Source organism: Phascolarctos cinereus, unplaced genomic scaffold, assembly GCF_003287225.1.
Source record: "Phascolarctos cinereus isolate Bilbo 61053 unplaced genomic scaffold, phaCin_HiC Scaffold_9;HRSCAF=440, whole genome shotgun sequence".
Lineage (NCBI taxonomy): Eukaryota > Metazoa > Chordata > Mammalia > Diprotodontia > Phascolarctidae > Phascolarctos > Phascolarctos cinereus.
Window position 1 is genome coordinate 208,472,988 of NW_027556402.1, and position 72,089 is coordinate 208,545,076.

At 38.1% G+C, this 72,089-nt stretch overlaps 1 protein-coding gene across 1 annotated transcript; it reads right to left on the bottom strand.

Annotated features, from left to right (window-relative positions):
- Positions 1-3,024: 3,024 nt before the first annotated feature.
- NUCB2 (nucleobindin 2) lies at positions 3,025-41,488 on the bottom strand. Its single transcript, XM_021005435.2, has 13 exons — positions 41,382-41,488; positions 29,031-29,174; positions 27,208-27,315; positions 24,697-24,823; positions 20,845-20,948; positions 19,754-19,939; positions 19,448-19,538; positions 18,079-18,137; positions 17,598-17,690; positions 13,339-13,428; positions 11,474-11,644; positions 11,153-11,234; positions 3,025-6,660 (listed from the first exon to the last, which is right to left on the bottom strand). Exons 2-13 carry the CDS (start codon positions 29,172-29,174, stop codon positions 6,527-6,529), a joined length of 1,389 nt encoding a protein of 462 aa, XP_020861094.1. The 5' UTR covers positions 41,382-41,488; the 3' UTR covers positions 3,025-6,526.
- Between the last annotated feature and the right edge of the window lie 30,601 nt (positions 41,489-72,089).

Here is a 72,089-nt window from a genome sequence, read left to right on the forward strand (position 1 = left end):
AGAAAAGTCTGGCCCAGAGTGTAGAAGCCGCGGCTTTCTAGGTTCTCGAGTTTGGCCCTTTGAATCCAAACTTCACAGAACAAACCCCTTTAATAAAAAGATGTGTTCTGTAAAACATGGATTCGGTCAAAAGGCCACACCCAAGGACCTAGAAGGCCAGATGTGGCCTTGAGGCCACAGGTTCCCCACCCTGATGGACAGTGGTAGCACTGAGCTGGATAGTGAAGGAAAACACAAGGAGAAGTGGCAAGGGAAGAGTCACCCGGGAACATGACTTTGAAATGTTAAGATTAAAGGAGCAGGAGGTGCAAATATTCTAACCAAAGCTACAGGTTGAGGCTTCTACATTCCAGGTGCTATAGTCATAAAGGACTACCTTGATTGAAACAGGGGTTCTTCAGCTTTTTATTGTTATGGTCCCCTTTAGCTGTCCTATGTAGCCTATGGATCCCTTCTCAAAATGTTTTTAAATGCACAAAATTTCAAGGGTTATAAAGGAAACCAATCATATCGAAATAAAGATGCATTTTTCTCCATCCAGGTTCACAGACCTCCCCCACCCTGAAATTCATCTTTGGGCTCCAGTTTCTGCCTGGCAGCTAAAGGAGACCTATAATGAAAAGCTAGTTCCGTCCTTCCTCTGTCATTTACTAAGTACCGTGAAATCTCTCTGGACTTCATTCATCTCTCTCTTCTAGAAATGAAGGAGCCAAAGTCACAGATTTCGAGCTTATCTAGTCTATATCTCTCATTTTACAAGTGAGGATGCCCAGGACTCTCTTTAGACCGGCCCGGAGGGACAGTACCACTCATTAATGTGGCTCCTTGGTTCTCAGATGGAAGGGGAGAGTTGGGGGAAGGGAGGGAGAAGTCCTACATTCCAATTTCAGTTCTAGTGCTTGCTCTTTGTCACTGTTCCCCCTTCTGGACTTCTTTCCCTCACTATAAAAAAAAAAAGGAGGGGGAGGGGCATTGGGCTAGAATATTCTAGAGTCTAGACGCTAGATAATTCTTAAAGGCTCGCAGCTCTAACCGTCTGTGCATTCAAGGAATCGGAAGAGAGGAACTTGAGTCGAAGCGCCGACCTCATTTAGCAACAGGATGGCAGGCTGCCCATCCCTCCTGGACACTGTCTGAGCCATCCCGGCCAGGCTTGGCAACGTGATCCCTCCCGCGTATCCGCGTACCGTGAACTCGTCTCCTTCCTCACTTGGCGCGTGTTGGGCCCCGCACGGCCCCAGGAGCACTCCCAAGAACATCCCAGCAGCTGCCGGGAAGTAACAAGCAACGACCATGACCGTGACTGCAGGCTGAGACTTTCAGAGACTCCCCTGAACAGGCTGATAAAACACTGGATGAGCAAGTTCTGCTGCTTATATTTTGCTCCAAGGGGTGGAAACCTACCAGGAAGGGCACACGCACAGCAGTGGGCGGGGAGAGAGGGGAGGAATCTGTGTTTGTTCTCAACATACCAAATACGGAAATCAATGTGACCTGTTTCCTGTGAAAGACTCATTCATTCATTCAACTAAGTTTTGGTTTTTCTTTTTTTTAACTTTTTTAAAACTTTATTTTTCATTTAGGGAATAAAACAAAAATTTCCTAACATAGTCCAATAAAAAAGATGATTATGATTGCACATGAAACTGCAAATCTACTGTGCACAACTTGCTATTCCTTTTAAGTATACAAAATCATCATGTAAATTTCTTTTTTTTTCCCTTCCTCCCTCCCCACCCAGAGATGGCTACCATTAGACCCAAACAGGTGTGTATGTATGTAAAATTATTCTATACATCATTCTAGTTATCAGGTCTTTCTCTGGATGCAGACAACATCTCCATATATTCTTTATAGTTAATTTGGGTATTTATAAGTCAAAATAACTTATTTGCTCAGTGGTTCTTAAAACAATATTGCTGTTACCCATATATGATGTTCTTGGTTCTGCTCATTTCACTCTTTATTATTTGGGCAAATCCTTCCATATTTTTGGTTTGGGGGGGGTTGTTTTGTTTTTGTTCTTTGCTTTTTGGTGAGGAAATCAGGATTAAGTGATTTGACCAGGGTCACACAGCTAATAAGTGTCACTTGTCTGAGGCCAGATATGAATTCAAGTCCTTCTGACTCCAAGGCCGGAGTTTTATCTACTGTGCCCACTTCTTCCATGTTTTTCTAAAATCACAGAGCTCATCATTTCTTACATCACAGTTGTATTCCATCAGAATCACATACAACTTGTTCAGCCATTCCCCAACTAATAAGTATCCCTATAATTTCCAATTCTTTGCCACCACAAAGAGAGCTGCTATAAACATTTTAGAACATACAGGTTGTTTTCCTCTTCACTTAATTACATTCAGAAATCGACCAAATACTGAGCTCTTCTTGTGTCAGCTGCTCTGTGAGGAAATTCCTGGATAGGCAAGTGCCATTAAAAAATCATCTTATCTGAAGAGGAGTTGAAGGCACTGGGGGTGATCCCTGGTTGAAGAAAAGCCAAGGAGTGATAGGACAGCTTAATATGAAGGAGAGGGGGGAAATCCTAACAAAGCCATTGTCCAAAAGGTGAACAAACTGCCTTGCTGAGCAGTCAGTGCAGGTCTTTCAGGAGAAGCTGAAGACTACCTGTCAGGGATATTGTAAAGAGCATTGCTGCTCAGTCCAACCTTCAGGAGATTGTTGTTCTAAGGGCTGACCTGTGGCAGAGGGAATCGAGTCCTTTGCATTTTCCCAAAGATCTGAACAAGGATGGAAGTTATTCAGCTTAACATGAAAAATCATTTCCTTATGCCTGACACCCATTCAACAATGAAACGGATTTGAGGTCCTGAGCTTCCCATCCCTGAAAGCGTTCCAGCACAGTCAGGACATCAGCCTATCAAGAATATTGTAAAAAAGAGTCCTGAGGTTAGACAAGAGACCTCTCCAAACTCCTAACTATAACATATGTTGGTGTACAGCAAAGAGCATGGCTGTCATCATCAAATGGGAGTTCCACAGAAAGTTACACCAAACATCACATTTTATCTGATTTTCTGTTTAATCAAATTTAAAACAAATCTACACAAAGGATGACTGGAACAACATTTTCTAACAAATATTGCACTGGAGAATATGAATTTTTACAACATATATCCAAAAAAGAAAAGAAATTCATACACAAGTTGAAAAGCTAACACTTGAATCTGTGTCCTCTCGACTTAGTTAACAAGACTGCAAAGCAATTATTCATTTTTAAGTGGTCCAAACAAAGTACAAACCAATGTAAATACAGTGGTGCACAGATCACATCAGTCCATTTTAAAGGCCAATTATAGCTGAGCCTGTCCAGCTTAAAAAATCGGTACACAGAGCTGCATTTTAACACCTAAAATGCACAACCTTGAGAATCCCTTTTAAAAACTACAGAAAATACAATCTAAAGGATATTTAGCCCCTAGATTTAAAATAAAATTGGTGAACTATCAAAAAAGGTTTTAAAGAACACAAGACAGTTATACTAAATGTATATTAAGCAGCATTGGTTTCACTGATTAAAAGGAAAAGGAATAACAATCGTTTTAAAAAAGAATATGAAACTACATTGAAAACAATAAGTAAACTTATTCCTTCCACACTTATTTCAGACAACCAGACACAAACCTCCTTCCCAAAATGTTTTTCCCCCCAATTATAGGTTCTTGATGTGTGGCCATAGATAAAATTGACGATACTGAATCAGTACTCATGGCCACTTCTAAAACTTCCAATGACTTCCAAATTCAACGTATGTGAAAGGTGCCAGACAGCCTTAAAGAAGGAAACGTCTAAAGAACAAAAGTCACAATTTTTGATGGCACTCCTTACTCCATTCTGGCATGTAAGGATGTGCCCAAGGAGTATGGAAGGTAATTCAGTCTGCAAAGCCTTTTCAACACCAAACTCAGATACAAAGGAGATAGAAGGAGGAAAATCATCGGAAGTAATGGAAGAGAAGGACCCCAGAAATGGAGAACATTCAACTTATTTCATATTATTATGTTATTCTACAAAAATGCAACATGATTCTTCAAATCACGTCCTCAAGGTAAAAGATTTAGCATGTATTTTTGTCTTCTACACAAATCTCTTGAAACAGAAGCCTATTTTAACAAGTTTTTTAATCTTATTTAGGATCACTGTAGGGTGGACTCCCAGGAAGAAAAGATCAGCCTTAGCATTGTGAGAGCATAGACACACTGTATGAGAAGTAAAATAGCTATTGTTTCAAAGTTGTTAGTGGTGACATATCAGGCCAGCTGGAGCTGACAACTAAAATCAGGAAGGAATTATTTCCTGTTATGCTCTTTCCTAGAGACTGGTAGGATGTCCTGCAAACAGTCTAAAAACCAGGGAAAGGCAAGCAAACTGAATTTGGGAAAACTGACAGGAGTCACAGAAGGGAAAGAACTTTATTATATTGCCTGGGGAGTGAAAGCAACGAATCAGGAAAAGGGCTCAAGTCTTTTTAAAACAGCAACAATGACAACAAAAAAAGTGAATTAGGTTTACCTCACCAATATAGGGGCATGGTTTTATATTATAAAAAGATTTGTAGTCCCTTATCACCAATTAAAGAGGTGGAAAATATTTGCTATCATACACCAAGGGTGGGAGATGGGCTCTGGTTTGTTTTTATAACTATTATTATTTTAATGGAGTAAAAACCATCAAGGAATTGGACAAGACACATCTACTCATTAGGGTCTTTACTACACTATGGTGCAAGAAGGTATTGGTGCCCCTGGGTTCCCACCTTCCCCCATTAGATTTCCCCATGATATCTAGTCTTATGTATCAAGTTAGAGATTTCTCTGCAGGATGAACACTCTTCCCTATGGCAAGGTGCAGAAATCCAAAAGGCCACCCTACAGGAAAGGATCCTGCCTACTGATCTGGCTTGGCAAGAGTAATATGATGACTTCTTCAAGGAAGCTTTTTTCTTTTCCCAAGTCCAACTTCACCTCTCAAACAATGCAAATGCCAGTGAAAACAAAAACAACTTATACTAAGGGAGGAAAGAAATGCAGACAGGAAACAAAAATATAATTCATCTAGGAAAAATTCAAGCCAAAGAAGGGAGTCTCAACAGATATGTTATGTTTTCTCCTATAACATTAAATATACCTAAAGTTTTAAAATCAATGTTTAACAAAAAGGAAACAAAACTACTACAAAATGATGCTTAAAACATGAAGCAGAATGGCAGGTATTCATATAAAAAGACATAATAATCACAAATAAGCTACTTCTCTAGTAATTCAGTAACTTACTGCCCTAACATTAAAAAGGGAGTTTGGGGTAGGAAGTTTGAGAAACACAAGAAAATCAAGGTACTACTAATAAAAATGGCATGTACAACTCTGGCACCATCTTTCAAAAAGATGATTAAAATTAAAGACCAAGAAAAACCAACAGAATTTGGATAAACTGATTTATGAAGAATATTTCACAGAACCAGGATGAATTACATTTCTTCTCCCACTTGTCAAGTACACAGATAAGCCATTAACTTGTGGTAAAGTATGAGGAAAATGAATTGTTTCTATCAAAGCAAAAAAAATAATCCAGTAAGGAGTCAAATTGTATCAATTAAATAAAGAAAAGAAGCCCACCAACTACCCACGATCAACACTGAAATTTATCATTTTAAATAACAGAAAATTTAGGGAAATATACAATGAATGCAGAAAGGCAAATCTGCACAAAAAGCTCCAATGTTATTTCTTGTGATATCTTTTTTCAATAAAAATTATCATTTGAATAACATGCAGAGTTTTAAAGACTCTTAGGAAGGCTATTATGCAGGAAAAACAACACTGTAAATTGATGGCCCATAACAGAGCTGGTACAATGCATTTACCTTCATTATAACTAAAGTTAGCAAAAATATTTATGCTAAAGGCTTTTCATAGTAAGAATCTGAAGGGTATGTAAACATGAATGATCATTACTGTTCTGCATAACTCTTCGAGGCAATTAAAAAAAATCAAAGCTGAAGTTCCCAAGTTTTGTTTTGAGGGGTACTTTTTTGGTCTCAGAAACAACAAGCAGTTTGGCAGTGCTAGAAATGGAAAAACTTGACCCTTGGATCCAGGTTCTCGATCATCTTTTGTTGAAGCCATACACATATGTTCTAGGTTAGTTCTGGGATTCTCCTGAGAATAGATTATTATTCACAGGTAACTCCAGGTTTTTTTGTTTTGTTTTGTTTTAATGGGATCTTATCCCCCCAGCCAGCAAAATTTGCCTTCAGAAAAGGGAGTCCAAAAAGGGAACTAGATTTTTAGTAACCTTCTCTCCCCTCACATTTTTCAGGAGATAATGAAGTAGATTGCCTTAAAATGTTGCTAAAAACAAAATTACAATTATCTTTTTGATGATGCTACAAGTAGAGGCAAGAAATAGGACATTTTAAATTTAATTTCTTAATCCACTTTAGTCTTCCTTTTTAAACAAACAAAAAAAATGAACCAAAAATGTATAAAGTTGAGGCACGAGGTGGTTAAGGGTGAATTTGAACATGTTCAGCCATGGCTGCTCCTTCCTGAAGAGGAGAAACATGCTGTGGTGGCAAAGGCTGAAGGTGGTCACTGCCTGGAGAATGCTTTTCTGAATTCTCCTCTTGCTGCTGCCCAGCTGGAAAACAGAGAAAGATTAACGCATCATTGCAACTAGTAGCAGAATGAGGTCCCAAAAGACTTCTCTCTCAGAAATAAATCTATACTGCTTGCTTTTTGTCACAAAAAAGTTTCAACCTGGCACTAATATAAGAAGTTTTTAAAAACCATTTTCCTCTAAGAAATGATGAACAGGCTGACTTCAGAAAAACCTGGAAAGACTTGTATGGTCTGATGCTGAGTGAAATGAACAGAACCAAGAGAACGTTGTACACAGTAACAGCCACGTTGTGCGATGACTAATATTAATAAACTTAGCCCTTCCCAGCAATACAAGGATCTAAGACATCTCCAGAGGCCTCATCATGGAAAATGCTATCCACATCCAAAGAAAGAACTATGAAAGTTGAATTGCTATTTTTTTTCTCCTCTGTTGAGTTTTGTTTCCTCTTTCTGATGGTTCTTCCTATTGGTTTTAATTTTTATTTACAACTTCAGTAATGTGAAAATACATTTAATAGGAACGTAAATGTATAGCCTATATCAGATTGTGCACCGTCTTGGGGAGGGTGGTGAGGAGGAAGGGGGAGAAAAATTTTAAACTGAAAAGCATATGGAAGTGATTGTTGATAAATCAAAATAAATTAATAAAATTTTTAAAAAACCATTTTCCTCTTTACGTAAAAAAGTGGATTTTTTTAAAAATAAGAGCCATACAATTAGCACAATAATAATTCTGAATCAGCAAATCTGTGGGAAATTAAAATACAGATCTATAGTTCAAAGATTTCCCCACTTCTGCAATACATTTTTAAATAAGGCAAAATGCTTTTGAAGAAACCAGCAAATATTAATTTTTTTTAAAGTCTCTAGTATTACTATACTTTGCTAAAGGATACAAAGCTTTGGACCATTCACAGGACACAGTGTGGAAAACAAAAATATATACTAAAAAACAATGTCAGTATCTTCTAACAGGGTTGGATTAGTCTACCATCATATCTCCTCAAATGTACATTGTTAATTAAATCTGAATGACATCAGACATTTTCTAATTGCCAATAGCAATCACTTGAAAATAATACATTCTATTTGGAACTATGCCCAAAGGACTAAAAAATGTACATATCCTTTGATCCAGCAATACCACTACTAGGTCTGTATCCCAATGAGATCATAAAAAAAGGGGAAAGACCCACATGTACAAAAATATTTATAGCAGCTCTTTTTGTGGTGGCAAAGAATTGGAAATTGAGAGGATGTCCATTAACTGGGAAAAGGCTGATCAAGTTAGAGTATATGAATATAATGGAATACTACTGTGCTATAAGAAATGATGAGCAGATTTCAGAAAAACCTGGAAAGACCTAAATGAACTGATGCTGAGTGAGGTAAGCAGAACCAGGAGAACATTGCACACAGTAACACTGTATGATAATCAACTATGATAGACTTAAATGATCCAAGACAATTCCAAAAGACTTTTGATGGAAAATGCTATCCACATCCAGAGAAAGGACTATGGAGTCTGAATACAGATTGAAGCATACCATTTTCTGCTCTAAACTGGTTCTCTTCCTATCTGTCCAATCCCTTTCAGTCTCCTTTGTAAGAACTTCATCCAGGTCATGCCTGCTGACTTGTGAAGTATTGTCCTGGCACTGTCTCCTTTCTCTTCTTTCCCATCTCACTTGGTCATCTCATCTATTTTCACGGATTCACTTCTAATCTCCATGAAGACGATTTGCAGATTTATTTATCAAGCACTAACTTCTCTCTTGACTCCAGTCTCCAATCTCCAGTTACCTACTGGACATCACAAACCAGCTATCCCATAGACATCTCAAACTCAACACGGCCCAAACTGAACTCATTAGATTTCCCTCCAAACCGTTCCCCCTTCCCAACTTCCCTGTTACTGTCCAGGATACCACCATCCTCCTGGTCACCCAGGCTCTTTACTCTCACTCACCCTACATACATAGCCAATCTTTTGCCAAATCCTGTTGATTCTACCTTTATAACATCTCTTGTCTACTTCTCCCATCTCTCCATTCACACAGCTGCCACCCTGGTAACAGGTCCCATCATCTCTCATGTGGACTGTTGCAATAGTCTTCTGGTTGCTATTTCTGCCCCAAGTCTCTCCCCATTCTGCAGTCCAATCCTCAAAAGGTTCTTCCTGAAGTACAGGTCTAACTACCACCAGCACCTCTACCCCACCCCCATCCCTGTTCAATCAACTGTAGCAGCTCCCTATTACCTTCAGGATCAAAGAAAAATCCTCTGTTTGGCCTTCCTAAATTGTTCCCCAGCACCCCCCATTCCAGTCTTCTTACATGGACTTGCCTCTATGCATTCTAAGATCCATCCTTCTTCTCATCCCTTGGACACACTTCTTCCACACCTTTTCACTGGCTGCCTCCCTCCTCATCTCTGACAGCCAGCTGCCTTCAAGTCTCAGCTCAAATTCTACCCACTGCAGGAAGCCTTTTCCCACCTCCCTCAATGGTAGGACCTCCCATCTCAGACTGTCTCCAATGTGCTCTGTAGTTATCTGGCTTGTGTACAGTTATTTACATGTTTTCTCTCCCATTAGAATACAAGTTCCTTGAGGGTAAGGCCTGCTTTTGCCTTCCTATTTATGCCCAACACTTCTCAGAGCCCGACACATAGTAAGAGCTTAATAATTACTTGCTGACATAATTTAATTTGGAATAGTGGGGAAATTGATTAGGACAGCAAGTGGTTAATTATGGGAATTAAGTGAACCACACTGACTTCATCTTATGACTCAATTCTGGAGCTAGCTCAGTTCCCTTCCTATTCAATTATGGGTCTAGGAGCAGTAGGTGGCCCAGTGGATAGAGCACTGGCCCTGGATTCAGGATGACCTGAGTTCAAATCCGGCCTCACATACATAACACTTACTAGCTGTGTGATCCTGGTCAATGTCTATTAAAATGCTAACCCTGCTGCCTAGCCAAAAAAAAAAAAAAGAATTGATTGTAGGTCTAGTCTAATTTCTGTCCTGGGAGAAAAGTTTGCTTAATTGTGAGAATTGAGAGAAAACCTTATCGCATTGTTTGAACCTAGGCCTGCATGACTGGGAAATTGGACCACCTCCACCTGCTGTTTAGAGACCCTTAACTAGGGACTTAGATTATGCTGACCAAATTGACATGCTCAGGTCAAACCTTTTTTTTTCTCAGTGATTATCTCTTTCATCAATCATAACAGGTTACCAGAAGGTCAGTCAATAAACATTTATTAAGTGGCTACTATTTGCCAGGCACTGTGCTAAGTACTAGGGATATAAAAAAAGGTAAAAGATAGTCCCTGCCCTCATGACAACCAATTCCTACAACTATATTTACTTTTATCCTCCCTACTCTCTGCCTTCTTCCACAGTGTAAGCTCTCTAAACTGCACATCCTTCTCAGTCAGGCTTTGTTCTCTTGGGGCAGTTGTAACCTAACCTAACTGATACTCACAGGAGATGTTACATAGGTGCCAACAGGAAAGTCTAGTTCCCTAACACATTCTCCCTTCCCCTCCTAAATCACCTCACAGCTACAGCTGGCACCTCTTGAACCACCTGGAGAGTAATGCATTAAGAGTTCTGCCTCTCTTTCAGTGTCAATAAATTGGTAAGCCTCCTAACTCACCTGGGCAGAGGGAGTTGTATGGGGTAGACAAATGCAATCTCATTATGTTATTTTCCATCTAGAACATATATCTCTACCCCCCACCCCTTCCTTACTGCTATGGAGGCTATCAGGTTCACAACCTTGGTATCACTTCTGACCCCTCAATCTCCATCACTACCCTTATCTTCTCAGTTGCCAAAGATGATTGTTTTTATTTCTTCAGTGGAGGCGATGGGGGGGGGGAGGAGGGAGACACTACTGAGGAGGTGGAAGCAAACAAAAGTTAATAAACAGAAATTAAAACATCTACAATGTCCTCCTTCACTTCTTTCTCTCTGAATCCTTATATTCCTTCAAAGCTCATCAGAGATTGGACCTATTCCATGAAGACTTTCCTGATTCACCTCGTTACTGATGCTTCCTCCTTCCCTCAATTTTATTTTGGTCAGAGTACATTCCTCCCTTCTTCCTTCCCCTAGCAGAACGTAAGCTCCTAGAAGATAAGGAACTGCCTCACTTTTAGCTTAGTAACCACATCTCCTTGCACACAGTAGGTGTTTGATAAACACATATCTAATTGAATAAGACTAAAGATTTTTAATTAAGCCTATCAATGCTAACTGGGTTGTCATTTAAAGAAAATCTGAGAAATGTGCTTTGGAGAATAAAGTTTCTTTTAGAAATTTTATATTTTTTTCTCTTCAATACAGCAACTGTTTTACATTTTTGTAGATGAACAGAAAAAAGCACACATCTTACTCTTTGAAATTACATTTCAGTTATTAATATTTCATTGAAATAAATTTTGTTTATTGCCAGCTTGCTTTTTTTTCCCCAAGAAAAAAAATTGCAATTACTTACGTGGCTGGAATTTTAATTCTCCACCTGGCCCTGCTGGAGGTACTCCTTGTTGTAATTTCTTTTGTTCCATCTGTTGTACCACCTGGCAAATGAAAACAGGAAGAGCTATATGTGTGAAGGTAATAGTACCTATCTCCCAGGGTTGTTATGAGGGTAAAATAATATTTGTAAAATGATTTGCAAGCCTTAAAGCACTTTATCAATACTAGCTATTATTATTATGTTTGGAAGAGAGATCTTCACTAGTGAAAACGCTCAACGCCTGCCCTGCCTGGATGAGGCAGCTGGACATGAGGCAGGGACTGACACCCGAGGGCTGACCTGCTGGAATTCGTGTTTCTGGGCCTGGAGCTGGTCGTGCTGACGCTGGAGCTCTTCCTTTTGCTTCTGGAGGTCTTCTGCCTTCTGCTTGAGCTTGTGTTCTTGTTCGTAGATGTGATTTTCAAATTCTTTCAGCTCTTCTTCTGTGAAAAGCTGCTGCTGATCCAGTGTCTATTAAAAAAAAAAACAACACACAGGACAAGGAAACGCCTGAGTTTTCTTGTAGAAAGAAGGGTACCAACATGAGGTGGAGAGCCAGAAGAGGGGAGCATTATGCTCCTCGAATGGTGATCACTGTCACAGAAGGAAGCCTCTACGCAGTAAGCAGCAAGATTTCACAAAACTGAGGCTGCAGCGTGCTTCCTACCAAGCAAGAGCAACGTGAGACTGATTTCCAGGCTAGCCAATGTATCTACTTCGTTTGCTTGACTACTGTTTGTTACAAGGAAGAACTTCCATTTGGGCTAGCAGGAGAAAGGAAGGAGGTAAGGGGAAGAGAGTAGGAAGGAGAAGGGGGAGGGGAGGGCAGAAGAGGGAAAAGGGAAGGGAGAAGAGAGAAGGGAGAAGGGAAGGGAAAAGGGAAAAAAGAGAAGAGATGGAAAAGGAAGGGGGAAGAAAGGAGCCTCAGTGAAATATTAAAAAACACCGATGAGAGAAGGAATTTCAGAAGAGGACACAGATAAGCAGGGTAGTTTTCTCACTATTGTATTACACTTAATATACACTTTTAAAAACTGCATATAACCAAAGTTTTTAAATACAAAGGTTTTAAATACAATACTATTTTCTGTTCTTTATATACTGAAATGTTTGTATTTGTTAAATTTATTACTAAGAAAGGAAATTTTTTAAAAGGTGGCAACAATTTAAGGTCCCTTCTAGCTTTTAAAGTTTTATGATTTTATCACTCTAATTGTGTCTTGAGGGATAGTAAGACATAGTGGACTGAGTAGCAGCCTTGGAGTAAAGGAAGCCTCAGGTTCAAACCCTGCTGCTGACACCTGCATACCAGCTCTATGAGCCCAGCCAAATCACTGAACTGCTCAGTGGTCTGGAGGGCTCTAAGATCAAAAGTTCCAGGGGATTGATAAAGTACATTAGAAAATCAGTAAAAGGAGTTTCCAAACTAGGAATTCCTCATACCGATGAAATCCCAGGTCCTGACTGGGGAACAACAGCAGCCCTTCTTTATACCATCCTGATCACTAGAGAGCACTAGAAGTAGAGGATATTCCTGCTACCTTCCTTCACACCTTCTTCTTCAAGTTTCAAATAATAGACAAAAGCCTCTAAGGTCAAAGAATCAGACTCTCAAATATTATAAAAAATGTCTGAGTTGATAAATGTATATACCTTTATTCAAAATTAGAGGCGGCTAGGACAATAGATAGAGCATCAGGTCTGGAGCCAGGAAGACTCAAGTTCAAATCTGACCTGACACTTACAAGCTTATGTTACTCAGGGCAAGTCACTTAACCATGGCCTACCTCAGTGTCCTCATTTGTAAAGTGGAATCTATCTATCTACCTATCTCCCAGGGTTGTTATGAGGATAAAATAACATTTGTAAAATGATTTGCAAACCTTAAAGCACTTTATCAATACTAGTTATCATTGTTATTATGTTTGGATAATGTCAGATTCTGTTTACGTTGGCATAGTCCAGCATGTCTTTAAATTTATGTATGCTAATCTTCCCTTGGAGTACATAAAGCACTAGGAATTCTACCAGTTCACAAAAAAATTGGTCTTCTATAAAAAGTCATTAAGTATCTAAATGTAATACAAAAGACAAAAAGAGACATTAGTGAACATCTTGATGAAGTGAAGAAAACATGATATAAGTCCACTTAAAATAGATATTACCTCCCAGCTATCTGGCTCCAAGAATTCTTTTTTCTCAGTAGCTTTTAGAAACTCATCCAAAGTCACTAACCGGTCCTTGTTAATGTCCACCTGATTAAAGGAAAACAGAAATATAATATTAACTTTGCCCTCCACCATTTAGACATTAGACATTCTCTTCTGCTAAGAAATACTGGAATACTATGTGACCTTTGGTGAGACAGGTACAAACTGGGGGGGGGGAAAAACCTAATCCTTTCTGTAGGGCATCTTTCACTTTTTTACTGTGGAGCTCAGAATGATGTTGATTCTATTTGAGCTCAAAGGTTTCTTTAAAAGCCCAACCAAAACAAATTTAAAGGTGAGTACTTTTCATGGTCTTAAATTTAGACTTTTCACTTAAGGTTTTAATCGAAAATTAATTCCAGACTCCTTCAACTTCTGATTATCTGTATTAATAATGGGAATATATGACCCTATAGTCACTACTATTTGGTACCTAGAGTTTAGTCCATTTTTATGCCTGAGTATGGTGATGACCGCTAATGTTCCGTACATAATTATGTATACACATGTCGTCTTTACCCCCAAAGAACATAGGTTTGCAAGAACTGCTTCGTTCTTTATGTCTCCAAGACCTAGGACAGTGCCTGGCACATAGCAGGTGCTTAATCAACGTTTGTTGTTTGAATTCACTACAAACTGAATAATGAAGAAATACTATGAAAACCTGCTACATGAGTTGCTTGAAGGCTTTTCTGTTGCTCAACTCAAATCTGTGAACATAAAAGACTCTCAGATTGAGGCAAAGCTTCAGGCTAAGAACAAGACACCCTAGGTCCCATGAAGGTAGGAGTATTGCCCCTCCCTGGGCTCTTACAGTGACATGCATATAGCAGGCATTTAGTAATTATGTTGCATTAAATTTTTGTATTTCGAAGAAAGGGAAGCTTCTTCTTACACTACAAAGTAGAAAATCCAGAATATCCACCAAGGGAGTAACTAAGAAAAAGAAGTACTATCTGTAGACCAAGATGTCAACTAAGGAAATCACTATAGGTAACATCTTCTTCCCAAACCTGCCCTCCCCCTAATTTCTTTATTCCTGATTGATGGCACTCTCCTGTCAGTTATCCACACCCAAAACCTTAAGTTTCCCAACAGTTCTCGTTAGAGAAGCCATCACTTGGGGCAGCTAGGTGGCATAGTGGATGAAGCACCGGCACTAGAGTCAGGAGGACCTGAGTTCAAATCGGGCCTCAGACAAATAATACTTCCTAGCTGTGTGACTCTGGGCAAGTCACTTAATCCCAACTGCCCCACAAAAAAAAAAATTCACAACTAGAGAAGCCATCACTGGATCTGTCTCTAAGTCCTATGGATTCCACCTTGTCAACAGCTTTTGTATCACTAGCTCCAGTCCCTTATAACTTCTTATTGGGAGTTTTATAACAGCTTCCTAATTTGTCTTCCTGCCTCAAGGTGACCCTCTCTCCCATTTATCCTTCACACCTCTGCCCAAGTATCTTCCTAACATAGCCCTCTAATCAATGCCATATAATGCTGAATTTTCAATCAGAAGGATTTGAGTTTGAATTTTGCCTCAGACTCTTACTGAATGTGTGATCATAGGAAACTCACTTAACTTTTTTTTTTTTGAGGCTAGATTTGAATACAGGCCTCTTGACTCCAGGCTGTGTACTCCCATCCAGTGTGCCACCTAGCTGCCTGTCTTGATAGGAAGAAAATCTTTCTAATTTTGAGGCTAGCTTTTTTTTTTAAACAATGCCTCTTTATTAATTAAAAATATTGTTCTGGAGCACTACAGAATCCCTCTACAATGTAGCAGTCAGTTAACAAGAATATTCAGGTGCTTATGACTGCAAGGCACTGGAATAATAATTTTAATAGGCAGTACTGATAAAGAGCTTTATGATTTGGAAAATCCTTTACATATACAATTTCATTAGATCCTCATAACAGCCCTGTGTAACCACAAGTCTAATCTGTACTTCAAGCACTCAAGGTGAACCAGGAGTCATTCTATCCACCAATAAAGAGTCTTCTGCAAATGCCCAAGCTTAAAATCCAGGCTATATCTACAAGATAGACACCACCATTATCCCCATTTTACAGATTAGGGAACTGAGGCTGGAAACTCACTTAACTTTTCAGAACCTCAGTGTCCTTACCTATAAAATGGAGATGATCTTGGTACTACCAACTTCACAGGATTTCTAATGCTCTGCACATCTTAAAACTCTACATAAACATGTTATTAGTCTCACTTTCCCACTCAAAAACATTTAGTGGCTCCCTTTAACCTAAGAAGAAAATCTAAAGCATTCCCACTACATTTTCAGTCTTGTGGCAATCTTTTCCCATTTAAACATTAGGTTTGAGACAAACTGGATTCCTTCATCCTGATTTTCATCCTCTATCCATGTCTTTTCTCAAGTGGTCCCCCATGTCTGACATGAACAATGCTCTCTCTTTGCCCCAAAACTCTTCATCGCTCATCTCTTTTGCTGAAATTATTTCCTTCCTTAATGTCCCAACTCAATTGTCATCTGCTCCATGAAACCTTCCTTGACTGTCACCCCTCTTCCCAACTGAAAATGATCATTCCCTTCCTATGTACTTCTGATAGCACTTTACCTTGAATCTCTCCTTTGTACTTAACTCAATCTACTATCTATTAAGTTATTGGTGCATAGGTCATTTTACTCTATTAACCATAAACTCCTTGAGGGCAGGCATGTGTCACACCTACATTCATATCCTCAATATCAAGCACTTACTCTGACACTTTAGTGGCATAATAAAAAAATGTTGAATTTAGTTTCAGAAGATCTGCATTCACATCCTAGTGCTGCTATTTATTAGAGGCATGAACTGGGGAAATCATTGCAGCTCTAGAAGCCTCAGTCTCCTCCTCTACAAAGCAAGAGGGTTGGTCTACATAATCTGAGAGTCCTTCCATACTGCAGTATCAGTGATTTCATTGATGTGACCACTCCTTTCACCAACAGAGGTGGCAACACCGCCATACCTTAAGTAGACTACTTAAATGAGTTGTTGCACTATAAAAATTCATCATCTCATGGCCAGTCTCTGATGACAAGAGTCTCTCTATATATTTCGTCAGGCTGGCCTCCCACAAATAGACACACAACTGGCCACTCTGACCTACCCTAAGTCTTTACAAGCTGCTAAAAGCTTCCAGAAGCTGGGTTCTTTCGACATATCGTATTGGAACCCAAGATTACTCTTCATACCATGATAAAGCATTATAGCAGGACTTTAGTGGAAGCCTTGCAGATAGTAAGAATTTAACAATGTGTTGGTTTGTATTAAGCATTAAAAATCAGATTTAAATGAAAGAACTGAGACTTAATAGCAACATTCCTCTTTCCAAGATGACATCAAATCATTAATGCCCGCTCTTTAGACCTAGTCATTCAACCACTCCTGAACCTACCTAAGATGATATACCACCATCTAATCTATATCTCTTTTCTATTTACAGCATTCCCTGATCTACCACCCTAATAACCTTGTCAAAAAGGAAACTCAGTTAGTATGGCCTGACCTTTTTTTAATGCCATTATCATAGCCATTAGTGATCACTGCCATTTTTTCTAAATGTTCACTATGTGTTTAAAGATACATTCTGGAATTTTGTTAGGAAAAGACGCCAAGACTTAGCTTACTTCTCTACTTTCTTCCCCTTTCTGAAAACTGGGAAGTTAATTCATGAATTGTTGAAAAGAAAAGGCTCCAGTATAGCTTTCTTTTTTCATTATATGCCATTATTTTATTTTTAAATCTTACTTAATATTTTATTTTTTCCCAATTACATGTAAAAAGAATTTTAACATTTTTTCAAATTTTGAGTTTCAAATTCTCTCCTTCCCTCCCCATGGAGAAGGCAAGCAATTTGATATAGGTTATAAGTGTGTAGTCATATAGCTTTTTTTTTTCCTTTTAAGAGACAACATCTTTGTTATCCTTAGCTTGCTTCACCAACTTCAGTTCATTCTAAGCATTTCTGACACAATTCCTACTGGATCATGCATTGCTTTTGTGTTAATACAATGTTAGATTTATAGAAAATCAAAAATTTTAGAATGAAATTTGTTTCATATCCATTCATTATTCCATATCATGACAATTTGTTCCAAGTACCAAGAACTTGGAAATTTGCTACCAGGAAAATATTTTCATTCACATTCTCATTCACAGGCATCACTATATAGAGTCCAACTTTTAAACCATACCTCATTCATAACATGTTCCCTCATCCTAAGCCTTTCTTCTTCCATTTCTACCATGTCGTCCTCTTCATTTTTAGGGTCATATACTTTCTCTAACTAAAAAGAGGTTGAAAAGATCTGTATGAATGTAGATGCAAAGTGAAATAAGCAGAACAAAGAGAACAATATAAATAATAAGTACAATGATAAAAATGAAAGGACCTCTAAAAGTAAATTAATTCAATTAATATAAGAGGGGAAAATTAAGGTACTGAGAGAAAACAAAGCATAGCTCTCTCATGGCAAAGAGGTGGAAAATTACCACAAGAGAATGTTTTTTCTTCTTGTTTTTCTGTGTCAGAGAGAAGAGTTAGGAAATGATTATTGTAAAGACAAAAGATATAAATAAAACATTTTTTAATAAAAAAAGGCCCACAAAAAGAGGAGTAGGAGGAAAAAGAGAAAGCAACAAATAATAAAGAAACTCAATAGGTTCCATTTTTACCTCTTTGGTAAACAGGGCTTCTAATTCTTGCTCATCCAAGAAACCATCACTATTGACATCTAAAGTTTAAAAGTAACAAATGCAAAATTGTTTTTAACAAAAAATAAATCATTAAAAATACAGTTGTTTTATAATGGCTTTGAAAAGGCAGGTTCTGACATTCAGCCTAAATAGGATAGCTTCTCATTTTCAACTGAAACAAATTTCTTATTTTTACAAAGAATAAGATCCCCAGACAAGTCTGAGTCAGATAATACAACAACTACTCGTAATTAAGAACAAAATAATTAAAAGGGGGGTGGGACAGGATTAATGGAAATATAGTTAGTTTTTCACAATATGGCTATTATGAAAGTGTTTTGCATGACTACACACGTATAACCTGTAGTGAGTTGCCTGCCTTCTCAATGAGGGTGGGTGGGCAGGGAGGAAGGGAGAGAATGTGGAACCCAAAGTTTTAAAAACAAATGTTAAAAATTGTTTTTACATGCAACTGGGAAAGAAGATATATAAGCAATGGAGTATAGAAATCTATCCTGCCCTACAGGAAAACAGAAAGGGGAGGGTAATAGAAGGGAGGGCAGACCAGGGGAAGGGGTATTCAGAATGCATGCCATCTTGGGGTGGGGGGAGGGGAGAGATGGGGAGAAAATTTAGAACTCAAGATCTTGTGGAATTGAATATTGAAAACTAAAAATAAAGTAATTAAAAATCTTTAAAAAAAGAACAAAATAATTCTGAATAAGTCATCTTTCAAAAAAAATTTTTTTAAACTGAGCACATGGATCAGGGAATGCTGTAGATACAAATTTCTCTTTCTAAGCTCTGATAGTAGAAATAATATTTAGTGTTCAATGTTTTTCAAATAATTATAACCAGGTAAATGCATAGGATTATTCTGAGTTTATAGAGAAGGAAACAGTCTGAGTTAAGTCACATAATGATTTAACACCAGGTATAAAACCAAAAGTTGCTGACTTCAAATATTCTATATCAAGACTCAGCAATAAAGACTATTCATCTTACTACAGGGGAAAAAACTGTAAAATTTTCAAAGTGACAATAAGACTCAACAAAAGGTTCTGAGTGACATATATGTACAGCAGTAGTGGTGTCAAATTCAAATACAAATGGGGCCACTAATCCACACATAAGGCCTCACACTGGCTTAGTTTTAAACTGTAATGTTATCTATCTTTTATTGTATTTTTATTTATTTTGTTAAATATTTCCTAATTATATTTGAATCTGGTTCAGATCGCTCTCAAGAGTGTTGTGGGTTGTGTGTTTGACACCTCTGATACAGAGTAATTTATCAATTTTTGCAAAAAAGGATACACAAATATAATATTGAGATTAAATTTGTTACCATGCAATTTGAAAAATGTCTTCGGGTCAAAGTCACTAGGATCCAGTCCATCTGTCTCCTCCCATACCTCTTTTAATTGGTCTTTGCTTCCCTAGAAAATTGATTTTTAAAAAACTGATGAGAAAACCAGGCATCAATCTTAACTACATTGGTGTCGTAAAAGATGCACAGTATTAAAAATCATTTAAGTATTAATACTATTAATTAATAAGTAATCTTTATTTCCTTGACAGCAAATCTTGGCTATTTTATAAGATAAATCAAGGGTTTTCACCTAGCTAATGTTCATAAAGCAACAGTCCTTACTGGGTGGTTAACTTTTGGGTGATTTCCATGTTTTTTCTTCATTTCCTCAAATTTAGATTCTTCTTCATGCCTTTTTTCCTCATTCAATGTTTTCAAATATTCTCGCCTTTCATGCTCCTTCATCATTTCATATTTTTTAAATTCTTCATGGCGAGTCTTATCGTAGTTTTCTAAATCACTTGTAGCCTAGACAACAGTAAGATATTTTAAAACTGAAAGTCTACTGTTTAGAAAAACAATTGAAATTCTTGAGTAAAATTAACCCTCAAATAATTTTACAGAAAAACTTAATATCAGTAAAACAGTAAGATAAATAGTAAATAATACTAAAATAAATATTAAAATTAAATCAAATTTACCACATTTTATCCTCTAATTCTATAATTTCATTTTTAGATATTACCAGCCCTTACCATGCAGTCAATTGAGGCAACTGAAAAAAAGTTCAATTAAAAGGAATATCCATGTAAATAAATCATATCTAAGAGGCTCAGGATAATCAAGACCAGAAGGCCAGGCTAAAACATGATTACTACCATCATGATAACTAGTGTTTATAAAATACTTTAGGATTTACAAAACGCTTTCTATTTGTTATTTCATTTGATGGAAAATCCCAAGTCCAGTGTCATTATTATTCAGTCTGGAATTTTCTCTTGGTCTGAGTCTGCAACTTTTACTTAATTTAAATCCTATAAGGCTGCAGCTTCACCTCCCTTTGAAAAAGTACTGCATCTTTTTTTTCTAAGTACTAAAAACTATAATTCTGATCAACAACCAAAAAAATAGTTACTATAGGGTTCAGGCAATGCCACTGGAAAATAACATTAGGAAACAAAATAAAGATATAAAAAGCTGGGCAGTCATACAAAGGAACCAAACTAAAGAACCAACAGATTAGAATACCTAGTTTGAAAACAACATAGAAGGAAATTATATGTTTATGCTATTGAAATATTAAGCTCCATTACTGGGCAGAATAGCATAAAGAATACAAAAAATATGGTGGCCTGCCTCTCTGAGCTCCTGCCAAATAAAAAGACCTCAGTACAATGAGACAGATAAGACTTCCTCTGGTACAGCATACTCACAGCTTTGATTAACATATCTAAGTCTGTTGGTTCAAACTTGTCAGGATTTTGATGATTTAGGTGCTCAAACTGTTTCAGAAGAGCTTGGTAATCTATGCCTGTGTCTGAAAGAAAATGAAACAAATGTTTGTGGAGGTTGTTATTTTAAAACAAAAAACACAACTAATCTCAACTCAATTGTACAAATATAAAACAAAACTACTTTACCTGCAATGCCTCTACATGCAAAGACCTTGCTTCAACATGCCATTTGAAATATGATTTCCTCTTGCTCTTCAAGCATAGCTGATCTCCACACAAACCTTTGCTGATACATGTAGAACTTGTAGCTAGGTCACTAGACTTTTGGCACAACAAAAGCGGTTTGACTTTTTTTTTAATCAAGCAAAAAGATGATGCCTCAGTTCTAGTTCTTATAATTTTTTTGGGGGGGGGAGAATCAATTATTCAGAATTATTTTGTTCTCAAATCTGTGGATCTATTCTTTGGAGATGTAAGAAACTTGATTACAGTTGAAGAATACAACTTGTCCCATTTAGGCTACATGTCAGCATATCGGTTCCTTTGTTTTTAGGAAACAAGGGGAACATTTCAAAGCCAAAATGTTACAGATCGAATCAGAAGTACCAATGCTTCTTGATTTAATTTGAGGTCTCTGGAAAATATGGCATTTTGCCTACAATAATCAAGTATAGATTCTTATCAGTTTACCAATGATTGCCAAAATGATATTTGTGAAAGGAAAAAAAAAAGTTTTCTGACTAAGAAAGAACTAAGGATGATAGGGTGTGCTGCTATATGCTACAAAAAGCAGGCACTACAATTCATAGCAAGATGACATTGATTTTAAAAAAGAATTCTAAAAAAGGAGAGGAAGAAGTTTCTTTCCTAGAAGCTGGATAACTTTGCTATATGAGACTGAAGGGACAGTATGGGAACAAATTCATATCTGCCCCACATGGTTCCATTTATAAAACATTTCTAATTTTTTGTACAATGTTAGACAAAGGATAATACTTTTTTGGTCAGTCGATAGATATTAATACTAAGCACCTAAAATGTGCCAGGCATTGTGCTAAGCACTAAGGATACCAAAAAAAGACAATCCTTGCCCTCAAGGAGTCCCCAGTCTAATAGAGAAGACAACAAGGAAACAAATATATACCAAGCAAACTATATACAGAATAAATAGGAAATAATTAACAAAGGGAAGACACTAGAATTAAGAGGATTTGGGAAACGCTTCCTGTAGACGGTGGAATTTTAGTGGGATGCCAAGGGAAATCAGTAGATAGAGTTAAGGAGAGAGAGCATTCCAGGCATGACAGCCAGCCAGAGAAAATGCCCAGAGTCAAGAGATAAAGTGTCTTGTTCATGGAACAGCAAGGAGATTCTGTCACTGAATCAGAGAGGAAGGTATAAAAAGACTGCAAAGGTAGGAAAAGACTAGATTATAAAGGGCTTTGAACCCTAAACAGAAGATCTTATGTATTATCCTGAGGTAATAAGGAGCTACTGAAAATTACTGAGTAACAGTCAGACCCGTGCTTTCAGGAAATCACGTTAGTAGCTAAATGGAAGGTAAACTGGAGGAGAGACTGAGGGCAGGCAGACCTATCAGTGGGCTCTGCAGCAGTCCAGGTGTAAGACAATGAGGGCCTGCACCAAGACAGCAGTGGTATCAGAGGAGAGAAGGTGGTGTATTCAAGAGATGTTGCAAAGGCAAAATCTATGGGCCTTGATAACATATTGGATACGGGGCATAAGAGATAGTAAGGAGTCAACGATGGCACCTAGGTTTTGAGTCTGAGGGACGGGTAGGATGGTACTGCCCTCTACAAGAGGCAAGCTAGAAGAGGGAGGGGGAAATTTGGGGGGAAGGATAATGAGTTCAGAGATATCTAGTTATCAAACAGTTTGTTCAAAACTTAAAAAGCAGAATAATCTTCAACTTCCAGGCCAAGCCTCACTTGTCAAACATCATCACCAAAGCATTTCAAACACTTTTTTTCTATAAGATTATAATGTATATTTACATCAAAATTTTGTTCCTTTATTTAAATTTTACTTAAATAATATTTATTTTAATTTAAATTCTAGCCTATCACTCTAGCTAGTATGAATATATATACAGTGGGGGTTTTTTTAAGGTAAATGTTATTCTTTTACATTACAGTCATTTTCTGATTAATATACTCCCTCCTCCTACTGAACCCTCCCTTATGGCAATGAAAAACAGTTAAATTACCTCCACAAAACTACACTGGACAACATATCACGTCTGCAGCCTTCTGTACCCAAGGCTGACCACCTCTCTCCTTGGTCTCACAATCTGTGCTTCTGGACCAAGATTGTTCACGAATGTTAATTTAAATTCACCTGCCTTTTCAGGGCTGTTTTATTTCACATTATTATAATCACTGTATACTGTTCTACTGGTTGTATTTGCACTTAAGTATTTTAGCTTCAGTTGCTTATAGTATCTTTATTTCCCTTTCAAACATAAGGATTCCTTTCCTATTTAAAAACAGACTAAGTTGACTCTTTTTCCTCAATAACCAATTACAGCATTTACTGTCTAGAATGACAGATGAGAACACCACAGAAGTGCATTAGCACTAAAAATATATGACGCATGAATAACAGGAATGTTTTGTATGCTATGACATTAAATTTTAAAATGTTAGAGTTAATATTTAACAACATAGCATTAAATGGCTATATTGATATATTTTAAACAGATCATATGATACATTATGTTACACAGTAGATACAATCATTAAAGATTACTAGCTAAAACAAATCTCTACTCAAGTTCTAATTGGACACTTCACCATGGTGAGGAAGTAACCTGATGTTCTTCCAGCTATTACAGATCTTATCAAGAGACAAAGTCTTCAAGTATGCACCCAGGAACAGAATGTGTGCTTCTGTGGTTCAGGGTCAAATTGAACCAGTATAAAAAGAGTCATTACCAGAGGAGATAGGCACTAGGAGGTGAACTCTTTGAACCACAGCAACTAACTAAACTAAAGCCAATAGGGGTTTCAGTCTGTATCTGTGCTGGGAATGCCTACACCAAGGCATTAAAGGATATAGAGGTAGATGGTCATTTGGAAACCTAGTCCAAATTTCTCTACTGATCCAATTTGACTTTGCAACCTCAGCTTACTTCCTCACCATGATGAAGTGTCCAGTTAGAACATGAGTAGAGATTTGTTTTAGCTAGTAACCTTTAATTATTATATCTACTATATAACGTGATGCATCATATGACCTGTTGAGAATATTAATGTTTTAATTGAATTGAATTTTTAAAAATGTGTAGGCTACAATAACAAGAACCAAATTCAAAAAGTATCTTGTTAAAATTAAATAAAAATATATACATTTGGAGATTTCTTACTTTTAACAAAGTAATCAAAAATAAAACTCCCTTAAGTAATTCTTGGTGATGAAAAAGGACTGCTATTTAAAGAAGAAAATGGGATTCCAACCAACAACATGGATTCAAGTTAGCTGAAATGCTTATCCATTTCAATTAATTTAACTTTTACAAAAAAAATCTAGTGAAAAATTAAGTTTTGGCAGTTGAAATTATTCTTTATTCTTCACCAATCAGGAGGCATTGTGACACAGTGCAAATATCAATGACTAGATTAGGTAAGAGAGCTTTGGAGGTCCTTCCACTGAGATTTCTCTGATTTTGTGAACCAAACCAGTTCTTAAACTAAATCAAGTCTGGGATAGCACTGAGTATTCTAATAGACACAGCCCTAGAATCAACAAATTATGAATGGACATTTTACCAATCAATTGATAATTTTTCTTGACCTCTTCTTAGGCGCTTACCTTGAATGGAATCCAATTTAGCTTTAATTAGCATTCTTAATCTTGCCACTTCCTGTCTCTTTAGCTCATCAAGTCTTGTCCTGACATGGTGACTTACTAAATCAAGTTCTTTGCTTAGTTTCCCACTCTGTTAAGAAGAAAAAGAAATTAAACTATAGTTGTCACAGCTCAAGTAACAACAAAAGTCAGATCATTATATCAAACCATTCATATAAGTAATATGTGATATCCTTAACAATAACACCTGAAAGTGTTACCTTCAGATTATATTAATTTAGTAAAAAATGAGATTACAAACTAAAGAATTCAGAATAGGCAAAAATTAAGCTAGAAAAGAGAGACAAGGATACACATTAGTCCCTTGAAGTATTATTTGAAGTAAATAACTTCAAATTTCAAATAAAATTTTGTTTTCTTCAAGTGTTTTTATTTCTTAAATACATAACATACATGCTCATAACCTTTCAGACAGAGCTATTCATGTTTTCTCTCTTGTCCATGCTCACATATTTTCAACCCCAGCATAACACCATTATTAAATGCAAAAAATTTTTAACAGCAACGAAGGCACCTGACTCATTTTGCAAACAATGATAAAACTATGCCAACAGCATTTCATTTTGTGGTGATCAGAAACACCTTTAACAAATGTTCATTAAATATAAAGGAAAAGGTTGATTTATACATCCAAGAATAATGCACTGCCAGAAAGATATTTTTCCACATTCACTTTTAATTTTGCCTCTTTGCTGTCCCTTCATTTGATCTCAAAAATTTTGTTATTGAAGAATTTTATCAGATCAAATTAAAAATTTTCTAATGTTTTCCCCTAACATTTAATTCCCTAATATTTAATCCCATTTAACCCTTATCAGGGGAAAAAATTAATGTTAAAAAAATTCTTCAAGGAAAGATTGCTCAGTATCAAGGACCAAATTGTCTGCTCTGCCAGGTAACTATCATGGGGGTAGAAAAGACAATCAGAAGACACGTACTTTGTAGTCAAATAACTTAGGATTCCAACACAAGATAAACAGGGTGAAATGGAATTGATCTAGTAAGGTTTCCCAAAAGAGGTAAATTTTAAATTAAGCCTTGAAAGAAGGGATAGATATGACTGAATTGATGGAGAGAAGATAAATTCCTGATGAAGTATGCTGTGTGTGGGCAAAGATCTATATACCATAATTGAGAGACTGGTTTGGCTCAAAGGCAGCAGCCCATCCTGAACAAAAAATTAGGTCCAAACATGTTAGAGGCCTTGATTCAGTTAATGGTGGGCCAAGTACCAGGTAGAGTTTAGAATTGATACAACAGTCACTTGAATATGGGAAATTCAGTTTTGTCTATAGCTTAACTATAAAAAAAATGTATTGCATTCCCACTCCCAGAAGGAGGGCAGGTAACAAAGTATAACACTATATGTAGCATCTGTAAAGACTTCATTTGGTAATAGGATTTGAAGCACCTAAAGGCAAATACTTATGTCCATTTGGCTACATCTGGGATCCTCAGACAGACTGTGCATTCCTAGAACTCTATCCTGTACTTCTTTCCATTTCCCCTACAACATTTAGGACAAGGCCATGCTCACAGTAGGCATTCAATAAATACTTATTGAGATCTAACCATTTTGGAGAGAAATTTGGAACTATGCCCAAAGGGCTATAAAAATGTACATACCCTTTGAACCAGCAATACCGCTACTAGGTCTGTATCCCAAAGAGATCATAAAAATGGGGAAAGGACCCATATGTACAAAAATATTTACAGCAGCTCTTTTTGTGGTGGCCAAGAATTGGAAATTGAGAGGATGCCCATCAATTGGAGAACAGCTGAACAAGTTGTGGTATATGAATGTAATGGAATACTATTGTGCTACAAGAAAAGATGAGGGGCAGCTAGGTGGCACAGTGGATAGAGCACCGACCCTGAGCAAGTTACTTAACCCCAATTGTGTTTCTTTATGTTTAATGAATGTTTGTTAAATGTGTTTCTGATCACCACAAAATGAAATGTTGTTGGCATAGTTTCATCATCACTCTGACTCTGGCCCTCTTACACTGGAAGTAGGCTCTGCCCCTGCAGCCCTTTCCTCTGATTGGCTGGTTCCTCCAACACCTCCATTTTAGCAAAGGCCCAGACTGGCTGCACTTATGCCTCCCCCCTCCCAACTCCTCAGCTCCCTTTTATATATTGTCTTCCTCCAATAGACTGTAAGATCCTTAAGGTCAGAGATTATTTTTCTGTTTGTATATCCCTGGCACTTAGCACAGTGCTTGGCTCAGAGTAAGTGCTTAACAAATTCTTAACTTTACTATCATAGATTTTCAAAAATTGAGATCTCATAAAACAGATTCTTCCTCCAAATGAAACAAATTTGGTCAAGAACTTCCTAAAAGTTGGTAAACTTTATCCATTGTAACTTGTTAATAATCTGTGATGATTTATTTTCCTGAGAAACATGTTGACATTAAAAATAAATTGAGTTTTAAAGTTATTTACACTTACCTTGATTTCTTCTATGTCTGCATTCTGGAGCTTTTCTCTGAAATGTTTGTCTGTTTCCAACACATCAATCACTTGCCTGAGATACTCATCATAATATAGTCCAGTATCCTTCAAATTAACAAACAATATTGGTTCTTTCAAAACTTTTCCAAAAAAATAAAATAAAATGAAAAAATTTAAAAAAACTTTTCCCTTGAAGTATCAGTTTTAAAATAGCAATTTAAAATTCTTCTCTCCAAAGAGCTTCATCATACTTTTAAAAGCTATTAAAGTTATATTACTGCCACCAAATTATAAAACAGAATGGAATGTGCTATCTTATTATAACTATTAAATTTCAGGAAACTGAAGACTATTACATAGTATACTGACATAGTCATGAGAGTAAAACAATTATAGCATTATAGAGATAGAGCTGGTACTTCAAAGGTCACCCAGTCCAACTCCCTCATTTTAAAGATGAGAAAACTGAGGTTCAGGAAGTTTAAATGACTTGCCCAAGGTCACACAGGTAATAAGTATGAGAGCCAGAATTAGAACCCAAGTCCTCTTGATACCAAAGCGCTAATATCCTTTCCATTGCACAGAAATAGCTTTCCATACTATTTGTCCATACTATGCTAGAAGAATAAAAGAATTTAGATTTATACAAGCCCACAAGCCAATACAAGCATAACACTTCAAGAATTCTTTTTCCCTCTTCATACTAAGGAGGAGAAACCCTAATGTTATCTGCGATTAGCAAGGTAAGAAATCTGATGGTTTTGACTTCTTCTAGTCTGTTTGCTTATCTGTAAAATGGGGTTAATTCGCAACCTGCAAAGGTTATTGTGAGGACAAAATGGCATAAGATTTGCTAAGTGCTCTGCTAACTTTAAAGTGCTATATAAATACTTGTTATCATTATTATTTCTCTTAACAGGAGTCCATGAAATTGTTTTACTTTTTAAAAATATTTTGATAAATGTATCTCAATATGATCTCAATAAACCAATATAATTGGTTTAAAAAAGAAATCTGATGTTTGTCTCTTTAGAATAGCTCCAGCTACAGACAGTATTTCTAAGTCATGTTTGCTTTCCTTTAACACCGCATACATGCCAACTTTTAAGATTAACTTTTTAAGAAATCTTCCCCTAAATTTAGGACCAGTTTATATCTTGAATAGACGGGCAGCTGATGTTTAGGAACAGCTACAGCTCCTGAATCACAGAACTTCTATCAGCCTGCTGCTTATACAGCTGCAAAAGAAGCTAACACAGCTGCTAATAGTATAATGAGCAACAGTTAAGAGATGATTTCCTCCCATCAGCAAGCTGCTAAAGCAGCAGGCTCAGGAAGGCTCTGCTGCCCTTTGGCAACAGTAACTAAGTACAGCAGAAGATGAGGGCCAACCTACAGCGAAAGAAAGTAAAGGTCAGATTGCTGTTGCCCTATGTACCCAATGGCCTCAATCTCCATGTTACATAGAGAAAATAATGAAGATATAACCAATGCAGCATACTTACTTCCTATCCTCTCCTCATCCACTGTCACCATTTCACTGGATGGCAATCTAGTGGAACAATCACTACACTGACCTGTTCTCAATATACCTGAAATAATAATATTAAACATTTGTCAAGCATTCTGTGCCTTCTTATATTCAGGGGTGTGCTCTCGACAAAGCCAGAGAGAAGAGTTTTTCAGGGTTTGCTCAGTGATGATCACTAAATTCAAAACATGATATTTAATAAATTGAAGATATTAGTAATGAATGCAATGGCTTCCAATTTTTTCAGGATAAACTATGTTTGAATTGTAATAGAATTCATTTCACTTACTGGAGTTTCTATTTTTTCTCCTTCCACATTAGGAATATCTTTTACTTTTGTCTTGTCTATGTCTATAGGCACAGCTTCTAAACCAGTCAGGAGACATGTAACTAAAAGAAAATAACACTGCAGTTGTATGGCTCTCCACCACATCTGAAACAACAACAAAAAAATTACAATAATATTCCAACATGTCTTATAATATTTCAATGCATATGCCATAAGATCAATGCATATATTGTAAGATATTTAAATTGCATTAATAATTGAAGAACTTGAATGAAATTTTTAAATTGGCTGAGGATTTTTTTTAATTTATTAGTAATTTGTTTTTACATTATTTTCACTTTCACATTTCTCCCTCTTTCCACCTCTACCCTGAGCCATCCCCTATAACAAAAGGAAAAAAGTTCAGCAAAACTAACAAACATATCAAAAAAGCCTAACATTATATGCAATATTCAACAACCACAGGACCTTACCCTCTACAGAGTAAGTACAGAGTCCCTCTTCTCTAGGGCCAATCTTAGTCACAATTACAAAATATTCAGCTTTTTAAAAGTTATTCTTTGCATTTATACTGTGGTAGCTAAAGTATGTGTTGTTTTCCTATTTCTGTTTATTTTAGTCTGCATCAGTTCACATGTCTTTATGTGCTTCTTTGAATTCTTCATTTTCATCATTTCTTCTTCCATTACATTCATACCACAATTTCCTTGTCCATTTCCCAATAAATGGGTTTCAGTTCTCTGCTACAGTAAAAAGTGCTGCTATTACTAGCCTGGGGCATATGGGATCTTTCTTTGATCTCCTGGGGCTAAATACAGGCAAAGAAAATTTAAATGTGGTAAATCAATATTTTGTTAAAGTAATGCTTTAAAAGTAGATAACAGACTAAAACCATGGGAGTGGAGTGAGGGTTTCCAAATAGATACCTATAGCAAAAAACTGTTCAAATCACAAGCTTACAGTCTTCCCTTGTCTCACACATGTAATTGGTCCTTGAAAAAAAAAACCCTGGGAAGCCAATTATCTTAAGTTGAAAACATAATCACCATTACTTTCAAAGGGTCAAATTTTTGTGTGTTTCTGAGCCCCTAAATTAACTCTTTTTTTTTTGCAAGAACAAAGCACATCCATTACAATGGAGAGTGATAATAACAGTTACTATTAGTTATAACACAGTTCTAACAAGGTCGGGTAAAATGCATATTGATTGTCTAAAAAATAAGTCAAACTGTGAAATGATCACATTTTCAATTAAAGGTATTCAGCTGTTCTAGAGGGATGCAACATGAAAATCAACCCTCATAAATGTGAAGAAATGCCTTATAAGCCAGAATAGGAGTGTTAAACGAAATTCTTTGTAAAACTGAATTCTCACAACCCAAATTTGTGCTTACTATGAATACAGTCACACAGTCTTGTGGCATGACTATGTCACGAGACTTCATGCTACTCTCTGGAGACATGTAAAAGGGTCCAAGATTCCATACGTACCAGGGCTTTTTGCTAATCAATCCTATGCAGACATTCCTATGATAACCATTCTTATGCAGGTATGATAGTGTAGAGTAATAGATCAAACTCAAATAGAGAAGTATTCCTGCTGCCACATATTGACTTAGAAAACCAAATTAACATTAACTATGGTGTACTGTATTTTTTTTTTTACATTTTAATTTGGTTCCCTCCAGAGTTTTGCAGGGAGTCTGATGCCTCTGATGTATACACCAAATCTCCAAATCCTCTACCTGCTACTGTCTCATAACCTTTAATTCCTCTCATTGGGTTCAACAGCAATCAAGGGATATATTCTACAACTACAAAATAAATTCCCACATATACAGAAACTCTCATTAATTAGCTCCAAGTCTCCAAGCTGGTTCATAAAGATCCTTTCCCAGAAGCTTTTTCTCATCTCATTCTCAAACCCTAGTTTTATTAGCTTAGAAAAGCATCAATGTTACTGGGTAGGTAACTTGTGAACAGTAACAAACGAAGGGGGGTGGGGAGAAGATAAATGCTTCTGCAAAGTGTCAGCCATGAAATGATCATAGCCACCTCTCATTGCTGACTCACTCTTAACACAAGACCCATAGTCCAACAATTCAATTCTTACGGGGACTCTCACAAAGATGACCGTTAGCTATTGTTGTTTCTCACAGATTCGTTTTCTATGATAGTTAACTCTCCAAGTCTCCACAGAAATGAAGTTCTCCCAGTCCTCTCTCACAGTTTCTCCTACAAAATGGAAGTTAACTATCACCAAGATTCTATCAAAAACAAGAAACAAAGAAAAAAATGATGTTATAAGTAAAGATCTGGCCAAGAAGGTAGTGTTTGAAGATAGGATTTGGATTTCTGGATCACAGCTTTACCATAAAGGACTTTAAATTAAAGAGGAAGGGGGAGGTAGGTGCACAGAAAAACTACATATGTATAATGCCCAAGTTGGATACTATAAAGAGTAGCCTTGAAGATGGAAGAAAAACACCTAGGATATCCACAAACTGACAGAAGACAAAATCCAAGAAAGGAGTCAGTATTAAAACCCATAGGTTCAAATATCTATACACAAACTTGTTGTTTAGGCAACAAAAAAGAGTAATTAAAGGTTCGAACTAAGGGGCTAAATTCGATCATGAAAGTTTCACTAAGATTGGTAGAATGAAACACTAGCATAAGCCTATGGATCTGAATAGGCAGACCTTAATCAAAAGAAACTGAATAGGTAAAAGGCAGGCCAGGGTAGCATTATATATTAGAAAGGTATGGTCATGTGAAGAAATCCAGGAACCAGAGAGAGGAAGACACAGATTATTTGGATGAATGTCAAAGAAGAAAACAAAGGGATTTTTAATAGACTTATATAGATTTATATAACATCTATACTGAAAGAGGAAACAATGAAGAGTTTGTAAAACAGATTACAAGTCTGGCACAGAGGCCAGGTTTAGTAGTGATGAGGAACTTCAATTAGATAGCCTCTATACAGACATCTGTAGGTAGCTCTCTCTGCCCAAAAAAACAAAGCAGTTGACAGCTACTTGATCTGCCTTAGTTATGATTCCATCCTTCAAAAAGTGGAGGAACCAACAAGAGGGCATTGTCTTCTGGGTCTGATTCTCACTAACAAGAAGAACTGGCTGCTAAGATGGAAATAGTGAGAACCTGGGGCAAAATAACCACTCTATCTTAGTTTGTGAGAGAAAAGAGGAATCTACGTAATGTATAACAATGCACCCTAGATTTTAGGGAAGCAGATTTCAAAGGGTTCAAGGGTACCTAAGATTGCATGCAGTAAAATGCTTCAGAGGCAGTTAACTCAGAAAGGATGAAAATGCTCAAGAATGAAATCCTGAAGACACAAAGGGAAACAATTCTACCAAGTAGAAAAAATGGAATTTGTTCAAAGAGACAAATGTGGATGCAAAGAAAATTTGACAACTAACTTACATCAGGCTAAAAAAAAAAAACAAAAACGTAGAGAAGATACAAGCAAGGCCAGGCAACAAAAAATGAATATAAGAACCTGGCAGTCTTGTTTAAAAAGAAAAAGCATCAAGAATGCTAAAACTCAGAATGAGCTAAGGCTGAAGAGCTAAAGACAACAAAGATTTGAAGTTTTTCTTTTTTAGCTATATTGGGAGAAAAAAAGAGTCTTAAGAGAGGAATGGGAACTTTGCTTGGGGTAGAAAGAATGATAATGGGTTGATTAAAAAAAAAAACTCTGGCTGACAGGGACCTGATACCCAAGACAAGCTAGGAGAATATGAGGGCATACCAAACCACCCTTGATAAATTTGAGACTCCTAGCCCAGATGAACAACATACATGTCCTGGAAGGACCAGCAGATGTAATTATGAGCTAGTATCAGTATTGTCTGAAAAGTCCCACAAGATTGGAGAAGGGCAAATGTCTTTCAGATTTTCAAAAGAAAAGAGAATAGAGTATAAAATATAAGCCAGTAAACTTTAAACCCTAGGGAAATTTTAGAACAGATCACTGAAGATATGACTTAGAACATCTAGAAATGAAGTGGTGATTAAAAAGATACAGCATCGGGGCAGCTAGGTGGTGTATTGGATAGAGCACCGGCCCTGAAGCTGGGAGGATCTGAGTTCAAATCTGGCCTCAGACCTGACACTTACTAGCTGTATGACCCTGGGCAAGTCACTTAACCCCAAATGCCTAAAAACAAAACAAACAAAAAAAGATACAGCATGGCTTCATCAAAAACAAATCACTGATTAGCCTACTTTTCTTTTTCTTTTGACAAAAATACTAAAGTAGTAAATGAGGAGAATGCTATAGGTATGGCTTTAGCTAGATTTTAGCTAAGTTCTTGATAAATTACCTCATGTTATTCTTGTGGAGAAAGTAGAACACAACAGATCAGTTCAGGGATTCTTAACCTTTTTTATGTCTTGGACTTTCAGCCGTCTGGTGAAGCCTATGGACCTCTTCTCAGAAAAATGTTTTTAAGTGCATAAAATAAAATGCATGAGATTAACATGAGTAAATCAGTGAAATAAAGGTGTAATTTTTCTCCATGCAAGATTACAGATCTCATGAAATCTATCCATGGACCACTAAAGGGTGTCAAGGATTCCTGGATTAGATACTAATTCAATCAGATGGATTCAGAATTAGCTGGATGGCCAGACTCAAAGAGTAGTCAACTAGTTAATGACAAAAGAACTCCAGGAGAATATCTCAAATATCTGTGCTGGGCCCTAAACCCGGGGTGGACAACCTGGGCCTCAAGGCCACACGTGGCCTCCTAGGTCGTTGTGTGGCTTTTTGACTGAGTTCAAGTTTTACAGAACAAGTCTTTTTATTAAGGGGATTTGTTCTGTGAAGCTTGGGTTCAGTCAAAGGGCTGAACTTGAGGACCTAGAGGGCCACAGGTTCCCCACCCCTGCCCTAAACTGTTTAACATTTTTATCAATGACTTGGATGGAACATGGTCTGCTCATCCAATTTGTGGACAGTACCCAAATTAGAGGGATAGCTAAAACATGGGATACAAAATCAGGATCCAAAAGGACTGTGACAAGCTAAAGCGTTGGGCTGAACTGGATAAGATGAAATTCAACAGGAATAAATGTAAAGTATTGCACTTGAAGTCAAAACTCAACTACACAAGTATAAGATGGGGAAGGTAATGTTAAAACAATAGTTCTGAAAAGGACGTGGGAGTTTTAGTGAATTTTAAATTCAAAAGGAGCCAGCAGTGTGATGTGATAGTCAAAAAAGGTAATAGGATCTTGGGCTACATTTAGGAGAGGATAGCTTCCAGAAATAGGGAGGTGATAGTTCCAATGTACTCTGCCCTCAGCACACTTCATCTGGAGTCTTGTGTTCAGTTCTGGGCACCAAGGATATTAAAACACTAGAGAACATAGAGAGGAGGGCAAGCAGGATGGTAAAGGGCCTTGTCATACAAGGATCAGATTAAGGAACTGGTCATGCTTAGCCTGAAGAGAAAAAAAAAAGGGACTCAGGAGGGAACATGATAAACATCTTCAAGAGCTATCACATGGAAGGACTAGATTTGTTCCAATTAACCTCAGGGAAGAACCAGGGGTAACAGGTAGAAAGGGCAAAAAAGTAAATTTAGACTCACAGTCAGGAAAAGCTTCCTAACAATGAGAGTAAAGCTCCTCTGAAACAGCAGGAGACAGCTCTTCTCTGGGCAAAGATTCTGTAAATGTTGCTGTGTTACCTGATTCTCCTGTGTTTATTAGATATTTTTGCTATTGGGGTAAAAAAAATTTTTAATCCCCCCAGTCTGTTCCTTTCTCATATTTCATGAAAGAGAATTTTGATCAGTTTATAAGTTCTTTTTGAAAAGTATTATTTTAGGGGCAGCTAGGTGGCACAGTGGATAGAACACTGGCCCTGGAATCAGGAAGACCTGAGTTCAAATCTGCCCTCAGACACAACGCTCACTTAGCTGTGTGACTCTGGGCAAGTCACATAACCCCAACTGCCTCATGAAAAAAGAAAAGTATTATTTTGTAAGGATGACAAAAGTAGCTATACAATCATTGGCAACAACCACATATCTTTTCAGTAAAAATCCTGTCCATGATAAAAGAGCTTCCTTTTCCTTCTTTTACAATCCTCTCCTCATTGAGATATGTTAAAAAATCAATTCCTAATCGCTTTTAAAATTGACTCCATCTACAACATAGGTTTCTTCTGAATGTATGTATTTGGTCAGGTCCAGGAGTCTTTTTAGAGTATCTGGCACTTCATCCACAAAGTCCAATTTCAATTCCTCTCCATAGCTTAGACACGATCTTGGGTTGTCCAATGCTGTACCATCAAAGCATAAGCTCCAGCAGGTTCTACCAAGCTGGAAAGGTTTCAAGGACAAATGATATGTTATGTCTACTGTCCAAAGACCAACCTAATTTGAGCATACAGACTAATGACTATGATATGATCAGTCTATTTTGGCCATCAATCAAATGAGGCCAATTAAGTAAAAGGAAATAATACATTAGGTAATCTGATCCCTAATTGGAAGAAGGATAAGGGGCTTTCCAAGTTGGGAGAGGGACAGTGAACAGGTGCAATTCCCTGAATTCAGAAAAAGAGTCGCCCCGATCTCCTCCTGGTGTCTGTGAACAATTAAAGGAACATGGAAACAATAACTAATTGATCAGTACAGGGCCAGTTTTCAGATAAGACATATGAAATTTCTTGGGATGTACAGTTGTGTGAAAACTCCATTAGTCTTTGGATCTGAGCTTCTGGTCAGCAGAAGGTCCTAAGTTAAGGGCCTCTTAAGCAGCAGGTGAAGGTGATCCAGCTTTCTAGCCATGCAGGATTAGGTTCAAACAATGCAATAAGGTTTTCTTCCAGTTCCCACAATTGAATAAACTTTTCTCACAAGACAGAATTTAGACTATACTCATAATGGAATAGAAAGGGAAATGAGCTAGCTCCAGAATTCATTCACAAGATGGAGTCAGTGTGGTTCACCTAATTTCCACAATTAACCACTTGCTGTCCTGATCCCTTCAACTCCCTTAGTAGATTATATATGCAGAAATCCAGGGTTAGATCATTTAAAAATCACAACAGGTATGATTAAATGTGATTATAGTGGTAGAAGTTAAAGGCAGCCTGAGGTGGCAATTGTATAACATACCTAAGTGTCTTCCTTCCAAATACTATCACTACTTCCTGGATCTACCTATGCTTATAGTGGGGAGTAACAGTGTATTTCATATTAACATTAATGATGATGTGATTAATACTCATCATCTAAGGAGGGGTAAAAATCCCTGCTTATGCTGATCAGTAGGAAGTAGACGCCATCAGGACTCTAGCCTCTGATTTCTTGACAGATATGAGGGCACATAGAAGCAGATAAGATCCCAGCTCAATTTTAAAATGGAGATGGGCAAACAGGAAAATTAAGTTCAATATATAACAACTAGCTTTACGGCCAATTGTACTGTAATGTAATGTGATATAATGTGATCAATCCTTTTAGCAAGCAGATCTACAGAAGAAAGTGCTGCACAAAACCTTAAAGTGCTAGCTATAATATAATAAAATGGTCATAACTATTACAGAAGCTTTAAGATCTCTGATCAACTCTGTTGACAGTAGGTACTTAAGAGTTTACCTTTCCCCCCTCCTCAAGCTTAAATAGCATTTAATCAACAAAATTTTTTTTCAATGTGCTACAATGTCTTTGTATCATAACCCATCTGTATCACGTAAACAACATGCTCTGTAAATATATAAGATCATCAATATTTACATATCCTGTCCTTTTGATAACAAAAATACGGTATGTTTAAAACCTGCCAAAAATTATTATGCAACTGCTATCTCACTTCCCAACGGCTTAAATTCCCATCATAGAATTTCAGAGCTGGAAAGGATCTTACATGAAAAAACTAAGATGAAGAGAGTTTAAGTAACTTGCCCAAGTCAGTAAGCTGAGTTGGCAGAGATGAGAGACTACATTTATTCCCCTGGTTTCTAGTCCTATGCTCTTTTCACTATACCCGTCTATTTCTAAAGAAATCATTCAACAAAAGGGTTGGCGAATTTGGTTTTTGTTTAAGAGTCAGATGCCTGGAAGATTTTTCAGTTTAAAGATAAGAAAATAGAAAATAGAAAAATGGTGATATATTGCCACAGGTTATTGGTTTCCATTCTAAAGTCAAAACCCAAATGAGAGATTTAGAGGGTTCTTTAAAAAAAAAAAACTTCACAGAATATTTAGCACATCTGAATAAGGTGTAAGCAAGTGAAAGTGTTGGTAATCAGCAATCCTTTCTATCTGTTCAGTCAGTCTCTTCTCTTTAACTCCCCCTCCAAGCCCAAGACAGAACAGGTGCTACAGAAGTCCAAGAAACTAACAGGCTAGTCTCCACTGTTGCCCACATTAATTATCCACGTCCAGTCCTCTGGACTGCTTTTCAAGTTATCAAAGTCTTCTTTGGAGAAGACTCAAGGAATCTGATAGCTGTCTTTAACTAACTGAAGTCCTGGAGTGTGTATGAAGGATTAGATTTGTTCCTGTTTGGCTATGAAGGGCAGAACCAGGAGCAATGAAAGGAAGTTACAAAGAAGTAAATTTACACTTGACATAAGGAAAAATTTCCTAATTATCAGAGCTGCCCTAAAGTAGAATAGGCTACTTCAAGAAGTGATAGGTTCCTCCTTCTGGGAGATCTTTTCCTTCTTAAAAATGTATATTTTTGGGGTAGCTAGGTGGCACAGTGGATACAGCACCGGATAGAGCACTGGCCCTGGAGTCAGAAGGACCTGAGTTCAAATCTGGCCTCAGACACATAATGCTTCCTAATTGTGTGACTCTGGGCAAGCCACTTAACCCCAACTGCCTCACAAAAAAAAAAGTACATTTTTACACTTACTAGCTGTGTGACCCTGGGCAAGTCACTTAACCTTGACTGCCTTACCAAAAAGCAAAAAAAAAAGTGCATTTTTGCAAACGGCCAATGTGTGAATCTGTTTTGTTTGACTATACTAATTTGTTATAAGGGAGGGTTTGGGGTTTTTTACTATTAATGAGGGGGAAGTGAATTGAGGGCTAGGAGGAGGCAGTGACAATAATGGTGAAAAACAGGAAAATAAATAAAAATATTTATGAAACAATTTTTAAAAGACAGAAAAGAACTGGAGGTTCAGAGGGAGACACACAAGTAAGATAACTTCAAAATTAACATACTGAATTATATATATTTTTAAAAGGAAATAAGCTAGACATTGCAGATTTGCAGGTTTATATACAATCCTTTTTCTGTTCTTTGTATGTTTTGAATATTGGCATGTGTTAATTCAAAATTAACAAAACATTAAAAAAAACATTTTAAGTATCTCAAAAACTGTTTCAGGCTGTAACTAACAAATTTGCCCCATGTCTTCACTATGTCATTTCAAGCACATTAATATAGACTAAAGTCTTGAAGTTATGAACATTCAGATTATCCAATTCGAGGGTTATCTATAGCAAATTTAAAATCCCAATCTTAATTTCCTCTGCTACGCACTATCTCATTACCAAATGGTACACACTAAACTGATTTTAGTATTAACCTAGGTAAAACAATTATGAAAGTAAGCCTACAGGGATGACTACAGTTATAGACACCCAGACACACATACACACACACTCCTTTGAATTTTCCATGCCATCATTTGTACACTTAATCAAGAGCAGACTGCAGGAACCTTAAGTGTAAAATTTCATTTCAACAAGAATTACTGTTTATCTCTTGTGTATGTAGTTTTATGGCTGGCACAGAAAGGAATACAAAAGAAGCCTTGAGATTTGGTCAGGTCCTTACAGTGTTTGCAAAGTCTTTGCTAAGACAACATACACAATGGAAACAGATGCCAAATGTGTGACAGACAATAAGTGTTACCCACAGGAAATGAGACCAATGAGAGACCAGCTTGGACAAGAAGAGTCAAGCATGGAATTATGGAGAAGCTGAGACTAGACCTGGGTCTTGAAAGCTGGAAAAACTTGGATAGGAAAAGGAGAGGTACCCTTTCCAGGTAAAGAAAACAACTGGAGCAAAAGCAAAGAGACAGAAATAAAGAAAATCAAGAGAATGGCTTGATTTCATCAGAGGGTTTTTGTTGAAAATTAGAGGGGTATTAACCAAAGATAGGGCCAGATTTCCAAGGGCTTTAAAACCTGGATGAGTTGAGAGTGTTAACCCTAACATTAGAGAAAATGACGAATATATCAAAGAGACATTCAAAAGTCAAAGTGTTAACTGTTTCCTTGGGCTTGGCTATCATTTTGTCCCATCTATAGTTCAATGTTAACTTAGAAATGTTTCTCTTGGAACTCTTAGCTCACTACCAGAATTAGCTCTTGTCATGCACTACAAGAAACCTCTCTCTCTCTCTCTAAAATTACTGTCTATATATTTTATATTTACTTACCTGCTTCCTTTTCCAAATATAAGCTCCATGAGGCCAAAAGAGAGATAGTGAGGGAAGGAGAAAGAGGGGGAGGGAGGGAGAGACAGAGACGGACTGAGGAAGAGAGGAGAGGGAACAGAGAAGCAGAGGGGTAAAGGAGGAGAGGGAGGGAGAAAGACAGGAAGAGAGGGAGGGAGAGGGAGAGGAAAAGCGAGAGGGAAGGAGAGAGGGGAAGAGAGAAGGAGGAAGAGAGAGGGAGAGGGACAGAGAGAAGGGAGAGGGAGAGAGAGCACAAACTAACCCTAGCACACGTGCATGAGAGGCAATGTGATATAAAGGACAGATGACCTACCTAAATTGGGAATAGGCATGACCTGGGTTCAAGATCCCTCTCAGAAACACTCTGGCTACTGAACTCTGACAAGTCACTTAACTTTTCAGTGCCCAAAGAAACTCTCTAAGATTATTATTAAGCCTAATAGCTGCTGATCTGCATTGGTGAAGAGTATAAAGGAATTCCTACACCACAAAATCAAAGGCCAGAACAACAACAAAAAAATTCCCAATACCTAGCAGAGTCCCTTAGCAAGCACTTAATATTAATACAAAACATGTGTTTGTTGTTTACATAGTCATAAAATAAGATTAGCTTACTTAACACATTCAATATGAAACCTTTAAATAAGTTCAGCGTTTGCTGAGTTTCTGGAATAATACATGCAGGAAGGAAAGAAACTTCTATTTATATAGTACCTACTATGTACCAGGGGCTTTTACAAATATAATCTCATTTGACTCTCACAACAACCCTTATAGGTAAATGCTATTATTCTCATTTTACAGTTAAGTGAACTGAAGCAGAGATTAAGTGACTTGTCCAGGGTCATACAGCTAGTAAGTATCTGAAGCTACATTTGAATTCAGGCTTTGCTGCTCGTTACATTTAGACATGAATGCAGTTAAAAGAATCCATCAGGGAAAGATTTTAAAATCAAGTAAATTTCAAAACAGAGCCAAATGGATGGAATCTCTAAACTATGTGATCCGAACTCAAATCATACCATTTAAACTATCTTAATCATTAAAACCTCCAATAAAGGGAAGTTTACACTCTCCCTCCAAAGAAAAAACATTGTTCAAAAAAATGTTTCCTAGTTAACCTCTCCTTTGTTACAAGTAGAAACTGTGGCTTCTCGCTAACGTTGTTTCATCAACCAAAGCCTTGCAATATGGCAAAGCGAAACAGCCCACACTTGTGCAAGGCAACATTACTTAACTTAAGGAGTTGGGTCGAAACTTTCCAAAATATCCTGCCACGTTCGATTCTAAAGCGTCTGCTCACCAGAAAACGAAATGCGTTCAATGGTTTAAATGAACATTTAGTGTTTCTCTAAGGCTGTGCTGCCTAAGCCATGGTCTTCACTATGTACCCAACGAACAGGTGCAGCACCGAGAGACAACTTTCACTATCCCAGACACACATGGGATTCGACATTTACCTGAGTCATCATTATGCAGATTTTTCTTTACAGAGACGTTCCCAAATTAGTATGAACATTTCCCTCTTCTTAGTTTGGGGGTGATTTAAATAATAAGGAAACAATAAGACGACCATGTGGGCCCGGCTTTGCTCTGCGCGGGGAGGGGAGGATTCCTAGGGTTTGCAGCATCCTTTAGGCTGGGGACCCCTCTACTCCCACCCCAGGTCCCGGGGGAAAGGGGAGCCTTCGAAGGGTACTCCTCTTCCCCGGCCTCTCCGTGTCCAGCCTGGGGGGCCAGGGCCGAAGAGCCCCGCTTTATCTCCACGCACCAGGGCGAATGAGAAGCGGACAGGATGAAAGACGGGGGAGGAGGGGGCTTCCCTCCTCACCCGCAGCGCCCGGGAGCGGGACCACCCACCCCTCGCAGGGCGCTGGCCTCACCTTGCCCGAAGGCTCCGCCTGGGCACCGGCTCTCGTCTGCGCGGTCACGTCGGGTCCCTCGGACCAGGGCGGCTACTCCCTCGCGCTCGCGCCCGCTCCCCCGTTGCGGCGGCGCCGGCCCTTCTCTCTTGCCGTCCAGCCGCTGCCGCCGCCGCGAGCGAGCCCTCCTCCGCTGCCATGGCGATAGTCACCGCCCCCATCGGCCGTCGATTGGTCCGGACTGGCCGGCTTCGGTTCGCGGAGGGCACTGATTGGACGGGGCGGAGACGAGGCGGACGGGGCGAGAGAGCGAGAGGGAAAGAGAAGAGGCAGGCCCGGGACCGATAGGAGGGAGGTCTCCCTAAGAGGTACGTGGCGCTCTGCGAGGCGGGCGGGGCCTGGTGGGGAGGCCGCGCCCCTCTCTCCTCCGGTGCTGGCGTTGCGCCTGGGACACTTTCCCGGGCCAAGATTCCTCCCTCCCTCTCGTCCCCACTGTACTAGCTTCGCTGCCCTTACTGGGTGGGCGGCAGGGCGCAGAGTGAGGGGCTCCTGCATATCCTCGCATGGCTGTCGTCTGCGGCAGAGCCAGAATTAACCCGGGGCTGTCGGGACTTTGGCCCGGGTGCTGACGGGGGCAGGGCGCTCCCAACGTCTCCTCCCTCCAGGGGTCCTCTGATAGCCATGCCCCCCTCTGCCTAGGCCAGTCTTCTGATGTGAGTCTCTGCCCCTCTCCCCAGGGCTACCTAGAGTGGGGATGAGGAGGAACTCAGTATGCTGCTCCACCCCCTCCCCCACCAGCCTGGCCCCCCACCAGGGTCTCCTGACAGCCTCACCTCTCTGCCTAAGCCAGCCTTCTGATGTGAGTCTCCTCCCTCACCAGGTTGGCTGGCTACCCCATCCCCAGGCTAGGCAGTCACCCTTAAGTGTCCCTTGATGGCCGTACTTCTCTGCCAAAGCCAGCCTACTGACATGAGTCACTGTGTCCCAAGGACCACCTTGAATGGGGTATATAATAAGGAACTCTGTATGTTTCCCTCTGAATAGTAAACAGACCTAACCCTCCCCAAGTCCCTATTTTCTGCCTTCCTTTTCCACAACGCCCATTGGAAACCTCTATTGTTAATAAACCCCCTTTATCTTAGATCTCTTTCCTTTCAGATTCCTTCCATCCAACAGTGCTCACCAGAACCTAGCTTTCTCCCAAAGACAACACATTTCTTGACACTCTCTCCAAGACTAGTCAGTCCTTCTATCACAGGACCAGAAAGGGTGTTTAGCATGCTCTGCTCCATACTACCACTTTCAGAACTTCCCTCTAGGAGTTACTCCCTTCTTCTAAAGTTTACTCAATTCTGTTGAGTAAATCCTGTTGATCTTGGTTGTTGTAATTTCTGGACCTAGTCTCACTTCTCCCCAGTCAGTTTAGTACCTGGCTGATCCTCTTCTCCAACGCAACCCTTCCTCTTTTCTAGCACCTTGGCATTCCAATTCAACCTCTTCAGCCCTCAACCATGAGCCACACAGATTATCCCAGCTACATCTTGTCCCCACCACTCCAGGTGCTAGAATTCCTATTTATTATTCTGCTTTGGCAGCATTCAAGGTAGGAGGAAAGGACTCAGTCTTGCAGCTTGAATATGTGTGGGCAAGACCACAGAAGTACTCTGCAAGTGACTGATCGGGCCACACCTCTCCATGGCTTCCTTCCTCTCAGTCAACCATCTCCTGTAAGCCCAACTTCACTTGCAGGCATGTTCCTCTCATGCCTCTAATGAAAACAATAATAGTGGTAATAACATTTTACTTCTATATAGTATCTCAGTTTTCAAAGCACTTTAATGTCGATTATCTCATCTCAATACCACAACAACCCCATAAATCAAGGCAACAAGCCTTAGAATGCCTGGAATACTCTCCCTCCTCATCTTGGCCTATTGGCTTCTCTGGCTTCCTTTAAGTCCCAACTAAAATGTCATCTTCCACAGGAAGCCTTTTTCAACCTTTGTTAATTCTAGTGCTTTCCCTTTGTTATTTCCTATTTATCCTGTATATAGCTTGTTTGTACATTATTTATTTGCTTGTCTTTCCTGAGAGATTATGAGCTCCCCAAGGTCAGGGACTGCCCTTTGAGTATCCCTAGCACTTAGCATAGTGCCTGGCAAAGGTTGTTCAGTCTTTTGGTCACATCCGACCCTTCGTGACCCTATGGACCATACCACACCAATACTGTCCATGGGGGTTTTCTTGGCAAAGATTCTGGAGTGGTTTGCCATTTCTTTCTCCAGTGGGTTAAGGCAAAAAGAGGTTAAGTGACTTGTCCAGGGTCTCACAGCGAGTAAGTGTTTGAGGTCAAATTTGAATTCAGGTCTTCCTGACCCCAAGCCCACTCTATCCAGTGAGCCACCTAGCTGCCTCCCAGCACAAAGCAGGCAGTTGATAAATATTTATTGTTTATTAACAATTCACTATTATGCACTTGCTATATGCCAGGCACTGTACTAAGCATGGGGCTACAAATATAAGCAAAAAAGAAAGATAGGGAGTTTACATTCTTCCCTCTAAGAACAAAACATCAAAGAGGGGGAATGGGAGGGGTGGGGAAGAGAGGAAAGGTTCTCGAGTTGGGACTTCCATCGCTGGAAAGTCAGAAGCACAGCCAGGAGAGAATGAAGGTTGGCAGGCCTAGTCCCCTCTCCAAAATCGGGAGGCCCCAAGAATAACTGACCAATAGGAGAAGAGAAGGTAAGAAAGGCAAGTATTAATCATGTTTGACAAATTTAAAAAAAAACTTCAGGAGTTTATACTTGTACCTTGTGTCAGAGCTCTCAATACTTTGGTGATCTCTATTTATAATATTCCATAATTCCCACTTTGCTTCTGTATTCACATTCTTCATAAGGTTGCTGGGCTTACTGACTTTTGTATCGAGGGAAACCTGTGTTCTGAGCATAACAAAACTGTAGTACTATCTCTGTGTTGTTGATTTGGTGATTGACAGCAATGGACTCTCAGATAATTTTGATGTCATCATTCTGGATTACGTTCACCTTAATTAGGGCCTTTTCACCTTTTGACCTGACCAGTCACCTTTCCCAGGAATCTGAAAAGGACTTTAAAAAAAAAAATATATATATATATACATATATATATATTTATTTTTTTTTGAGAACATTAAGAAATATATATACATATATATTTCTTAATGTTTTCAGTTTTGTTGTAAATTAGGCTTTTAGAGGTTTTCACAAGCAGAAACCAGAGACTAATTTGAGCAATTCCTTAAGAAGGTATTCTTCCATCACTTGAAGAGACCTTTTCATATGTGAGAATGAGCTAAATCAGTCAACAAGCATTTATTAAATGCCTACTATGTACCAGGCACTGTACAAAAAGCAAAAGACAGTCTCAGCTCTCAAAGAGCTTATAAATTAATGGAGAAGACAGTATACAAACAGCTATGTACAATCTACATACAAGATAAATAGGAAATAATTAACAAAGAGAAGGCACTAGAATTAAGAGAGATTAGGAAAGGCTTCTCGGAGAAGATGAGATTTTAGTTAAAGGAAGCCAAGGAAGCAGGTAGACTGAGATAAGGAAGGAGAACATTCCAGATAGTCTAAGACTTGTTGTCTTGCCTTATGGGATTGATGAAAATGTCCTACCCATAATCAACTTGAGCAAATCAGAATACTCCTTGCTCCCTATTGCCACTTCCAAACTATCTCTTTACCACCATCACTCAGCAAACTGTTCCCTTAAATTCATCCAATCCAAATTTATTACCCAACAAGTATTCTGGTAGAAAAATGTTTTCCTTCCTTCCTCAATAAGTTCAGCATCTGGCTTGTGGTCTCTCTACATCTCAACTTTTGCCCTTGTATTAGGGGACTTCAACATGCGTATTGATAATCTATCAAGTTTACTAACTTCTCTGCTCCACAGTCTTCTCAGATCTTCTTACCTATTCCCCCATTCCATCTCAGTTACATACATAGATGGTCATACCCTTGATCTTTCTGTCACCTACAGGTATTCTACTTTCATGTTCATAAACTACAGAATTTCCTTTACTTGGTCATAATCTTTTATCATTATAACTTTCCCTTTGATTTATGAGCCCTAACCCTCTTCTTTACAATGACTGTCAATGCCTCAGTTCTTTCCCAGGTCATCACCTCTTTCGTGGCTACACTCTCTACCCTTCCCTATTCTGTTTGGTGAATTATTTCAATTCTATATTTAACTTCATTTTCCCCTTATTCTATTACCAATCATGCCTTGCCAAACCCCAACTTTGTATTACTACCTTCATCTGTTGCCTATGCTTCTATTCACATACTGCTGAATGAAACTAGTGAAAATCAGGAAACCATGCAGCCTAGATCTACTACAAATTACATGATCTCATCCAGGTCCTCATTTCAGCAAGGCAATCTTTTTATACCTTCCTAATTAACTCATTGTCCTGCTTACTACAGCAGTTCCAAACATTCTCGTCTCTCCTCATGCCTCTCATAACAACCTCACTGTCTCAACAGAAGGCCTTACTTCATAACTTCACCAAAAAAATTGAGGCCATTAAATTAGAACTCTCCTCTTTTCTTCTTCATCTCATGTCACACAGATGCCATTCTCCACTATCTCCTCCTTCATCCCTATCTCACATTAAAAAGATGGCCTTTCTTATTGTCAGGCAAACCCCTTTATATACACCCTTGATCTCATTCCCTCCCATCTTCTCTAGCAGATTGCCTCCTTCGTCATCCCCACTCTCTTACTAATCTTCATTTTTTATACTGATAATTTGATTTTCTTCTTTCTTTTTTTTTAAAAAATCAAATTAGCCAATGATTTATCTATCTTACTGGGTTTTGTTTTGTTTTGGTTTTTTAGTTTTATTTATTGGTTCCATGGTTTGTTTGTTTTTTGTTTTTCACTATCAATTTTATTCATCTCTGACTGTTCATAATTTTCTATTTTGGTGTCTAAATGGATTTTAAATTTGTTCTTTTTCTAGTTTTTAGTTGCATGCCCAATTTGTTGATCTGCTCTTTTTTCTTATTTGTTTTGTTGTTGTTGTTGTTGTTGATTTTATTGATAGAAGCATTTAAAGATCTAAATTTTCCCCTAAGTACTTCTTTGGCAGCCTCCCACAAATTTTGGTTTGTTGTCTCATTGTTGTCATTATCTTTAGTGAAATTATTTATTGCTTCTATGATTTGTTCTTTGACCCACTCATACTTTGGGATTAGATTATTTAGTTTCCAATTCATTTTTAATCTATGTTGTGGCCCCTATTGAATTTTTATTTCATTATGGTCCTAAAGGGATACACATCTCTTTTATGTGAGATAATTTTCCCCATTCTTTCTCTCCCTTCCCCCCCACCCTTTCATTCTTCTTTTGAGATTTTCTTATCCTAATAGGTTTACAACCACACCCTCTTCTAAGTAGGCTCCTTCTAACTGCCCTAATGATGATAAAGTTGTTAGGGATTAAATGTAACATGTATATTTCTGCTCTTCTGCATTTTGGTAAGGTTTTTAAGCCCTTATACATGGTCAGTTTTTTCTTTTATTTTGTGAAGATGCCATGTATAGCTGAGAAAAAGATATACTATTTTCTATTCTCATTCGATATTCTCCAGAGGTCTATTATATCTAACTGTTCTAAAAGTCTATTCCAGGGGCAGCTAGGTGGTGCAGTAGATAGGGCACCAGCCCTGAAGTTCAAATCTGGCCTCAGACCAAACACTTGGCACTTACTAGCTGTGTGACCCTGGGGAAGTCATTTAACCCCGATTGCCTTAAAAAGAAAAGCCAATGAAAGTTTATTCCTCTCCTTACCTTCTTTCTTATTTATTTTGTGGCTAGATTTATCTAGGTCTCAGAGAAGTAAAGTGAGGTCCCCACTAGCATAGTTTGCCTGTTTATTTACTCCCATAACTCATTTAACTTTAAGTTCAAGAATTTGAATGCTGTGTCATTTGAAGCATATATATTTAATATTGCTATTACTTCATTGTCTGTAGTACCTTTTAGCAAAATTTAGTTTCCCTCATCTCTTTCAATTAGATCTTGCTTTGTCCAAGATCTTGATTGTTATTCCTGCCTTTCCTTGTCACCCAGGCCCCATATCCTTGATTCTCACTCATATACCACTCATCCAATTGCTAAGTTTTATTGTTTCTACCTTCATTCACTTAGCCACCGCTCTGGTGCAGGATCTCATCCATCATCTCACACCTGGACTACTGCAATAACCTTCAGGTCAATCCTCCTGCTTCAATTCAGCTGCCCAGATGGCTTTCCTAAAGCACAAATCTGACCATATCATATATCCACGCCCACATACACTCAATAAGCTCCTTGATCAAATATGAAATACTCTTATTATCTCTTTGATCAAATATGACATTTTTGTGCTATTTTTAAAAATAATATTTTATTTCCCCCCAATTACATGTGAAAATAATTTTAACGTTCTTTTTTTTTCAACTTTGAGTTCCAAATTCTCTCCCTCCCTTTCCCCCTTCCTTGAGACAGTAAGCAATTTGATATAGGTTATACATATGCAATCATGTAAAACAAAACATAAAATCTTTTTTAACATTTTAAACCCTTCACAACACTACAGTTTTCTTACACCTTACGCTGGCCTTTGTACTGTTTATCCATCATAATACCTTGCCTTTGTCCTAGCTGTCTCCTATGTCTGCTGTGCTCTGTGCCCCCACACCTGCCTCTTCGTTTCCATGGCTTCATCCAAGACTCAAATCCCACCTTCTAAAGGAAATCTTTTCTGGTCCCATTGTCTAGCTGATAAATGCTATTTATCCCTTTTCAAAATAATGTTTCATTGCTTATGTTCATAATTGAAGGCAATGCTAAATTTCAGTTAGATCTTAGTTGGAGGGGGGAGAATAGGGAACCACCATAATTTCACTATATCTTGAGAAATACCCCAACCACCTGGTGTTCTAATAATAGAGAATCCCCAACACTTTTGCAAGGACACAGTAAAGTAGATGATTTCATCCACTCTTGTAACAAGTATTTGGGTAAGAGACCTTGCAGCTTTGTCTAAAAGGAGTATTTTCAAAATTGTGAAAGTATTTGATCTCTTCCTCTTGTTTCCTGCCCTTTAACAGGGGATGTTACCTCATAATAAATCCTGCCACTTTCATTCTAAATATTCCCATTTTCTCCCTTGACACATCTCCCTCACCTGTGAAATGCTTTACTTTTCTGTCCTAAGTTGGCTGAATGATGTTACTGATTGGCTGTGTACTCTTAAGCAATCCTGAAAGGCCAAAGTGCACTCCAGCAATCTAAATTTGCAATTCACAAGAGCAGATTTCTTAACATGCAATCAATTTCTTTACTTTCAGTCTGGCTTCCTATCTTTGACCCACCATCATCAGACCCTTGCTGATAGCTATGCCTCCCTCAAGAGGTCAAGAGATTACTCCAACATGTGGTAGGGACAGTGTCCTACCGGTTAGGACCTAACCCTTGCCTCCTTGTTAGATGGGCTGTTTTTTCCTTAAAAGGTATTGAGACTATCCTCAATTCCTGATAGACTTCAGGGAACCAAAGTGTGAAGGTTCTGACATCACTTCCTGATCACCTGAGTATAGAATAGCTTCAAGGAGCCAAGAGTAGTCTCTGATGTTTTGCTGGTGGGTCAGGATAGGCAGCTCAGGCAAGGGGGCTTCTCTTAACCTGAATCAACTGGAAATGTCCTCAATGACTATTCTTGTTGAATATCCTTCTCCTTATATGGCTAAGTAAATCTCCTTTTGTTGACTGTTGAATGAGCTACAATTGTGTCATTGTGTTCCAATATCAAACCTCAACTGTGAGGGGAATGGCCTGAGTCAGGTCCAGCCCAGATTTTTAGAGAAAATAAAAATGTATTTGTTCCCCAAACCAAATTTATGGATCCCCTGAAATCTATCCATATTTGAGTATGTATGGGTCCCAAATTAAGATATTCTCCTTAGATAAATCTGTGATCTTATCAACGTGAATTAAGAGATACATAACTTCTAGGAGTAAGAAGGTGGTGATCCTTCTATACTCTGCCTTAATCTTACTACATATGTAGTACTCCCTCCAGTAGCAACACATTCATGCCTACTCATCCTGTGTAACTTATCCATCTCCTTCCATGATGCCAATTCAGGAGGTCTACCCATTGTGATGGGGACTTACTTTCTTGGCTGTGTGTATACCAATGGACAGGCTAATTGTACAATTACTCATTACACTGCAGCCTGCTTATGCTTATTGTATGCTTCTCCTTTGATCTTTAAGTAATCATCAAATTTAGCTCATCAGATACTGTTTTTCCATAACTCACAGCCATATGACATTGGTGGAAAAATTCATCCATTCAATCATTTCCAACTGTATGTGACCCCATGGACATTGTCCATAGGGTTTTCTTAGCAAAGATACTAGAGTGGTTTGCCATTTCCTTTTCCAGTGTGTCTCCATTTTACAAATGAGGAACTGAGGCAAAAAGGGGTTAAGTGACTTATGCAGGGTCACATAACTAGTAAATGTCTGAGACTGGATTTGAACTCAGATCTTCTTGACTCTAGGCTTGGTGCCCTATCCAGCGCACCACCTAGCTGCCCACCAAAACTAGTGAAGATGCTGGAGATCAGACCTGTGGCCTCACGTAAGCAAAGCATGCACACTGCCACAGAATTACATCCCCAAGCTTGATGGAAGAATATTGGTATTAAAAAGATGGGCCTTTGTTTCAAGAAGAAGTTGAGGGATGCATAAAAGCACTCTAAATTTTCCAAAGACAATCCTACCTGCTCTTTTCCTTCTGTTCAATACTAGGACCAATTCACTGTTCATTTGCAGTGTCTACAGATCTATTTATATGGGTACCTATTCTTTTCTCCAGTAGTATATATGTTTCTTTTTTTAAAAAAATTATTTATTTTGAGTTATCAACAATCACTTCCACAAGCTTTTGAGTTTTAAATTTTTCTCCCCCTCCCTCCCTATCTCCCTCCCCAAGACTGCAGGCAATCTGATATAGGCTATATGTATGTACATATGTTTTCTTAAGGGCAGAAACTGGTTTGGTTTTTTTTTTTGTCTTTGTTTCCTCAGAGACTAACTAGCACAGTGCCTGGCACATAGTGGGTATTTAATGAATGTTAATTAATTTTTGATCCCCTTCTTTAATGTCTTGAGCTCCGTTTCTTCATGAAGCACATTGGAGACTATAACATTAGAATCTGAAAATGGTTGTTCTTTTGTAAAAATTTTTTATTAATTTATTTTGATTTATCAACAATCATTTCCATAAGTTTTTGAATTTTAAATTTTTCTCCCCCTTCCTTCCCACCTCCCTCCCCAAGACAGCGTACAATCCGATATAGGCTGTACATATTTATTCCTATTCAACATATTTTCACACTAGTCATGTTGTAAGGAAGAATTAGACTCAAAAGTTTATGGAAGTGATTGTTGATAAATCAAAATAAATCAATAAAAATAAAATAAAATAAAAAAAGAATTAGAACCAATAGAAGGAACCCTAAGAAAGAGGAAACAAAATACAACAGAAGGGGAAAAAAAAGAGCAAATAGTATACTTTGATCTGCATTCAAATTCCATAGTTCTTTCTTTGGATGTGGGTAGCATTTTCCATCATTAGACTTTTGGAGATGTCTTAGACTCTTGCACTGCTGAGAAGGGTCAGGTCTATCAATGTTAGTCATCATACAACGTAGCTGTTACCATGTATAATGTTCTCCTGGTTCTGCTCACTTCAGTCAGCATCAGACCATATAAGTCTTCCCAGGTTTTTCTGAAGTCAGCCTGCTTATCATTTCTTATAGCAAAATAGTATTCCATTACATTCATATACCACAGCTTGTTCAGCCATTCCCCAATTGATGGGCATTCCCTCAATTTCCAATTCTTGGCTACCACAGAAAGAGCTGCTATAAATATTTTTGTACATGTGGGTCCTTTTCCCACTTGTATGATCTCTTTGGGATGCAGCCCTAGAGGTGCTATTGCTAGGTCAAAGGGTATGCACATTTTTATAGCCCTTTGGGCCATAGTTCTAAATTGCTCTCCAAAATGGTTAGATCAGTTCACAACTCCATCAACAATGCTTTAGTGTTCTAATTTTCCCACATCTTCTCCAACATTTATCATTTTCCTGTTTTGTCATGTTGGCAAATCTGATAGATATGATGTGGTTCCTCAGAGTTGTTTTGATTTGCATTTCTCTAATCAATAGTGCTTTAGAGCATTTGAGGGAAAAAATTTCTTACAGAAATCCTGACATCTTTTTTTTTTCACTGATGATTTTTGGGCACCACCATCATTCTCATAACCCCAGCCTCCACTGAATCTTCCTTTATAACAAATATAAACAATTCAGAAAACCCGAACAGCAAAGCAGCCTGGCCCGACCGCATGTGCAACATTGTGTATCTGAAGCTTTACATCTCTCTATTGAAAGGAAGGGTGTGTGCTTTATTCTGTGTTTTCCAGCTGAAGGCAGCAGTGGATAGAGCACTAGGCCTATAATTAGGAAGACCTGAATTCAAACCCATCCTCAGCCCCTGTAGTAATTGTGTGACCCTGAGCAAGTCACTTAACCTGTTTGCCTCAATTTCCTTAATTATAAAATGAGATGCATAATCTGTATCAAACTGCTTACCATCTCAGGGAGGTTAAGAAGGAGAGAGAGAATTTAGAACTCAAAATTTTAAAAAACAAACATTTAAAAATTTCATATATGTAATTGGGAAAAAAATAAATGTTATTCAAAAATATTGTAAAATGGGAATAATAATAGCACTTACTTCCCAGGGTTGTTGTGAGGATCAAGTGAAATAATGCTTATAAAGTGCCTGGCACATAATGGGCACTTAATAAATGCTTATTCCCCTCTCTTCCTTCTCTAGAAGCATGGTTTTTTATTATGATTATTATAAGTTCAGCTGCTTTTTCATATTATTTTCAGTTACATCATTGAAATCTTTGTATACATTGTTCTCTGGAGTCTTTTTTCTTTACTCTGCGTCATTTCATGTAAATCTCCCCCTGTTTCTCTTTATTACATTTCTTGTGGTGAAATCAATCTTCCATTTCAGCTCTATACCACAATATGTTAAGCCGTTCCTAATTGATGAATAACTACCTTGTTTCCAATTTTTTGCTACAACAAATAATATGACTAGCAATATTTTGGTATGGATGGAACTTCTTTTTCTATCCTTGCCCAGTAGTGGGATCACTGAGTCAAATTTTGAACAGTTCAGGGATTTTTCTCACCCTATTCCAAAAAATTTTTTTCAGCATGGTTAGAACAGTTCCCAGCTCCATAGTATATAAGTGTGTCTCTTTCCATAGCCCTAAACTCTTTATATTTTCCTGTTATAGCCATTTATTTATACCTGTTAAAATTTCTTTAGGAAACCATTATAATCCATGTTAATGTCCATTCCTTTACTCATTTTTAATTTTTTCATTGTCAATAGCTTGTTAACATTAGAAGGAATGAAATCTAAGAATACTTCCAAGGACTAAGCAAATTTTTATATCAATTGATATTCCCAGTTTTCTGGATTGTACTTGTGTTAATTGCATGCTATATCTTTTTCCACTTTTGTATTTTTTCTAGTTTTGTATAAATTGTGATCTTTGTTCTATTAAGTCATTAGTCTGACTGTATACCGAAGCTGATTTAGGAATGACTCCCACCTCAGTAATGAATTGTTTACTGTTTAAACATAGTCAATTTTTTGTTAACGTTATTTGGTGTTTCTCACTTCCAGAACTTCTGGACTCTTTGCTCTAAGTATTCACGATATTGTACTATAGGCATATAGATTCTGTATAGTCCTCTCTTGCCCTCTCTTGTTTTTACCCTTGAGCCATATTTTCCAATATATTTATCACCATACTCCCTTACACTCATCCTTGCTTTGAAGTCAAGTAAAGCATTTTGCTTGAAGGATCTAAGACAACTCCAAGAGACTCAGGATGGAAAATCCTATCCACATCCAGAAAAAGAACTATGGAGTCTGAATGCAGATCAAAGCATACTATTTGCTCTTTTTTTATTGTAATTTTGTTTCTTCTTTCACTTGGTTCTTCCCACTGGTCCCAATTCTTCTTTACAACATGAATAATGTAAAAATGTCTAATATGAATGTATATGTAGAGCCTATATCAAATTGCACACCATCTAGGGGAGGGGGGAGAGAAGAGAGGAGGAGAACATTTAGAACTCAAAATCTTATGGAAGTGAATGTTGAAAACTAAAAATAAATTAATTAATTTTTTTTAAAAAGTATTTTGTTTGTTGCCTCTGGAAACATTCTCTTATAATATTTTGTTTGTCTTCCTCTCATGCACTTGTATTCCATTGTAGCTATTTGTACGTGTGTTTTATCTCCATTATGCATTGAAGTTCTACATCATTGCCTGATTGTGGTAATGAGGTGACCCAGAGTTCTTCACACTAAGCCAGCAGAGAATAAGTTCTGGTAGGTCCTATTAAGCTGAAAAGGTTTAAATGTAAGTCTGTATGTCTGTTATCTGAGAACAAAACTTTTAAATTCATATAGGAGCATCACCAAGTTGGCCTGATGATTAATTTTTCTGTCATTAGTAACTCTTAAAATCTACCATTATCATAGAGGGGTTGAAGTATGATTTGGTATTCGTACCAAAAAAAAAAACACAAATTCTTGAACTATTGAAATGTAGACAGAGGATCAATTTTGGTTCATGAAGAGAGGCACCCTTACAATATTGTTAAGTCAAGTTCCCAGGGTGATTTTGATAGACCAAGGCTAGCAACAAGAGGCATAATGGAAGTTAAAAGGAATGTGCTTATACCACATTAGATAATGGACTGCTGTAGGGCTGGGTACAGCTGTGGGTCTAACTTACACAAGAGTTGAAATAGTCCCTCTTCTATGGAAAACAACTGACATAACAACCTCAATTTAGTGGAGAAACAAAAGATAAATGCTGAGAACAGCTTGATGGAGAGCTAGTGAGAGTAGCTCAGTAGAGAAGTAGCAAACACCAATCAATGCCTTGGAGGACCAATAGGTGACAATACAGCAAAGGAAATAATCCATTAGAGGACACCAGCAACTGGCGGTAATGCAGAGAAAGGAATGAATGACAGAATCATAAAAGGCAGAGAAGACTTTCATCTGGGATGCAACCATAGGAAGGTGAATTGCCCTGGTTATAAATGTTCCCTACATGTGAGTCCTCTCCCACACATGTTTCTTAGACACATTATGTACCTGGCACATAGTAGGTGCTTAATAAATGTTTTTTAACTGACTAGTTGCTTGCTATTTATTCCCCGTATTCACTTTATCACCAGTGGTATGGAAATTTGTAGGCAAAAATACCGTTGTGCATATGGGCCATATGGGGAGGATTTTCCTTGCTCCTTACCTTGCTGTGTTATTTAACTAAATGTCTTTTGCTGTGACCTAATTTTTCCTTCTGTTGGTCTTATAAATGGGGAATATCAGAAAGAAATCATAAGCAGTTTTGAATAGATGTAGGTCCAAAGCATACCTTGAAGCAGGGATAGCTTTCAGAGAGGCCGTGTTTGATTGGGGGTGGGAGGAAACAGACTACAGAACTCTATCCCCTTGACAGATAATAAACCTTATAAGGAAAGGAACTGTACCTGATTCAACTTTATATTCAATTCCCAGTGCCTAACACAATGTTCTACATAAAATAGGCAGATAAATGTTTATTATATTAAGGTTAAATAAATGTTGCCTCAGTGAGTAAAAGATTGAGCTATTGAGATGAATCAGTATTGGGCTTTTGGGGGGAGAATGAATTGTTTTATCAGAAATGTGATTCTGATTGCTAAAATCAGAGGAATCTGCTTCAACCTGTATAATGTTGGACTATGATACATTGTAATACAAAGTTAGTTTTTTAAAATGTGGTAAAGAAGAAATATCTCTCAGTGAGGATCTAAATAAATAACACTTAAAAAATAAAATTCTCAGCGCACATAAGATTATTGGGTAAGAATCACTAACAAGAGAACTGTTAGATTAACTGATAAAAGCAAAATTACAAAATGAGGAAACTTACCCTAGAATTGTACTGGCCAGAACTCAAAGTGTTTAGATTTCATTTGTGTGCCTTATTCAGATTATTTTAAATAATTCACATTTATAGACAGGTGACACTATATGCAATACTTTCTATAGGAATTTTTTTCTTAATTTTGTAGGAATTGATTATGATCCATTTTCATGTCACTTCTCCTCAGGAATTTACTCCCAAACATATCATTAAATCTCTAACCAAGCTGTTATGTTATGACCAGTTGTGACCTAACGAGATAAGAATTTAGCTAGGGTAAGTGTTGTCACACCAACAGCTGAACTTGTTTTCCTCAATATGGTTTATTCTGTTTTATTCACTATTCATGATTTCGAGTTCATCTCTAGAAACTATTTCAAGAATATGGAAGTTGAGAAACACTTTTTAATACTCTCACCAATTCAGAAACATGTTTCTCTTGAAGTAGTTTGCATTGTAACCAGGGCAGTCATCTATCTGACCTCACTATAAGAGTGAGAAAGGCTATATCATCCCCCTCAGAGTTCTAAGGGGTACCCCTGAGGGGTTGGGGGATCTTTTCTCTAAAGCTATCAGATTGAGCTCCCATTCTGGTGAGAGAGGATACCCTAGTTCTATTTAATCAATTAACATCAATAAGCTTTTACAAAAGGATATTTACTTCAAAGATATAGAAATACCAACATCTCTCCCACAGTACTTGGGCGCCACACCCTCCCCTTGGTCCCTGAAGAGAGTGAGCTCAGATTTAATGCAGCTTCTACTTAACTTCGGTCCCATCAAATTCAGTCCAAATGCAGTGTTGCTGCCACAAAATCCTTTGTCTCAAACAACACTGGGCTGGGTCCCAAAGGTTGCTCCTCATTCCTTGGGCCTCAAAGCCGAGCCAGCTCACTGTAAACAACAGCAAAGACTCTACTCCCATACCTTCTAATGACTCATTCACTTACCCTTTCAAAATTTACAAAGTCATAGCTTTCAATCTTCAACTAAAATGAAAATGCTAGGGCAAAGAATCAAGGTCCACATTCACTGGTCACCTATTGATCTCAAATGAGGCCCCAAGGCCTCTTCCCTTTTACCATTGTTTCTCTTTAGTTGCTAAAATGTGGCTAGGCAGAAAGAAGAGAGACCAAAGAGAGGGAAGAGATTCTAGTTGACTAATGCCTTTTGAATGCACCTGTGTGACCCAGTTTCATATGTGTCTATAAATATTACCATATTTTCCCCATTGTATAGGTGGACAATTTGAAAATAAGGACGTTCTATATTAAAGACAGTGTCACATAGTGGATCAACAGCTGACATTGCAGTCAGGAAGACCTGGATTCAGATCATGCCTCTGACTCAAAGTTGCTATGTGACCCTGGGTAAGTCATTTAACCTCTGAGTGCCCTAGGCAGAAAGCTAAAACTATAAATTGCAAAGAAACTGCCAGTAGTCTACATTGGTAGAGGGACTTTCGCTGTTGGAGAATCACAGGTCCAATACTTGTGTTCAATGATAGGATGAAATTAGTCTTGTGATTTTATTAGTATAGGGAATGCCAAATGAACAAATTTCCTCTGTCAGAGGGTAGTGATACCTCCTCTGCAATTTCCGGCGCTGCCCAGGACTTGGTTGCCCAAGATCACACAGCTCCTGTAGGCTGGAGGCAGGACTGGAATGAACCTTGGGCTTCCAACTGAGTTGTTGGGGGGGGGTTTTCCCTTTCTGTTAAATTGAATTTTTAAATATTTTATTTATGCCTTTTAGTTGTTATGCCACAGTTACTTTCTAAAATGCCAAAACAGAACTTTCCCTTATAACAAAAACAGTTGAGCATTTGGCAGAATATTCCCTATTTGCCTCATAATTCCCTGCCTCTGTACTAAAGGAGGATATGGAATCAGTCCTCTGGAATCAAGACTGATCACTGCAGTTAGCCTGATTTCTGATGCCTTTTAGTGCTATTTTAATTTACATTATTGTAATCATTATGTATGTTGTTTTCCAGTTTTGTTTCCTTTATTCCATATCAGTTTAAACAAGTCTGTCCATATTTCTCTGATTTTCTCATGCTCATCATTCTTTAGGTATAGTAATGTCCCATTAAATTAACGTGCCACAATTTGTTCAGCCATTCTTCTAAAGTCGTTTTTAACTCTTAGAGGCTCCTTCATATTTTAGATCACAAATATGAAACTAGCTGACATTCCTGAGATGAGCTATGTGTTTTTCATCCTAGGATCAGAATAACTCAGTTTAGAGAGGTTCATCATTACAGAGCTGGTTACCAGGTAATTAATTTTCACAACCATAGCAACCCATGAAAACTATCTGCAAAGATGAGGAAGGATTAGGATCTGTGTTAGAGTAGGAAATACCCTCGACAACGAAATCACATTCTTAAATTGAAGGAAAGTATGAGCCTAGTTAAAAAGAAGTCGATTAATTAATCAGCGAGTACTTATTGTGGGGCAGCGAAGTGGCACAGTGAATAGAGCACCCGGCCTGGAGTTAGGAAGACCTGAGTGCACATCTGGCCCGGACGTGGACTTAGCTGTGTGACCCTGGGCAAGTCACTTGACCCAGTTTGTCTCAGTTTCCTCTTCTATAAAATCAGCTAGAGAAGGAAAAGGCAGACCATTCCAGTGTCTCTGCCAAGAAAACCCCAAATGGGGTCCCAAAGAGGCGGACACAACAGAGACTGAACAAAAATTAGTTGAGCACTTACTGTAGCTTAGTCCTGTGCTCTTGTGAAAGAAATGATAGAGTGTATAATGTGGTCACTGCCTTCATGCAATTAGCTGGGAAAGTGACTTGAAGACAAAAATAACATGGAGAGAAAAACTGTGGTGCTAATTTAAATCTAAGTGATGTTTAGAGGGAGACAGAAATGTAAGCTGAAGTAGTCAGGAATGTTTAATGGGTGAAATAGACAGCTAGGTAGCACAGTGGACAGAGCCCTAGGCCGGAGTCAGGAAGACCTGAATTCAAATCCAGTCTCAGAAACGTCTTAGCTGTGTGACCTTGGGCAAGTCACTTAACTTCTCTTCAGCTTCCTCAACTATCAAATAGGGATAAATATAACACCTACCTCCCAGGTCTGTTATGAGGATCAGATGAGATAATATTTGTAAAGTACTTAGCATAAAATAAATGCCATGTAAATCCTAGCTATTATTATAATTGTTTGTTTGTTTTTAGGTAATTGGGGTTAAGTGACTTGCCCAGGGTCACACAGCTCATAAGTGTCAAGTGTTTGGTCTGAGGCCAGATTTGAACTCAGGTCCTCCTAACTTCAGGGCCGGTGTTCTATCTACTGTGCCACTTAACTGCCCCTAGTATTATAATTGTTAAATAGCATCTAAGCTATCTGGAAAGATAGGAGGAAGAAGAGCATTCTAGGAAGCAAAGACAGCCAAAGGCACACAGAAATGAGTATGGCATTTGTAGAAATAGTAAGAGGAGCCTGAGTAGAGTGGACTGAGGGTGTGTATTGAGGAACAGGGAAAGAGCAAGATAAATACTGAGTGTGAAGTTGTCTTGCTACCCCTTACCTAGATGCCTTTCTTCTGGAATGAGAACTAGGAAGCGCAGCTAGCCTGATTCAGAAAATCAATGCCAGACTGGATCTGAATTCACAGCTATTACCACCATTTGTTCCTGTACAGGTATACCTAGGAAGAGTTTAGCAGCCAAACCACAAGCCCAAACTGAGACAAACACCTGTGAACACTGGAACATACTCTGATCAGATTTCAGAAGGAGACGCAATACAAAGAGGGCAGAAGCAGCACTGCTAGGCTGCTCAGTCTTTCCTGCTCTTTTCCCACTCTGAAGATCTATTCCCACGTTCTTCCTCCTGCCACTGGTCTTTTGACTCACGTTTCAACATTCTACTCTTTTCACTGATGTCAAGACTCCTCTTGCTTCTCACCAAGATAAGTCTCAAGCATATACCTCAGTGTACACCAGTAATTTGCCCCAAATGCCCTTTAAATTACAAGCAATGGCACACCTTCCTCAGTGCTGTTCTAAAGGGTAGAACTGTGGTAATGTATTCATGTTACCCAAATGATCCAAACCTCAGCACCTGGGTTTCTTCTCTTCCCAGGCCTGCAGCATGCTAGTTTTCTGACAGCAGAGTGATGAGATTATAGAAAGCTTTGAAAACCAGACAGGAATTTGGACTCACCATGGATAAGAAAGAGCCTTAATGGATTATTAAGCAAGAAAATGACAGATTGTAAGTGGTCTTTAAAGTATTAAAAAAAAGAAACTTTTCATTTTAAGTACGCTATCAAAGAACAGGAAATTGAAATTCTAACGTAAAAAAGGGAACCGAAGGAGAAAAAATAAGCCTCTACAATCTGAACCATTCTGCTTTGTAAACTCAACCCAGTCAGAATGGCATGTTGTCACAAAAGAATCGTGAAAGCAACTGACATTTTCTAAAGAACATCAGGTGCTAAATGTTGCCAGCCCAAGGAATCCTGTAATGACAGTCAATACTCCTAAAGATCAGAGAAAATAAACATGGCAGAGTGGATATAAAGTTGACTGGCCTTGGAATCAGGTACAGCTGGTTTCAAAATTTGCTTCCCGCACCTACTCTATCACCAGGGCTAAGTGTATTCCTAAAACTCAGATTTCACCCTATTACCTCCAGGATCAAATATAAACTCTTCTGTTTGGCATTTTAAAGCCTTTCATAGACTGACTCCAACCTGTCTTTCTGAGCTTATTATACATTACTCCCTTTCATTCACTGTGATCCAGACAAACTGGCTTTCTGACTATTCTTAACACAATATTTTCACAGGCTGTTCCCCATATGGGGAATGTACTCCTTCCTCATCTTTGCCTCTTAGAATCCCTGGTTTCCTTCAAAGATGTTCAGATCCCACTTTCTACAAGAAAACTTTCCTGACCCTCCCCCCCTGCTAATGTCTCCCCAAAAAATCACTTTGTATTTACTTACATATATATGTATACATTTATGCTTAATATTGTTCCCCCAATAGAATATAAGCTCTTTTAGGGCAAGGACTATTTATTTTAGTCTTTGTTTCTCAAATGCCTTCTTGTGAGCAGAACTTAAGTGCTGATTAACTCACCCCTTCAGTGCCCCAGGCATCTCTTTAAAATTTTATGTTACAGAAGAGTTGATCTGAATCAGTGAAAGGAGCTTCTACAATGGAAATCACAAATCTGGACCAGAAAGTGGAAAAACCACAGAAATAAAAAGAGAAATTCTTTACTCTGTCAGACCTGACCATTATACCTATAACTCCACTGAATTGTGTTAACTAAAGTGCATGCTCTTGAGATCAAAGTCTCCGAAGTGTGTTACCACCATTGAATCTCCAAAATCAACATCTCATAAATGAATTTTCTCAGGCTTTTGACGTGTTTTAGATGGGGAAAAAAAGCCTGAGGCAAATTTGTAAGCTGCTTAGCAGTATGTTCTGAAATCTTATTTAAGAAGCAGCTAGGTGACTTAGTGGATAGAGCTGTGGGTGTGGAGTGAAGAAGACCTGAGTTCCAATCCAACCTCAGACCCTTAGAAATGTGTGATCCGGGGCAAATGACTCAACCTTGTTTGCCTCAGTTTCTTCATCTATAAAATGAGCTGGAGAAGGAAAAGGCAAACTGCTCCAGTATCTTTGCCCAAAAAAACCCCACATGAGGTCACAAAGAGTTGAACACAACTGAACAACAATAACTATACTACCAATGTGAGCAGAAGTGTAGTTTTTAGCCAAGCTCAATGTTCAATGTACCCTTTTTAGTGAACCAAACCCAGAAAAGTGACTACTTTGAATAACTGTAGCTGAAGCAAGAACTGAAAATTTTGCAGTAGACAACTTTCCTTCTGAAGATTCCATTTCATTCAAAAGTAGCTTCCCCAGCTCTCCCAGGTTGGCTAAAGATAAAATGACGTGATTAACTGAAAGTCCAGTTTACCAGGGAATATAGATATCTCCTTGTTGTTGTTCAGTTGAGTCAGACTCTTTGTGACCCCAGTTGAGGTTTTCTTGGCAAAGATATTGGAGTGGCGTGCCATTTCCTTTCCCAGCTCCTTTTACAGATGAGGAAACTGAGGCAAAGAGGGTTAAGTGACTTGTCCAGGGTCACACAGCTAGTAAGTATCCAAGGCCATATTTAAACTCAGAAAGACGGAGTTTTCCAGATTCCAGGCCATATATCCTATCCACTGTGCCACCTAGCTGCCTCATATAGATATCTCCTGAAAGGGAGTAATCCTCATCAGTTGAAACAATGGGACAGCCCCAGATTTTAGCCCAGCCCCTGGGATTGAGCATAGACATATATGTGGCCCTCCTGGCTAGATGGTAAAACATAACCAAAATACCTTTCTCCATCATAAGATTTGTTCTCTTTAATATTAAATGACTACTAAAAAATGCCATTTTTTCCCCCATAATGACTGTATTCCACTGGAAGGGCATATAACTCGTGGTAGTTATAAAATACTTCAGAGCAGAACTTCAGACACACTTGGCTCTGGGCCACTTTCCTAAGTCTCACTAACTGAAGTAAAATAGCAAGTTGAGTCCTCAGAGGGTTGCGGCTACTCTTCCCCTCAGAACTGTAGGGTTAACCCTGAGGGGTTGGAGAATCTAATAGTATTGCTCATGAGCCCCTACTGGTGTGCTTCTGAATATCATTTAATCAGTTGGTAGCTACCCAAAATCACTTAAATAATTAACATCAGTTAGCTTTTATACTATACCAATATTACCCCAAAAGCCTAGGACATATTCTTCCACAAGCTTAAAGAATATATATAGTGTATTTAACAGTTTTTGGTTGGATGGAAGTCTTTTTTCCCTTCCTGGAGTCCTCATAAAGTTTTCCTGAGGTGTAACTTTCTGCTGGGTTTCTTGTAGAGTCTAGAAGCTCCCTATATTGGTGTCATTTGCTTTCATCTAACAGTTAAAAAGGTTTCACATTTCCTTTCAACTTCTCCCTAGTTAATGCCTTTGATTCAGTAAAGCTGTTTAGGCCTTAGGGCAGCTAGGTGGCATAGTCTATAGAGCACTGGCCCTGCAGTCAGGAGAACCTGAGTTCAAAACCGGCCTCAGACCAAACACTTGGCACTTACTAGTTGTGTGACCCTGGGCAAGTCACTTAACCCCAATTACCTAAAAATAAGAAAATTTTTTTAAAAATTTAAAAAGGGGCAGCTAGGTGGCACAGTGGATAGAGCACCGGCCCTGAAGTCAGGAGGACCTGAGTTCAAAACCGGCCTCAGACCAAACACTTTGCACTTACTAGCTATGTGACCCTGGGCAAGTCACTTAACCCCAATTGCCTAAAAACAAAAAACAAAACAAAACAAAGATGTCTAGGCCTTGTTCACACCTAGTTCTTGCCTCTGATTGAGTGATTCTGGGCTGCCCTCCCATAATTATTAAGGTGGAAGTATGGAACAACCCTCTTAAACTTAGAAAGGAAATGTATTTTGCGTGTATGTTTGTTATTGGTTGTTATGTCATTTGGCCAATTTTTTTGGCCTTGTAATTTCATCAGTTAGGAAACTCCAATTATGGAAACATCCTCTACCAATACGGATTAATTAATAATGATTAATTACTAAGAAGTAGTACTTGAACCCAAGTCTTTCTGACACCAAAACCCAACCTCTGTCTACTACATTATTCTGTCTTTACAGATCATTTAGTTATATTTTTATGTAAACTTAAACTTTTTGTTCTTCATGTTTGTTTTTATTTGTTGATGGCTATTAAACGTTTAGGGCAGCTGGGTAGTACTGTGGATAGCACATAGGGCCTAGAGTCAGGAAGACTTATCTTCCGAGTTCAAATCTGGCCTCAGACACTTAATAGCTGTGTAACCCTGAACAAGTCATTTAACCCTGTTGACCTCAGTTCCTCATCTGTAAAACGAGTTGGAGAAAGAAATGGCAGATCACTCCAATATCTTTGCCAAGAAAACCCCAACTGGATTCACAAAGAATCGGACTTGTCTGAAAATGAGTAAAAATAATAAATAATTAAACTTTTAATTTAAAATTTCAAAAATAAGGTGCTTCAGAGTTCTTTTGATTAAAAGCCATGCAGTTACTGAATATTCACACAAAGATCCATATGGAAATATTTATTTGTTTTCCAAGTATTCCTTCATCCTCAAGAATCACATTTCTATTCCTGTATTACTTTTAGGATCTCCTTGGTATTTCCAGTATCTAAATAGGATGTGATCTCCCAGCTGGAGCAAGGGGATGAACCAAGGGTCCTGGATACACAAGCAGCAGAGGGGAAAGACATCCTAAGCCATGACTATTCAGGTAAGTGAGTCACTGAAAATACATTTTCTTTTTTTTTTCTCATTAAAATATTTTTTAAATAATATTTTATTTTTCCCAATTACATATAAAGATAATTTTTAACATTTTTAAAAAAATTTGAGTTCCAAATTTTCTCTCTCCCTCCTCACCTCCCCCCTCCTGAAGATAGTAAACAATTTGATATAGGTTATACATGTGCAGTAATGCAGAACATATTTCCATGTTAGTCATTTTGTGAAAGAGAACACAGAACAAAAGATAAAACCACAAAAAAAAAAGAAAGTGAAAATCATATGCTTTGATCTTCATCCATACTGCCTCAGTTCTTTCTCTGGAGGTGAATAGCATTTTCTATCATGAGTTCTTTGGAATTGCAATGACATTTATTTTATGTTTAATATTCTGTTTTTATTTAGCATTTTATTTTCCTCAGTTACATGTAAAAACAATTTTTAACATTTGTTTTTAAAACTTTGAGTTCCAAATTCCCTCCCTCCCTCCCCACTCCACCTCCTTGAGAAGACAGGAAATTCTACATAGGTTATACATGTGTAGTCATGCAAAATATATTCATAATAGTTATTTTGTGAAAGAAAATGTAGACCAAAAAAATAAAACTCAAGAAAAATAAAGTTAAAAAGGTATGCTTCAATTTGTATTCAGACACCATCAGTTCTTTCTCTGGGGATAGAAAGCATTTTTCATCATAAGTCCTTCAGCGTTGTCTTGGATTGCTGTGTTGCTGAGGATAGCTAAGTCATTCACAGCTGACTGTCTTACAATATTGCTGTTACTTTGTATAAGGTGTATTTCACTTTGCGTCAGCCCATGCAAGTCTTTCTAGGTTTTTCTGAGAGTGTCCTGCTCATCATTTCTTGTAGTACAATAATATTCCATCATAATCACATACCATAATTTGTTCAACCCTTCCCCAATAGATGGGCATCCCCTCAATTTCTAGTTCTTTACCCCCAGAAAGGAGCTGCTATAAATATTTTTGTATATATAGGTCCCTTTCCTTTTTGTTTTATATTTCTTTTGGGATACAGACTAGTAGTGGTATTGGTAGGTCAAAGGGTATGTAGGACTTTATAGCCTTTTGGGCATAGTTCCAAATTGTTCTATAGAATGACTGAATCAGTTCACAACTCCACCAACAGTGCATTAATGTCTCATTTGAAAATACATTTTCTAGTGGCAGCTAGGTGGTGCAGTGGATAGAGCACCAGCTCTGAAGTCGGGAGGACCTGAGTTCAAATCCGACCTCAGACCAGACACTTTGCACTTACTAGCTGTGTGACCCTGGGCAAGTCACTTAATCCCAATTGCCTCATATAAAACAATAATAATAATGATAATAATAATAATAATAATGATTTTTAAAAAAGAAAATGCATTTTCTAAACATTTGTGAGATTGGATGCTGAGTAACATTGCCAATGCTGACTTCCAAGACAGTAGAAGATTGAATTTACCATTAGAGAGCTCACTGATAGGACATCAGAAATAACTGTAAACCAGTTAAAACCAAAATAAGGAACAGTTTAAAATTTATCTGCATGGAATCATGCAATAATAGTTGGAGAGCTAGAAGGGATCTTAGCACCCATTACCCAAGGACTGAAGCCATGTAGGCTGTGGAACTATTCAGAACAGATTTATTGGAGGCGTGTAGATCTGGGTATTGAGAAATTGGAGGACCTAGATTAGGAGTTTCCTTCTTTTGACTTCCTGGAGGTACATACTTAGTAGTTGGATGACTCAGGCCAAAGGTATGAACAATTTTGTAACTTTTCTTGCCTACTTACTTTTTTTTTCCTAAACAGCTGGGCCAATTCACAATTCTAGCTACTGTGTATTTGTATGCCTAATTTCTATTGATTCCCCCTAGTATTGACTATTTACATCTTTTCCAATTTGGTGCATATAAGATGAAACTTCAAAATTATTTTAATTTCCATTTCTCTTACTTTTAGTGATTTTGAGAATCTTTCCATGTGTTTAATGATTGCATTTATTCTTTTTAAAACTGTTCATATCCTTTGCCCTTTTATCTATTGGGATTTGGATGTATATGTATGTGTATATGTATATGTATATATGTGTGTGTGTATGTATATGTGTATGTATATGTATATGTATGTGCATGGAATTAATGGAAGGGCATTTTAGTTGTGTATGGTCCTCCATAAAGACTGAGAGATGAAGAGGAAGATGTCTGGGGAGCAGGAAAGAGATTTGCTTCCATGTTGCAGAGATCTTCCCTAGGGATTCAATCAAATTTGTGTTTAGAGAGTTGGATATGACTGGTGATAGAGGGACTAGAGTGTTAGGTTGAATGTTTGAGATTTGATTCTCTAGTAAGAAGTCCTAAACTCCTTTAGAATGAGAGAAGAACCACTCTCCCCTGCTACCAGGGAGGCTGAGGCTGGTGGATTTCTTGAGCTCTGAACTTCTAAGTTGAAGGAGACTAAGCCAATCAGATGTCTATACTAAATTCTACCCTAATATGATGAGTCTCTGGGGAAGCATGGAGGGGAAGAGGGGTACCAGGCTGTCTAAGGAAGGATGAACCAGCCCAAATTGGAAACAGATCCTATTAAAGTTCCTGTGTTAATAGTATGGCAGAAACTAGGCATAGACCAAAATCTTACACCATATACCAAAATAAAATCAAAATGGGTACATGATTTAGATATAAAGGCTGATACTATAAGCAGACTGGGAGAGCAAGGAATAATTTGCCTGTCAGATTTATGGAGAACAAAAGAATTTATGATCAAACAAGAGACAGAGAACATTATGAAATGCAAAACAGATAATTTTAATTATATTACAAAGTTTTTTGTACAAACAAAGCCAATGCAACCAAGATTAGGAGGGAAGCAGAAAACTGGGAAAGAATTTTTATAACCAGTGTCTCTGATAAGGGCCTCATTTCTAAAATATATAGAGAACTGAGTCAAATTTATAAGAATACAAGTCATTCCCAATTTGATAAATGGTCAAAGGATATGAACAGGCAGTTTTCAGATGAAGAAATTAAGCCTATCTATAGTCATATGAAAAAATGCTCTAAATCACTATTGATTAGAGAAATGCAAATCAAAACAACTCTGAGGTACCACATCACATCTATCAGATTGGCTAACATGACAAAACAGGAAAATGATAAATGTTGGAGAAGATGCGGGAAAATTGGAACACTAAAGCATTGTTGATGGAGTTGTGAAATGATCCAACCATTTTAGAGAGCAATTTAGAACTATGGCCCAAAGGGCCATAAAAATGTGCATACCCTTTGACCCAGCAATAGCACTTCTAGGGCTGTATCCTAAAGAAATCATAAAAATGGGAAAAGGACCCACATGTACAAAAATATTTATAGCAGCTCTTTTTGTGGTGGCAAAGAATTGGAAATGGAGGGGATGCCCATCAATTGGAGAATGGCTGAACAAGTTGTGGTATATGAATGTAATGGAATACTATTTTGCTTTAAGATATGTTGAGCAAGCAGACTTCAGAAAAACCTGGAAAGACTTGTATGGACTGATGCTGAGTGAAGTGAGCAGAACCAGCAGAACATTGTGCCCATTGTAATAGTCCAGGTAAGAACTGATGACAGATTAGCAGCTGTGTGAATAAACAGAAGAGCACATATGAAAAAGTTGTGAGAGTGAGAAGTTAAGGATGACAGTGGAATTTTAAATCTGTGCAACCAGAAGGATGGTTAATTGTGTCCTTGACAATAATAGCAAAATTTGGAAAAGATGTGAGTTTTCAGGGAAAGATGTTAAGTTCTATTTAGACACTTTGAGTCTGAGATGCCTATAGGATACCTAGTTTGCAATATCTAATAGAGAGTTTATGATATAGGACTGGAGTCCAGGAGAGAGGACTAGGGCTGGATATATAATTATGGGAGTCATCCCATATGAATCACAGATATGATTATTGAACTGATGGAAACTAATGAAGTCACTAAGTGAGAGAGAAAATAAAAGAGGGCCAGGGGCATAGCCTTGGGGGACACCCACAGTTAGTATCTATAGCATAAATTGTGATCCAACAAAGGACACTGAGGAAAAGTAGTCAGACAGGTAGGAGGAGAACCAAGAGAGAACAGTGTCATGAAAACTCAGAGAGAACAGAGCCTTCAGGAAAAGAAGGTGGTCCTCAGTGTCAAATGCTACAAAAAGGTCAAGAAAGGTGAGGGCTGTGGTGAGGAAGCTCTTCAATTTTTAAATAAGAGATTGTTGGTAACTTTTGAAGGAAAATTTCAGTGATGAGATGCGAAGCCAGATCACGGAGGGTTAAGAAGAAAGTACAAGGAAAGGAAGTGGAAGCAGTGAGGGAAGAGTAAAGGTGCCCAGTTAACAAGGGATTAGCAGAGACAGAGGTAGGCAGGGGGCAAATACTGTAAGAACAGCAACAGCAAACTACAGAGGTCATCATGCAAATTTACCATATCGAATGATAGGTTTTTGCCTGATTTCTGCATAGTCGATCTCTCTGTGACTGACCCTAGCTCCAGTTTTCCTGCAATATTTCCTGGTATTCATTACTTGGAAACACTCGCTGTCTTCCAGGCAGATGCCTTTGGTATGAGTCATCTTCCAGTGAGATCCAGGATTGGCATTATCAGAACCTGTGGAGCCACCCAACAGTGGCCCCACGTCCACCATCCTGCAACACCCCTAGTCCAACCCTATCATTTTATGAATTAGGAAGGTGGGGCCCAGAGAGGTCATACTTGAGGTCACATGGCTAGTAAGAGGTAGGGTTGAAATTGAACCATGTATATGACCTTCACATTTCCTTCCAACTATAAGATTCTAAAATTCTAAATTTTTTTATTTTTCCCAGTCATTAATGATTTCTCTGCTCAAGAATTGTTGGTGATTTCCTATTGACTCCTGGATAAAATACAAAATTTTTATCTTGGCATCACAATATGACTCTGTCCTACCTTTCCAGACTTATTTCACGTTACCCCCCTTTCAAATACTCTGTGTTCCAGACAAACTGACTTTTTTGTTAATCCCTAAACTTGGCATGGGGCAGCTGGGTGGCACAGTAGATAGAGTGCCAGGCCTAAAGTTAGGAAGACTCATCTTCCTGAGTTCACATCTGGCATCAGACACTTACTGGCTGTGTGAACTTGAGCAAGTCACTTAATCCCGTTTACCTCAGTTTCCTCATCTGTAAAATGAGCTGGAGAAGGAAATGGCCAACCACTCCAGTATCTTTGCCAAGAAAACTCTAAATGGGGTCCTGAAGAGTCAGATGCAACGGAAACACTGAACAATGACAACAGCAACAAAATTGGCATTCCGTTTCCAGCTCCTGTGACTCTCCATAGGCTGTCCCTAATCCCTAGGAACTCACTTCCCACCCCACCGCCACCCCTCACCGCTTTTAGGGACTTAAAGGAAGTGAGGAATTCTCTGAGGTGGAGGTGAGGAGGTAGTTTGTTCCAGGGATAGGGCACTGTGAATGAGGAGCAGAGAGAAGGCCCTTTTGGCTGGACTATAGAGTGTAAGAAGGGGAGTAATGTGTAATGAAGCTTAAAAAATAGGTTAGGACAAGTTTGTAAAGGGTTTTAAAAGCCAAACAAGAGATTTTATTTTATCCTAGACTGAGGGCCCATGGACTTTTTTTTTTTAATATTTTGATACTTATATTCGTATACATTTGGTTTCCTCTAATCCTCTGTGTTTTATTTTATGCATTTAAAAATATTATTCTATTTTTAGAGAAGGGGTCCAGGTGCTTCACTTGACTGCCAAATGGGTCTAAAACAACAACAAAGTCAAGAACCCTTGGCTTAGAGGCAGTTAGCTGTTCCCCAAAGCCTATCTTTTCTTTTTTAAAATAAGCTTAACAAACATCAATAAATGTGACCACATCAATAATGTAAAAAGTAGAAAGATAGGCTTGCTTGTGAACTTTTGAACTTCTGTTTTTTATAGTTTATAAGTTTACAATAAAGTTTCCAAATTGTTCTGTTTATCTACATATTCTTCTCAACTTCCTTCTGCTCTCTCCTGTGTATTTTTAAAGTATTTCATTCGTGCTCTTTTCTTCCTTTTTTTTTTTTTTAAAACATCGCTATCAATACCTACCTAATTTTTTTTTTTAAGTTCATGGGCCCTCAATCAAGAACATGTGCTCTAGGATAAAGAAACTCTCTTGTTTGGCTTTTAAAACCCTTTACAAATTAGTCCTAATCTATTTTTTAAGCCTTTCCATAACTGTCCCCCAGAAATAAAAGTTCTCCTTTGTAATAAATAAGCTTCACCAGGCAAAACAAATTCACATATTGAAACCCAATGTTTTCCATGCTAATATTCTCCCAAGGATTCTAGATGGCTGTAAATCAAACTCCGAAGAATCAAAATGGCAAGTGTCCTGAAGGGAAATGGAAAGCTGTATGGTGGGTATAAATGCACTACAGAATTATTAGCAATAATGATTTGCATGTAAAATAATAATAATCACAATAGCAATAATAGTCGTAATGAAGAATGCCTGGCATTTACATAGCACTTTGAAGTTTACAAAGGATTTTTCATACATGGTCTCATTTGATCCTCCCAGCAGTCCTGTGAAGGCGATACTACAGATACTATTATATTCTTATTTTACAAATGAGGAAATTGAAGCTTGTTGGGATTTGTCATAGATAATAGATGTAGAGCTTGAAGGGACCTTAGCATCCCTCTAGTCTGACTCCTGCATTTTACAGGTGGAGGCACTGAGGCTCAGAGAGTTAAGTGACTCACCCAAAGCTCCACAGGTGGCACATATCACCATTAGGGTTGGAGCCCGTATCTTCTTATTTCAAATTCAGCATTCTCTTTGTGACTTACTTATGGTCACCCAGCTAGTAATGGTTGAAGTGGAATTCAAATCCAGTTCTTTCCATTATAACTTTGATATGAAGACTATTCCAGAACACTTTTAATATTGTCCTTAGGTGGAAGTGAAAGTTAAACCTGTTGCCCTCAATTGTAGCATCCAGAAGTTGTTTTGCAAAATGGTCAGGGATACCCTGCCAGTATTTGAGAAATGTGTTTTAATGCCCTTTTAAAGAAAATTGAATTGGGAGTTAAGGTGATTAAGGTTCAAATGCTGTCTATACCACTACTAGCCATGTGACTCTAGGTGTCACTTCATTTCCCTTGTCCTGTTTCCTCACCTGTAAATCAGGGACAATTATATTTGCACTGCATATTTACATAACAGAATTGTTAACAGAAAAGTAATTTTTTTTTCACAATTGATGAAGCTTGGAGCTGCTGGTACCAGCAACAATGTTACTATAGTAAGGTAATGTGAAACAGGGTTACTGGGTAACCCCACAGGCAGTAAGAATAGGGGGGAGAGGAAAGAGAAACCCAGGAGAGAGAACATGCTTTGACCTCATTTCCTCTTCCCCTTTCTGGCTCTCTAACTGCTGTATGATGGTCCAGGCCCTTGGGATGATAGCTTCGGATTATGTCTCTCTTTACTTTTATTTCTCCTGCTTATCACCTTGGATTGCCTCAGAAAGCTGTCAAAGGCAGCAGCACTACTGGCTCCTGAGTTGCTAGACAGAGCCAGTGGCACTGCCACCCCTAACACACTTCCCACTGTGAAGAGCAAAGAGAAACAGACCCCTTCTGCTGCTTTTGTTCCAAGCTGTTTTTCCCACTTCTATCACCCAAATAGCACTATGCAAAATAAAGGTTAGCACACTAAGCATTTTTTAAAAGCTAGCCGTGATCTAAACAACAGCATGAAAGCGTGACAGAAAGTACAGAGGAAAGGGGAAACAGTCCATTAGGAAACACAGCAGCCAGCCTTAAGCACTCCTGACTACCAGGGCAGGAAATGACTTTCCTACTAGGATACGACAAAGGGACCTGTTAACAAAGTGACTTCCACTGTCAGTGAGTGGTGGAGGAGGAGGTCTCCAAGGGGCCAGTCTTACCTTTAAGGTCTGTTCAGCGTCACAGGTGCCTTACTATCCTTATACGTAGCAGCAGCCATGTTGCAGCAAGAACCAGCTAGTTAGCATGGTCTTTCTAAATGTCTTCTCATATGTCCCCAAAATAGAGGATGGATGCCAAACACTTGAACCCTGTGTCTTCCTCCCCCATTTAGTATCTGCCTCTCAGAACTCTTGTGAATAATCCCAGGATGCACATAGGACTCCCTGCTCCAAAACACCCATTTCAGGTGGGTTCTGGAATAGCAGTGTGTTGCTGGTGGTCAAAAACAATTTTT

What these genes read in the sequence shown, in the direction of transcription:
- NUCB2 (XM_021005435.2), bottom strand. Translation starts at nt 29,174, where the DNA reads ATGTGGTGGAGAGCCATACAACTGCAGTGTTATTTTCTTTTAGTTACA. An exon ending in TAAATTGGATTCCATTCAAG is followed by an intron (nt 20,949 to 24,696) that starts GTAAGCGCCTAA and finishes ATTTTCTTTCAG; the next exon opens with ACACAGGCATAGATTACCAA. An exon ending in GACATTTTTCAAATTGCATG is followed by an intron (nt 18,138 to 19,447) that starts GTAACAAATTTA and finishes TTTAAACTTTAG; the next exon opens with ATGTCAATAGTGATGGTTTC.